The following is a 62,936-nucleotide window of genomic DNA, read 5'->3' as shown; positions in this document are numbered from 1 at the left end:
CACTGGCAGTATGACAAGTGACGTGTGTACCATGACAGCTCCATGTATGCAATCTGTAATTGAATTGTAATCCACAAATAATAATACCTCGTAATTTCTCGTAAGAAAGTGTATACTAAAACGACTGGTTAAAATTAAAACACATGGACATAGCTTGACAGTTATTGCATTCACTTAAAAATCAAAACTTATGTTCCTACTATAATACTATGTGCAGTTTGAAACGATAAATTTACCATACATTTGACTGGTTTGTTTTGTTATAGCAAGCACTCCTTTTGAGTTTCTGCTCCATTACACGTTTATATTAACCTCAATAGTACTGTCATGGGTCCCTCCTACGTACTGTTTGTATTTAAACAGTCAGTGGAACTGTCTAGACTCACGAGTGGCTAGATATGTACACTTAATAAGTCACCCAATCAAGATCGTGAAATAGATATTCCATTACTCCACTAATAGAATACAAAAAGTGGGAAATGAGAAGAGCAATTTGTTAATTGTTCATACTGACTCGATTACAGTCTGTTAATGTCAGGTTAATAGACTCTTTTGTGCAGTTGTAAACTACAGAGTTCATTACACGAACACTGTGTAAGATGAACAAACCACGGTACGTTTCAACATCAGTCACTGACAGATTTATGTCTGGGTTTCAGATTAATTTACGTTGATGGATTCTGACCAACTGGAAGCTATTGTATCCGCTGTTGTACAGTCATCTATTGCCAGTTAAAATTGGCACGATTTACTCAATATTGTGACTCCAAGTTAGTACAGCACCGCAGTTCAATTCGAAAAGTCGAAATAGTTTAGCGGAGTAATTGAAAATACAATGTATTTGCAATTAAATGGCAATTATTGTAACTTACAGTGGTCAATTAACGATCATATCCAACCCCAGGGTCTTACCGAGACATTCAACATAGTTTAATAGGCAAAATATAAAAACACTGTGTGTTTCCGATAACTCGACCGATCCTAGTTTAAGCCTCCGACCCTAAACATTTTAACATTTAAAACAAACAGATAAGAAATTCTTTGTCTTCTTGGCCTTCATGCACGTCTGTTTTCTTTCGTCACTCATGTCTGTACCATTCTCGCAAACCAGAGCTGTTATTCTTTCCGCGACACTGCGAAAGAACGGTGTTGTAAAAGAGGCTATGGTTTACAACGATGTGTCTGTATATATTTCATCAAAGTATCACAAAAGGGGTATTCTGACCGACATTTCGTTCTTTTTTTTGGTCGAAGCACAATATCTTTCAAAAGTAAAAACATTAAAAGATAAAATAAACTAAAATAAAATCCCGACCGACCTACCTACCCTATTTTCTGAGGCCATGCAATATCGGACACACACAATTATTTCAAGTTTTTTGCCTATATATAATGCACACACGATTGTGATGGGAAAAGGCCAACTTTGACCAACTCAAATTAATTAGGCGTATGCCCCCCGATCCCTAACAACCTATATGTGACATTGCTGTATTGAACTGAGTCGATGTGAGGTCGCATTGATATGATAGCCTATACAATGTATGTGATCATCTGGGATAGGAGGTAACAGCGGCACTGACGTTACAGTGATCCAGGTAGCTAGTAGGAATTCACCACTCAAGTAGGACAATACCTGCAATGTAAGACTGCTTAGTTTCAAGATATTCCAACACAAAAACACGTGTAATAGCATTATATACATGTACCATGTATTAGATGTCGACTTTTTAGAGAAGTATTATCTTTATAAGATGACTTGACCGTGTATATTATATTACAAAAGCCACACTAGAAGTCGTTAGGGAATTCCCCCACTGTATTAAATTCCAGTATATGGTATGTATCACACACATATTTATTTGACTGTCTCACTAAAAGGGTGAATATTGCGTTACTGTCACTAAATACAGACTTATTATTTTCCACTCTACCGTGCACAACGAATCGCAAAAGAAATTATTGATGCAGACATTGATTTTCACCCAATTATCAAAACTGATGATTATCATATCAAGCGTTAATAAAGAAAATATGGGGAAGCAATAATTGTGATGATATAGTTAACTAATGACCGGTAAAAGATGTGAATAGACTGTAGAACGCATTAAATATTTCTTTCTTTCTTTCTTTTACTTATTTATTTACTTATCTATATAATTAAATTCTAATCGTGCTGTGTACAGTTCATTAGTAAAATAAATGGTACATTGATGTATTGAATGGTATAGACACTTTGTTGGGTACAAAATAATATAACTTTTAATAATATAATTTTAATACAATGAAGCTGTTATTGAATACAGTCTGCGTCCCGACGAAAACAAGAGAAAGATATCAGAAATGTAAAACGGTCACACGAACGTTGTATAAATACCCTTTGTGTAAACTAGACACGATAGCTATTCAGGCTATGTCAATCCAACACATGCCGGTTTTACTTATAGCGAACTACGTTAAGTCGCACAACTTTAATAATAATAACACGTATGCAGGTCATGCATCTATGCCGGTCATCACGTCTCAAACCATGGTAACCAGCAAAGGTCGCTATGGGATCAACCCTGTAATTATTATAAGAGCGTTGTTCGAAGTACGGAACTATTCAAACGTATGTATCCTCTTCCGCGTGGAATGTAACCACTAGGAGTTAGAACGGACAGTTGTTTTGGTCACCAAATTGTCACAAGTTTATAGCCCATCTGCATTGATGCCGAAGGTTAATACACGATCACAACAGTAGTGTGTGTGGTGGCGAATTGCTCCATGGTCAGCGACCCCGATGGAAATAACAGCAGTCAGTGTGAATGTTCATGACACGGTAAGGAAATTTAACCGCAATATCCTTCGTTCCAACTGTTTGTATCAAGCACAGAAACCCTTCACGATATGTAGCCTAGACATTTAAAAGGATCGCGTTATTGTTGTCTCCAATAGCCCACGCATATATCTCCTCAGTCTGAGATATCTCTTACAACGCCACGAGTATCAGTAGTGTATGCTAAACGATGTGCTATATATCATACTATAGGCCACTTTAGCAAGGCAGAATGGTACCAGGTAAAACTTAACAATTTGCTCAGTCTTTGCGGAGTTTTCTATGAGTACTCTTTCAATTATTCACACTGAAGTTTTTGTGTGTTTGTCAAATTTCATATCCGAAGAAAATTTACTTATAAGTTATAGTTGAAATGTCTTTATACATGTTGCCATTGTTGGACTAAGTTTTGATTATTCGCTACCGTGAAGGGTGTAAATAAAAATCTATTCAGAAAAGTTAGACATTGAAAAACTGACTTCATTACTAGTAAGCGGAGAGTTAGCCATCGTCTGTGGGACATTGAAATATTGTCAACACTCTGATCAACTCGAAAGGATTGGGGGAGAATTGATTGTATCATTGATTCGCGTATAGTCATTTGAATGACATTGTAGCTAGCTGTACTTGAAATATGATGATGGTCGAAATAGTGATGTACCTAGTCGTATACGAGTTTGGTTGACACAAACAGCAGACGTGTATTGGAATCGTTATAGAAGCGGTGAACCAGTGAGAAGTCACTAACCCTCAATACTTTCAATCGAGTTCAAGGCGTGACACCTTCAATAGTATAGAATCCCTATGGATTAGTACTCTGTGTCCCGGCATCTGTGCACGTGGGTAGTTTCATGTACATTTTATAGGCTATGCATGAAGTGGTATATAATTACATGTATATATGTGGTTTAGGTACACATAAGCATATGCGTATGTATGTATGTATGTATGTATGTATGTATGTATGTATGTATGTATGTATGTATGTATGTATGTATGTATGTATGTATGTATGTATGTATGTATGGTTGTATGTATGTATGTATGTATGTATGTATGTATGTATGTATGTATGGTTGTATGTATGTATGTATGTATGTATGTATGTATGTATGTATGTATGTATGTATGTATGGTTGTATGTATGTATGTATGTATGTATGTATGTATGTATGTATGTATGTATGTATGTATGTATGGTTGTATGGTTGTATGTATGGTTGTATGTATGTATGTATGTATGTATGTATGTATGTATGTATGTATGTATGTATGTATGTATGTATGTATGTATGTATGTATGGTTGTATGTATGTATGTATGTATGTATGTATGTATGTATGTATGTATGTATGTATGGTTGTATGTATGTATGTATGTATGTATGTATGTATGTATGTATGTATGTATGTATGTATGGTTGTATGGTTGTATGTATGGTTGTATGTATGTATGTATGTATGTATGTATGTATGTATGTATGTATGTATGTATGTATGTATGTATGTATGTATGGTTTGTGGAAATGTGGTGCAATTGGGGGAATACTATGCAGGTAATTACAAGTCGCATAATGCTAGTTGTCTGAGAGTTTAGACTCAGTAATTAGCAGTATGTTAGCTGTCTTGTTACCGCAATTGTCAACGAGTACCGCATCCATTTAATAACTGTCTGACCTTAGTTGACCTCATTGAATCAATGCCCTGAGAATAGCCGATCGAGTCACACAAAAACAAGTGACTGTCGACACCAAATTCCAGCCACATACATCAGACAAACAACACGTTTACATGGCTTTTAAGAGGATTTGCATATCAATAATAGTTGGTTTGGGATTATTGACGGAGTGGCTTTATAGTGAATTTGATGATTGAAAAAAATCATTACCCCTTTCAGTCAGTCAGAAAACCTGTCATGTCCCGGCTTTCACAGCATGCATTGATAAAGACTGAACACACCACGGCACAAAATAAAATCATTAACATAACTACGGTTACGGTGCCACCAGACTAGAAATGAATTTAAAGCATGTTTTACCTTCAGGATCTGATCAGTAAAACGAATCAAATGCACTCATTAAGTTTAGCAGTTGGATATGGAAAGCCATAGTTGGATATATAGTACTTATAGTAATTCAATTAGTATTTCTTGTGTGTCTGTGTGAATGCATATATTCTAAGGTTTTCCGTATTTTCTTTTATTATTAAAGAAGATGTTTGTTTCAACTACATTAGTGTATTTTATCTATCTTATAACCCTATAAATAATGTCTTACGGTCATTGGCTTATCTTTAATACGTGTATATTTATGACATTGGTCGGTTGATCTCGTCAACGGAAGGGCCTGGAGAAACTATCAAACGGGACGCATCGCCTGATTTTACTATTATACTGGTATTTCCTTTGTGATAATTGAATACAATCCTAGCTGGTACATTCATTTGCCCAAGCTTTGCTTCTGTTTAATTTGCATTCTTGTAATTTCTGGAAAATCTCTTAGTGAGACGTTGAATTACAATCAAATGTCATGTTACCCGCTCGTCAAACCGCTCCAATTCCGTGCACACACAATCGAATATTTCAATAACTACATTGAACCGTACCGATGACTCAACAACGGGTAAATGCCACCAGGGGAAATGCTCCAAGGACAGGAAGGAAGGATGGTCAGCATGTTTCAAACATGTTAAGATATACTTAAAATAAAACTGGTAATGTCTTGTTCAGATACTCCATCATGATGATGATAACTGATTATTGACCAATCACAAAATGTACTCTGATTTATCTCATCCCAAATTTACACAGTCTGTATACTAAAACATAGAAGATAAAGAAGTTTGTTTCATATTCGATTTCATTTGATATTTCACTTAAAATACACTTAGTTGATAAAGAAGTTTGATTCATATTTGACATAAAATACACTTACTATAGTCAGTTTCTTTTAATCGAAGTCAGTCCAAGGGCTTTGGTATGTACACAGATTGAACACATCTGAATTAAACACAGCGTGTGGTGTATTTGCAATGGACTTCGAGACTCTGTAATTGTGTAAACGACCAAAAAACATCATTGGGGCAGTCATTTTTAACTGACTGTAAGGGCCGGTGTTTCGGAGTTATTAAAACATGGGTTTTCTCAAACTGACCCCCTGCAGCTCCGATGACCAAAGCCAAAGTGACCCCCCCCCCCAAAGGAAAGACCACATTTTCCAAACTGATACCCCGCAGTATTTTTATATCACTTTCTATGTAAACTGTACAGGGTGTTACTCTAATGCTGTATTACTAAATGCCATTTGGATGTTATGAAATATTGTTATCAAACAGTATAGATAACTTCTATTTATTTAGAATCTATGAAACACGTATATTATTCCTCAGGGTACCTCAGTACACAACGTTACATGCAGTCAATACGACTCTATCAAAATTGGTCTTTACAATTTTACAAAGTATATTTACATTTTATCGTTAGTTACAAAATAGTTATTTGAGAGAAAAGAAATGAATATGTAGATCTCTCGAGGTAAGATGTAAAACCTATCACTGTGGTGTTTTTATTTAGACTTGTTCATTGATCTGTATAATGGAAACACAGCCACGTGACCCTTTATGTGCCCTATTAGTTAATGCTAATATTGAATCAATTTTCGGTAACGTTCCATTTTAGGGCGATATGAAGACCGCACAAAAATGGCTGGTTTTGTTTTCAAGTTGTTGTGCCACACTCTTCCTTTGGTCGTTGCAGAACAAATCGGGTAATGTATGATGTCTGTCTGTCTGTCTGTCTGTCTGTCTGTCTGTCTGTCTGTCTGTCTGTCTGTCTGTCTGTCTGTCTGTCTGTCCACCATTTTGTATCTATCTATCTATCTATCTATCTATCTATCTATCTATCTATCTATCTATCTATCTATCTATCTATCTATCTATCTATCTATCTATCTATCTATCTATCTATCTATCTATCTATCTATCTATCTATCTATCTATCTATCTATCTATCTATCTATCCATCTATCCATCCATCCATCCATCCATCCATCCATCCATCCATCCATTTATGAGGATTGTTTGAAAAACTGTTCCAGTCTCTATTTGGAAAGAATCGTTTACAGAGTTTTTCATTTCTCAGTGCTCACAGAAATTGACAAATATGAATCATTTCGCATGCGAGTCGACAGTATTGTGTAGAAAAATAATGCTTTTTTGAATATGTTTTTCCAATAGTAACAACTAGCGAGGACGGAAGGCCATCCCATACACAAGAGATATCACCTACCACTGAAATCCACGACACAGTAGAAGAGGTACGTAAAGTCAGTAATTGTACACGTAACGATTTGAGATGACGTCACGGTATCTGTACAGTATACATAGGAATTAGTACGTACGTAACTGTACACGTAACGATTTGAGATGACGTCAAGATATCTGTACAATATACATAGGAAGTAGTACGTAAAGTCAGTAACTGTAAACGATGACGTCACGGTATCTGTACAGTATACATGGGACATAGAACAAAAACGTCAGATTTGAAGATAAGGCAATTCTCTATCTAAGTAATTTACCAGAAATTGACCAAGAAGTAAGAAAGTACTTTTTATCTTGATACAGTCTGAGGGAGGGTAGTTTTTAATGCAACAGACCATACTTGATTTCCCCCCCCCCCCGCCTACATTATCAAACTTTATATGGTGCATGGACTTTGTTATCATCAATGTATGTAGCAAATTATATTGATTTGAAGCGTGCCCTTAAGATATAGCCTAATTGCTGAAAATCATTAATTATGCAAATAACTCATTAAACCTAAGTGTTGAATCATTGAACTTTATGAGACACGTGTACATCAACCACCATTGTTGTATGATGAATGTATAAACCACATCATATTGAATTTGAACTATACATTTTAAAGATATAACCTAATTACTTAAAATAATTAATTATGCAAATTACTCATTAAAACTAAAAGCTACATGAACAATCTTTTTAGAAGCTATGCGTTGTGTTATAGTTGATGTATGTTGCTAATTATAATGAAATTGAAGCCTAGTTACTGAAAATCATTAATTATACAAATGAGTCATTAAAACTACTAGTTATATTATTGAACTTTATATGACACATTCATTTTTTTATCATCAATGTATGTACCAAATTATATTGAATATGAAGTGTGCAGTCTAATTACCGAAAAACATTAATTATGCAAATGCTCATTAACATATATGGGATGTTTACGAAAACCCAATCCGTTCTAACCATTACCCTAAAGTATATGTGCACCAAATTTCGTCCATCCGTTTTTGAGAAAACGATAACACAGACAGACAAACAGACAGATACACTGACATCCCATCCCTAAAATATAACCTTCCCTTACGGAAGGGAAAAATGAGCGCCAATACATACATCTTATCGGTTCATCTTTACAGTAACACTAGAATAGCTTAGGAGAGGGATCAACGCTATCTGTTGTGACCTTTCCCGAATTTTTCTAAAAATTGGCCCTCCTGGATTTGCTTGCTCTAAAACATGACCTATGATCAAATATTAAAAATATTAAAATAGTAAAATAGTAAAATGTTAAAATATTAAAAATATTAAAAAGCAACATTTGTTAAAATGCTGTTAGATTGTTAGAAATGGAAAATGGACCCAAGTCTGAGACTCCATGGCAAGGAATCTAATCTATCACTGCCGATAATTTTAAAAGCATTGGTTGTTTCCCATTGATACATCCACAGTGAAGTTGTGTGAAGGTATTGCATTAATTAATGTATGTGCTTGGATCTAATTAGCTGAGCTGAAGACCAGACACCCAAAGACTAGACAGGTGTTCTATCGACATCTCCTGGACCTAGGTCAACATTCCCTCTCCACGACATTATCCACAGTCTTACCACACTGTTCCCCCTTCTCTCCTGTGAGACTCACACGTACGTCTCCCCGCAAAACGACTACCAGTTGATTCATTGTTTTATTATCAGCAGCGATTCCATTGATGTGTTCTGATATTATGGAAAACAAACGGTGACTTTAGTTGGATGTGGCAGTGGTGGCAATGGTGGCTGCTACAATCATAAAATAATTCAAAGTTTGATAATGACATAAGTCATTAGTAAAACATGACCCGCCCATGATTTCATTTTCTAAAATATGACCCTCCCCCACTTGTAATTATTGGAGGCTCCCTTACAAACGCCCCCCCCCGTCCTTGTGATGTATACTGTTCTTGTGCTATTCATATCAAATATAAGAAAAGTTGTGAAATTAGTCTCTTGGGTGTTCTTTCAATTCAAAATTTCTCGAAATTATTGAAACAATGCAACCATGAAAACAAATAAGAAAGTGACATTGAACTGAGGGCCTTGGTTGATATTAACTTTTCGAAAGGGGATGTATTCGAAAATAATCAAACTGTAATCACTCTTACACATCAAAACTCTTCGTAATATAACATACACACTGAAAGAATGGATATGAATCGCCGTACAGAGGACAGTAGTTTACAACAATGAGCTGTGCGATGACGTCATTAACTTTGACCAGGTTCAAAATTCCTGCAGGTATTCTTGATTAGGCTTTAAAAAAAATGTGTGGTTCCGATTACATTCAATTTTAGTAGGTAGGTTTTTTATTTAATTTTTTTAAAATTTTTTTCCATATGTGAGTGTCTACTTCAAGTACATATGTTTTGCTGTTGTTTTCTATATAGTCTCTGTGTTATTGGTTTCTTCTCATCTGATGTACAACCATTACAGATTGGAAGAACAGTTTTATATTGTCTTTTTCAGTTGATGTCAGTTTCTGCATCCACTATTTCTTTCGAGACTTCACACAATTTGCGCGATTTTCTTATTTTTTTCTCGAATATGTAAAAAAAATAAAGTTTAGGGTCGGCGTGAAAAACTAGGTGGGGTCGGCCGGGTAACCGGAAGCAAACAACTTTTTTTATTTGGCCTTATGTCAAGCATCGTGTACTTTAGTCATTTTGTTTGTTTTCAGTTACTTTTCAATTTCTTGTGTATGTCACTTTCTCTTTCTGTCATTGTCTCGTTAATGTCATCTGTTTTTTTTAAAATAGTCTCGTTAATTGGATTTTGTTTGTATTTCATTCCATAGGAAAGGTATCTCGAAGAGGAACAAAGGAAAAGACGGTCCCTTATATATAAGCAATGTGAAAAATACCAAGTACAAGCCACACTGGACAGAATATCAAGTAGAACTTTAGACCATTTACTGGTGGACGATACGCACAAACTTATCTATTGTTATGTCCCAAAAGTAGCGTGTACAAATTGGAAGAAAATTTTAGTCTTTCTGAATGATAAAGATCATAAATACGCACACGTAGAAGATGTCTTGCCTTTTGATGCCCATCATTATGCGAACATGCGCAAACTAAGCGACTACTCGTACCACGAAATGAAGAAACGTCTAAAAAGTTATGTTAAATTCATATTTGTCCGTGATCCAATGGAGAGATTGGTATCAGCTTATTTAAACAAATTCACCAAGCCATATAACAGCAGTGTGGAATTCCAAAAACTCTACGGCAGCCAAATTATCAGCCGTTTCCGAAAAAATCCAACGGACGAGGCACTTCGAAATGGTGGTGATGTCACTTTCAAAGAGTTTGTACAGTATGTTGTGGACCATCAAACTCTCCGAAGTGGTCCTAATTCACAAAACGAACATTGGAGACAATATTACCATCTCTGTCATCCTTGTGTAATCAGTTATGACTTCATTGGGCATTATGAGACTCTTATGGAAGACGCTCTACATCTTCTGAAGATGGCCAAATTAGACAACCTCGTCACTTTTCCTGCTCCTCTACCGGATCAAGGACAGACAAAGCTATTCATGCCTGACTATTACAAACAACTTTCAAAATACGACGTGGCCGCATTTTGGCGCTTATTTGCTGTTGATTACTTGATGTTTGGTTATCCCAGTCCAAACACCTACCACGAACAGACACAGCAAAACGACTAACATGGTGGCCTTGGGACGATGTATAGAAATATTGACACAACTCTTTGAGAGATGGTTTTCTGTTTTACTTCTTCGGTTGGATGGATTGGTGTCAATTAGGGCACACCCGTCAACATTTGACACGAAATAAGAATGAAGAACGGCGACAGTTTAATTTAGCACAGTTGTGGTGAAATAATGACATTCTTGATTGCCAGGGAAATTTAATTGTGACACTCCGTTCGGGCGTTCTAGTGTTGTTACACAGGGGTCTAAAAATTCAATGCATCCACCGGGCTTCATGAGCAATACAATGACTATTTTTAAACATTTCTCTTCAGTTAGAGTGTTTGCATTGTTGTAATTTCATTAAATGTATCAAAAGACACATGCAACATTGTCATTTTTGAACATCGGGGATACTAGCCGGGTAGGTGAGGCTAATTATTTTTCGAGGGTTATGTGAGAGAAATAGTAGGACCTCATCAAATATTGCGATTTTATGCAAAAAAGTTTTGGCAATCGATATCTATCTGAATGAAAATCATATATAAAACAAGCAATAAACATTTCCCATTATATTAAAACATCAAAGTGGCAGGTATATAGAAACAATTGCAGCCCTGACTGAAAGATCAGTCGTTGTGGGCGCTCTTCACATCTCTTGCCACAATGCGCCTCTCAGCTCCCTCTCTTTAGAATCGTGGAGATAGGGATTTAGCACCAGCAGTGCAGTACTACACCTACCAAACCAATGGATGAGTGTGCCTTCCCCGCGTGTGTGTCCTACGAAAAAAGTCAATTATGGTATCTCATCGTCACTGATGAATAGAAATTGTGAGATGTACACACACACATTTTAAAATAAATGTGCATATTTAATAAAAGTCAGACTAGAACTAGATATCAATCGGCAAGTAATCTGGAAAGTGAGATGCTGAACCTCAGAACGTTGTGCTTTAGGAGTTATCCCATTCACAGTTTGCGTTCGAGCCCAGCTGCTTGGAAAGGGGCCAATGAATTTCTTTAACTATCTATGATTACTACTTATATTTGTTGTTATACCATGCATAGCGCATAAGCCAAAAATATAGAATATATACTCTGGTCGTTCGACGCATGTTTACGTCACTGGTTCTGCTGTATTCGAAATATGAGCCAAAACGTTCAAGATTGCCATTATTTCACCCGATTTTCTTTGATATTACTGGCGGTGGTGTAATTATGTTATTCTCCAATATCTTTCTTCATTCAGCCAGAAAATACTCGTGACGTAAGGGTTGTCACTACGAGTCGCTAGACGAGTAGTGACAAATGCTCCTTAAGTCACTCTTATTTTTCTTGGCTGAACGAAGAAAAATATTGGGGAATAATATCTAATTATCAACTAGAAGTTGTCACGCTACCTTAAAAGTAAAGTTTCCGTTTGGATACTGAACATTTGTGTGTGTGTTTATTTTCAATTATTCTTTTGTCAGTTTTAATGTTGATAATTCTTCTATAGAATTATCGCAATAGGGAATGAATGCAATATGTTACATGGAAATCTTGCATTCTAAGGATATTGCCTAATTACCGAAAATGATTATTTATGCAAATTACACACCACTGTTATCCACTATTATGCAAATTATAGATTCATGACATCACAATTAAAAACTACACAAAAAACTATATCAAACACGTGCATTTTGTTATTATGTTTGATGAATGAGGTATCAAAATATATGAAATTTGAAGATGAAGTATTACTGTCAAAAACTATAACAAGTATGTGCCTTTTGTTGCCATCAATGAATACACCACTTCCGATACACATTGATTGCCGAAATTCGTTAATTTATGTAAATGAATCATTAAAAGGTATTGTACGTTATTTCGGTTGATATATGTACCAAATTATATGATTTGCATTCTTGAAATATAGTTCAATTACCAATTTATGCAAATTACTCTATGCCAACAGGCTTTATAGGATATATGTGCTTTGTTATGGTTGATGCATGTGACAAAATTATATGGAATATGCAGGGTGCATTCTTAAGATATAGCTTAATTACTGAAATGAAACATTACAACTAACATTTAATTGTGCAAATGACTCATTTTTAAAACTAACAGTTACACCAATAAGCTTTATTGGTACACGTAAGACCTGGTATCATAAATGTATGCACCAAATTATAATGAGTTGTGATAGCTTGCACTCTCCGGATATATATAGGAATAACGTACATTTGTACATAAAATGAGTCCACGCCTGACGATCCTTCTGGTGAAACGGCCCGTAGCGTAAATAAGTTATCGAGGAGCCAAATAAGTTGTTGGGCCGAATCAAATAAGTTGTACATAATAATGGCCCTAATACTCCGCCATAGTAAATCCATAATGTAATATCATACTCGTCTTCTTTCATTTTTTATGTATGATATGCTCTCCAAGGTGTTTGAGCACTCTACTTGGCGAAAGAAGAATGAAACTCTATGTATAGGAATAACGTATGTAGGAGTAAAAATAGATGTTTTGGCACCTTACGGGATACTGAAGAAGACTATTACTATTTATTTTGGGATTGTAAGTTTGTTAAAATTCAATTAGGGATTGTGTTGGTTTAATCATGCATATTCAATTACCTGTGGACATGTTGTACACTTTGAGATACTAGCAACGTAACAATAACTTTTTTCTCAATCTCATTTTCCTTATAGGGCGTCACTTTATTTGTAGTTTACTCACGTTTGATGTGATGCTCTCTTCAGTATCTGTTTTATTCTCCTCCGTTTTTGTTCTGCTTTCTCTTGTGTGTTCCTTATCCTTATTGTTATGAAATAAAAATAGTCTTCGTAGAAGACACACCCTCTACCCCTAAATACTTTATTACTGTGTGACATGGATGCGTAGAAGACACACCCTCTATTCCTAATATACTTTATTGCAGTGTAACATGGATAACATTGATTGTATTTTCCTAATTTTGACATAAATTAATGTCAAAGTAAACTATCAAGAAACTACAGAAGAAAGGTCATTCTGAAAATATAGGGACAAATACTAGTCTTGTCGAGTAAATTGCCTGTATCTTTTTGTTCTTGAGCTTATGTATAAATATGGTGAATTTTCACATCAAATATGGCCACCGTTCAATACAATGTTATATAAGCAGTAACATGATTATTGTGTGGATGTCCCTAATTATCTGTATCACCTATCGACAAGGTTTGAAAAAAAAATCTTTGACACTTATACGCCAGCGCTACAATAAGCACATTATGCAAGAAATACCTTGATTGTTTGTAACTGGCCATGATGGTCAAGGTCAAGGAAAAAATTCAAAGTCTTGAAAACGTTTGCCCAGGGCCTGTAAACATAGGAGTAGACAGTGTACTTGAATGGAGTCCATCTACTACAATTTTTGATTTATAAACTTTAATAGAAGAAAATATGAATTGGTCACGAAATTATACCCTTTTTATGGCAAGCTTGACAACTAAAGTGATGCATGTTTCTAAGGTGAACATATTCGTACATTATCTGCATCCCTTCCATATACATGTATCTCCATACTCTTCTTTCACAGTGATTCTACCATCTCTTGTAGGGTCTATGATTCTACAGAGAGGGAGAGACCAATAGGCGTAAGAAGATGAATTTACTGCGACTGTATGTACATTGCTTACTTCCATCAGTTGTCAAGTCTTTTTTAAAGAGACAAAAGTAAATGTAATTTAATCTGCAATCAGTGATCTAGCAAGTCATCAAAATGTTTACAACACCCGATTATTGCATGTAGATTTCAGTGAACACGGTTCTTATTTCCTCACGTTTGTCGTTTTTCAATTCTTCTAACTTACAAAGCGTAATATATTGTTTTCTACTACGATAGATTGTATGCCACAGAGTGACATAACTATTGCAAATTATATTTGTGTTCATGCTCTCGATCGAGTGGCAATCGAGATCCAACCAGGAACTTTCCTAATCTATCAATCTGGTGAATCTTTCACCTAAATCCTTGTTCTATTACAATGAGTATGGCTACTACACGACTTGGGACATTCATTTCAACTCTGTGCTAGGGTGAACAATGGAGAGAGTTGGAAAAGTACAACTTGACTTGTATCATGTATGAACATTAGAGCATATAACAACGCCAACTTAGCTTTTACTGCAGACATCAGAAAATAACAATTATAATTCTGAAATGTAAAATATCTAATGTGTATGCATTGTTATGCGTGCCAAAACATGGAGGGCGGATAACATCCTGAATGGACTTACTGAACCATACCAGGGCTGTAATTAGACTGTAAAATATATCGCCCAGGCTGTCCTTATCGTCCCTCCCCTGGCCTTGTGGCAAGAGATGTAAAGAGCGCCCACAACGGCTGATCTTTCAGTCAAGGCTGCAATTGTTTCATTATATGCCACTTTAATATTTCTATGATGGGAATAGTCTCGGTTACCCAGCCTCCCGTCGCTGGGGACTCTGCCTACGAGACCATCCCAAACTGAGACTATGGTGGGAAAGGTTTATTTTGTGTAATTGTGCTGATTTTCATTGAGATAGATTGGCAAAACTCTTTTTGCATAAAATCGAAATATTTGACGGGGTCCTGCTTTTCCTCTCATATTAGACCTCGAAAAATATGACCTTCACCTGCCAGGCAAGTATCCCGGATGTTCTTATATGCAAATAATGGCTACGACATCTTTTGAGACATTTAATGAAATAACAACAACGCAAACACTATATCTGTATTATTTTTGGAAGAAAAAAGTTCAAAAATAGTCTTTGTATTGGTCATGAAGCCCAGTGCATGTATCAATTTGACGAATTTTTAGACCCCTGTGTAATGAGTCACATTTAATTTTCGCCGTTCTTCGTTATTATTTTGTGTCAAATGTTGACGGGTGTACCCTAATTGTCACAATCAATCCAACCGAAGAAGTAAAACAGAAACCATCTCTCAAAGAGTTGTGTTCAATATTTCTATACATCGTCCCACGGGCCCTATGTTAACCGTCTTGCTGTGTCTGTTCGTGGTAGGTTTTTGGACTGGGATAACCAAACAAAAAGTAATCAACAGCAAATATGCGCCAAAATGCGGCCACGTCGTATTTTGAAAGTTGTTTGTAATAGTCAGGCATGAATAGCTTTGTCTGTCCTTGGTTCGGTAGAGGAGCAGGAAAAGTGACGAGGTTGTCTAATTTGGCCATCTTCAGAAGATGTAGAGCGTCTTCCATAAGAGTCTCATAATGCCCAATAACGTCATAACTGATTACACAAGGATGACAGAGGTGGTAATATTGTCTCCAATGTTCGTTTTGTGCATTAGGGCCATCTCGGAGTGTTTCAGAGTCCGCAACATACTGTACAAACTCTTTGAAAGTGACATCATCCCCATTTCGCAGTGCCTCGTCCGTTGGATTTTTTCGGAAACGACTGATAATTTGGCTGCCATAGAGTTTTTGGAATTCTCCACTGCCGTTATATTGCTTGGTGAATTTGTTTAAATAAGCTGATACCAATCTCTCCATTGGATCACGGACAAAGATGAATTTAACATAACTTTTTAAACGTTTCTTCATTTCGTGGTACGAGTAGTCGCTTAGTTTGCGCGTGTTCGCATAATGATGGGTATCGAAAGGCAAGACATCTTCTACGTGTGCGTATTTAAGATCTTTATCATTCAGAAAGACTAAAATTTTCTTCCAATTTGTACACGCCACTTTTGGGACGTAACAATAGATAAGTTTGTGCGTATCATCCACCAGTAAATGGTCTAAATTTGTACTTGATATTCTGTCCAGTGTGGCTTGTACCTGGTATTGTTCACATAGCTTATGTATAAGGGACCGTCGTTTCCTTTGTTCATCTTCGATATACCTTTCCTATGGAATGAAATAAAAACATCTGTTTAGATATTTCAATGAAAAACATTTCTTAACACCGCCTCTCAATGGCATATAGTTGTTAGAGCTCACGGTTGCTAGTCAGGAGTTCTTGGGTTCGAATCCCACCAGAGACAGGGAATTTTTCTGTAGTAAAGATCCCACCATTTTGATTGGTTTTGAATGCATTTGTTGTTTCCCGCTATTACCACGACAGTGAGATTGTGTTGTATTAAATGAATGTTTGGATCTAATTGGCTGAGCTGAAGGCCAGAACTCCTAAAGACTAGATGATCACACCTCAGGCTAAGGTCATTATCTCTACTCCACCACATTATTCCCAATATCTCGCCATGCTGGCCCTTTTACTATTGTGAGACCCGCTCCTCTCCTCACACCACAACTAACAGTTAATTCACTACATTTCACTGATATGCTATATTGCTTTGCAGTGGTGGAATGTGGTAGCAATATGATTTGGAACCGGTGGCAGCGGTGGGATCATGCCAACATCACAAACTAATGCAAAGTGTGTTTTTCACGGTTGCAGTTTCAATTAATTTTGTGAGAAATGCTGTGCTTTTAAATTGAGACGATGACGGTGAAGTAAAAAATACCCAAGAGACACATTTCATAACTTTTCTAAGATTTGGTATGAATATCACAAGAACAGTATACATCACAAGGACACAAACACGTTTTTAAGGGATTTTCCAATAATTACAAGTGGGGGAGGGCCGAGGTCATTGGGGTGGATGTTACAAATTGGTTCTTGGCGGAGGCTCACATTTTAGAAAAGGAAATAATGGCCGGCGAGTCATGTTTTACTTTGACTTCTGTCATTATCAATCTTTGCATGAATTATCGTATGATTGTAGCATCTACCATTGCCACCACTGCCACACCCAACCAAAGTCACCGTTTTTCCATAATATCAGAACATATCACTGGAATCACAGCTGGCAACCAATTGTTAGCGATGGTGTGAGGAGAGGAGTGGGTCTTAGAGGAGAGAAGGGGTAACCGTGTGGTAAGATATTGGGGATAATGTCCTGGAGCGGGGATGTTGTTGACCTCGGTCCAGGAAATGTCGATAGAACACCTGTGTAGTCTTTAGGTGTCTGACCTTCAGTGCTGCTAATTAGATCAAGGTAAAAAAAACCTGTACAGATATGTCTATGTCATCTCAAATCATTACGTGTACAGTTACTGACTTTACGTACCATTTCCTATGTATACTGTACAGATATCTTGACGTCATCTCAAATCGTTACGTGTAGTTACTGACTTTACGTACTACTTCCTATGTATACTGTATAGATACGGTGACGTCATCTCAAATAGTTACGTGTACAGTTACTGACTTTACGTACTACTTCCTATGTATACTGTACAGATATCTTGACGTCATCTCAAATCGTTACGTGTACATGTACAGTTACTGACTTTACGTACTACTTCCTATGTGTACTGTACAGATACCGTGACGTCATCTCAAATCGTTACGTGTACAGTTACTGACTTTACGAACTACTTCCTATGTATACTGTACAGATACCGTGACGTCATCTCAAATCGTTACGTGTACAGTTACTGACTTTACGTACTACTTCCTATGTATACTGTACAGATACGGTGACGTCATCTCAAATCGTTACGTGTAGTTACTGACTTTACGTACTACTTCCTATGTATACTGTACAGATACGTCATCTCAAATCGTTACGTGTACAGTTACTGACTTTACATGCTACTTCATATATATACTGTACAGATATCTTGACGTCATCATCTCAAATCGTTACGTGCACAGTTACTGACTTTACGTACCTCTGCTAATGTGTCGTGGATGGTAGCTGATATCTCTTCTATACGGGATGACTTTCCATCCTCGTTAGTTGTTACTATTGAAAAAACATATTCAAAAGGCATTATTTTCCTACACAATACTGTCGACTCCCATACGAAATGATTCATTTTTTGTCAAGTTCTGTGAGTACTGAGAAATAAAAAACTCGGTAAACGAATCTTTCCACATAATGTTTGGATCGAAGCATGGCTGAGCAATTAAAAACTGATGTGTAACTTAGTAAACTAGCTGATAACAGCTAAATGTAAACTTTGGGAATAAATTACACTCAACATTTGTTATATCATCTTTATGGAACATAAAAATATTCAAAAAGATATGTACATAATATCAGACCATGTCAGTAAAATCGCTGATGACAACTATGTAGTGAATTAATCGTCAGTTGTGATGTGAGGAGAGAAGTGGGTCTCACATGAGTTAGGCTTAGATGGGAACAGGCTGGTAAGATATTAAGGATAATGTTGTAGAGATATATGTGGACATCGGTCACGACAGTGTCGGGAGAGTGCCCAACTAGTGCTGGAGAATTGACGTTCGGGCTTTCAGCTCATCAGCCAATGAAATCCAAACACAGGTATTGACTAATACAGTGCTTTCACACAAATTCACTGGTGGTAGTAGTTGGGAAATAAACAATAGCAATAATAATAACAACAATAATAATACCACCAGCTCATAGGACAAAAGTTACAAATGTACGAGTCTAATAAAGCTGCAACAGCAGACACACAACAATGGCAAGAAAAAAAGAAGGAAACATTATCATTTAAAGTACAAATTTAAAAGCAATCTATAAGCAATCTATAAGTTGAATTGAGTCCTTTAAACCATTGATTCTGGGACTAGTATCCTTCTCCATGTTTGACAGCATTTAAACCACGTTTTTGTAATAGGGGGAGGGGGTCATGTTTTTAGAAAAAGTTATTGGGGGATGGTCACTTTTAGCCCGATGGAATCGGGGGAAGGTCATGTTTTACACAACAACCCGTGCCTGATTAGATTACCCCGGACCAAAGGCTCCCTTATACTAGATAAATGAATTCGTATGTCGCCATATACTTACTGTGACTTATTGACAAGTCTGGTTGTCTGATCAATTCCCAGTATAACATTAAATTCAATCCCACAATCAGTAGTATTAAGAGGATGAGTTTGAATTTCCACATAATACGATTCCCAGTAGTAGTCTTCATTTTTTATCATTCGTCTTTTTACCGAATTCGTTATCAACTGAAAGGGAAATTGGTATATTATTGATTTTAATTCATTCTCCACTACTCCCAGTTTTAGAAAGTAAGCAGAGAATGATATTGGTGACGTCATTTGTGAATTTTGAATGTTTTATTTTATCAGCTGACTAATTCTAAAAGAAGAAGAATGATGTTTTTTTGGGAGTAAGTCACGTGATTACCTGACATGTTCATCGCCAACTACACTAGAAGTATTAACAATTAGTCAAGATTTGAAGTTCATGTACAAATCATGACGTGGAAAGGGTTTGGTATTTAACTACACAATAGTGCACTTTAACTGTGTTGGTGTAATCCTCAAGTTATGTCGATTTTGAAATGTCAGAAGGTATCCACCGGAAGGTGGCTATGATGTTTCACATTCAAAGAAATGAGTCCGACACCATGAAATGAAGAAAAGTATAAATAAGGTATATTACGAATTACACACTAAAGAAATCAATCGTTAACTCTTGCATGCAGTTTCTAGTAATTTATTATGTCCATAATACCGATTGCTAATTCATAACCGTTCGTATCTGATTTGATTGATGACTGAATGGGAAATAATCAATACATAAATGTAAACTGATCTCAGGTCGAGTGTGAGGGCGCCCTAACTATATCATATCGATTTTCATTCGTAAACGGAATTGATAAAGATTTGAGTAAAACATATATTTGTATTCATGTCAGTCTCATGAAGTTATTATTTGATCTGAAATTTTGTTACTCTAAAAGGTATGGTTAAACAGTTTGAGCAAACATTAACAAATCGTTTGGAAATGTTGTATATAGTTTTTTTTGCAATTGTACAGTTGCAAACACAGGTTTGGGATATTATATGTTGTTTCACGCCGATTTTGTTCAAGTCGAAAACATTCTTGCAAGTCAGGGCACATATAGTGCTGAAGCAGCGAAATATAAAGTTTCAGACGGTGCAGTACAGAGACCTGTAGTTTGCTACATTGGTCGGAAACGTAGTAAGGTTGTTTTCCTTTTAAAACAATACAAACTTAAATGAATACTAGTATCTATATTCTTGCGTATATACTCATTAAGGGAACAAGCAGATTTTACGGCAGGGCGCCTGAGAAAAAATGGGACGTTTTTAAACATCAAAAACAACTTTCTGATCTAATTAGGAATATTGATTTTTTTTGTCAAATTGGTCTAAAAATGGGTTCTGGCATTGGCCGCATACCCCTACCATATATCCCTAAGATTTATTCATGTTATTATCAAAATTAACTATCCAACAAACATCAGACTGCCTTGTCTGGTTGGTAAAGAATTGGTATAATTGCAAAGTTATTGGTCTCTGTCTGAAAATAGTTCAAAGTAACGTCTCATGTTGCTGCACTGATCACGAGTGCAATTTTGAGAAACCTAAGAACACAAACTTTGCAATAAATAAATACTCAAACATATACAATGAAATACCGTAACGATATAATTGTGAAGGTAAAGAAAGGACTGATTGACCTGAAAACAGGGCAAAGTAAAGCCATAAGTTACCATGCAGGACACGAGTACAATATTACGTGAAACTTGAACATGAATATATATATACACACAATGAAAACCTGAAACAAAACGTCGCCTGTTCCGACAAAAAACTCATTAACATTGTAATATTTAATCATCTGGCGTGACAAACATCTTTACTAATATTGTTAGACTTTGCGTGTAGTTTTGATGCATTTACAGATAAGACAAATGACCCAATAACAACAATTTACAAGGAGGTGAACATCAAACTGTCTTTACTTATCTGCACATTCATTCATTCATTCATTCATTCATTCATGCATTCATTCATTCATTCATTCATTCATTCATTCATTCATGCATTCATTCATTCATTCATTGGGTTCGATTAGTAAACTCTACACTTGTTTATTACATCTGTAATAACCGGTATTTCTATAAAACTACCATTATCGTGCAGTATGATTTAATTGATGGCATCATATACAGCCGTCGGTAAATTGTCATGAAGTCTATAATAGTCGCACTTCAATAAAGTTTTAAGTCGAATTAAAATTCGATGAGTAAGTCGCAAAGGGAAAGCAATTTCAAGTCTGAGTCAAACTCAAAAGCAATTTCAAGTCTGAGTCAAACTTCATCGAGTACAATGTGAACTGAACGTTCGACTTCATGATGATGAATTTGTCGCATTTTAAATGTCTACTATGATAGTATCACCAGAGACAAGTATCTGTTCATTTTCTCTCGTCAAATTCATGAAATCGTTCACAGTCGACTGTCCCTCCCTGTATTACAGAACAAAATTTAACTCCATCAGCGCCAATCAATAAGTCGACAGTACAGTTAGGTCCTGGAGTATTCCTACCAAGGAATACATAATTATTGTGAAGGTAAACCTTTGGCGCGTTTTGGCGCGAGAAGATTTACAACTGTTACATCAAAGAGATATTTTGTCTAGCCAGGCAATAAACTGTGGATAATATGTTATATATATGAAATGTATAGGAATTGAAATAATTGTGACTGCGTGACGACACAAAACCCGGAAGACACTGTCCTGTGAATCGATCACAAAACTATGAAAGGACATCGTCACATGAGTAACTTGAAACTGACCAAATCCGATGACATAATTTATTATACGCGATGAAATAATTTTTCGCTGAAATGAATATTTCTACTGACAGTACCACAGACCCCGTTGCGCTTGACACTAATTTATCGAACACTTCAAATGCTTGCGACAATGCGAATTTATCGAACATTCTCGGCGAACGAACAGAGCATACACCTGTTGCCCAGGGAACCAAATCATCTAACATTAGACTTTATTATCAAAATGTCCGTAGTATCGGTAATAAACTTCACGACTTTAATATGTATTTCAGCCTGTGACTATGAAGTAATTTCCCTTTTGGGGTAAACTTACTTTAGATAACACGGCTTGTAGCCCAACCAATATATATTTAGTCACACCAATTTGCACATTAATTACCACACACAAATGTCACACCTTAGAGCAAATACCTACTTGTTTATCCTTTGCTGTCCAAGCTGCGAGTGCCGGTATTTGCATTTGTCGATCTGGATGGCGTTGTTCTGAAGAAGAGGGCGCCATCCGCCACCTGGCTGACATCTGCATCATACTGTTGCAGGCTGAATGGTAGTTGACAAATACCACATTCTCCCCAATCCTGATGAAGAAGGCACAATGGGGGGGGGGGGGGGCTATTCCTCTGACACATCTTATTACCTAGGCCTAGTCCATCCCCTAAATTTAACTATATATATATTTTTTACTATCTAGAACTGTATGGTTTGGTATTATTTGTAGACATAACCTCAAAATATTTTATTAACTATGTTCAACTTAAAAAATAAACTGACAGGACCCATTTTGTCAGTCCAGGGTGCTGGAAACCTCGATTTCCCCTCTGGTGGAATACAGAGGCTCGCTTGCTCGCTGCCATTGCCATAAGCCCAACTTTCCCCACTGGTGGAATAGAGGGGCTACCTTCGCTCTACCTTGGTGTTCCTCACCGTGAGTTCTAGCACTTGTGCAAGTGTGAGCCCACGCAGTCGGCTACCAAGGCGGCCACATCTCCAATACAAATAGGAGTGTTTAGCCTTGGATTACCCAGTACAGGGAGGTATGGCGAATTAGTCTCTATGAGGAGGCCATTCCCTGGCACCACCATGAGGGCCAACTTCTGAAGGGGAGAATCTGCTTACCATGGCTGTGTAACCAAAGTAGCAGTGAGGGAACACCTCAGTCCACTGTCCCACCAATGCTGGTGAGCCCAGGAAACAGCGGATGTGTATGGGTTTGTCCAAGTCACTGTGGATCTTGACTAATTGTAGGGCCCTCTGGCTTGGTCCTTTCACACATACATCCCCACTTGCTCCAAGGAGGTGTAGAACTAAGGGTTTTCCTGGTGTGCACAATTGCAATGCCTGGCATAGGATGACATCCTGATCCTTCCATTTTGTTTTAGCTACAGACCAGTCTAGCCCAACCTCCCCTAAAGCTGCCACATGGGGTGATTGACCAGTTCCTTGAGTCGATGGAATGACTGGGGTGTCATCCTGCCTGCATGCTTAGGATGCTACCTTCCAATGGTTGTTGGCGGAAGGAAGAGTTGGGTATGAACCAGGGTCACAGTAAACCTCGACACCACCCAATACCTCTACCTTATGTTTTAGCTCAGGTATTGAGGATGCCAAGATTACCTCATCAGAGCTAGAGGGGCGACGCTGACCAGTCCGCCAGGCTGACAGAATACGATCAAAATGAAAATGTGAATCAGACACTCTCAGTCGTGCAGGTGGCAACGAACCCCTCAAACTTTGTCTGGTCATACCTACACCCTGTGAAGGGGGAGCTGGTATAAATTGCTCCACCACATTCGACTGTGCACTCCACTCTCCCTCTACTGGAGGTGTATACCGCACAGATCATGGTTGGGCCCCTCACTGTGACATTACAGAAGGTGGAACAGCCATTCTCACCAGTTGACCAATTGAAACAGACTCACCAAACGTGGTTGCAAATGCTGTCCTTTGCTCATCAGTAAGAAACAACTAGAGTGCCAATATTACCCTACAATGAACCAACACTGCAGGGGAGTTTGGTGGGCTAAGTGGGAACCTTTGCAGAATTGGAGCCCATCCAAATTCCAGCAGCCGGAATATCAAGGTGTAATGTAATAACTTTGGTCTGCATAGCTCCCGGGACAACCAGAACTGCAAGATTGCCATCAATTCCATTTTTCCATATAACCCCACCGTCTAGCTAAAAATGGTATCTATTTATCCAATAATATTTCCTTGAAGGGGAAGCCAAAAAGATGTCCTTACCATTGTGGTAAGTCTTGTAAATTTGGGTCTTTCCCCTGGGCCTCCTCAATATCAACATCCTGATACCCCAGAAATGATATACCAGTGTTTTCCCCTATTCCTGGTGACTACACAAAGTCGGAGGCATGGTTCAGATATTTTCATTATGCCAATATCAGGTATAACATATCATTGGGTTTTGAGGTGTTCCCAGGGTTCTAATTAACTTTCAGTTCAGGCTCCCATGGCCAGAGTGGATGATGGTTATGGACACCCTTACCTACCTGAGAAGTGACAGAATCTTGTATAGGCCTTGCCAACTCATACTTAGGTTCATTAAGATCTTCTTCCAAGGGGACGCTGCTGCAAGAGGGATCACATCATCTACTTCTTCCTGGAATTAATACCAATTATGGTGAGCTATAGTGCAGTACAGGCATCCACCACAAGGAAGATTATCTGGTTTCACTTGAAATGAAAATTCTGGACAAGGGTCGTCATGGTACATGCGGGAGAGAGCATCAGCATTGACATGCTTTCTACCCGGGCAATGTTGAACAGTTAAGAGATACTTGACTCAATTCTTCCAGCCATCTGGCTATTTGGCCATGTGGCTCCTTGAAGCGCAGTAACCATGTTAAACTATTAGTGTCTGTTCTCACGGGAAGTAGTTGACAAACAAGTATGGTTTAAATTGCCAAGTAAACCTGATCACTGCAAGTAGTTCTTTCCTAGTAGTGCAGTAACGCCTCTGTTCAGCGGTCAAGGGAAAGCTGCCATATGAAACTTTCCATCCCAACCTGAATAAGTTCTGCACCTATGGCAAAATCTGAAGCATCATTGTCCAGAATAAATGGATCATGACGGTTGGCGAGAGTTATTATGGGGGCCGAAGATAGTGCCAATTTGATTTGTTCAAAAGCATCATTATGCTCCTAGCCCCAACTGAGTGGTTTCTCGCCTGTCAAACAATACAATGGAATGGCCATTTTGGCTAAATCTTTAATGAAGACATGATGATAGTTGGCAAAGCCTAAGAATCTTTGGATTCCCCTAATGTTCTTTGAAATGGGCCAGTCCTTGACAATTGTTTATCGATTCTTGCTGTAGTTCGACTCTACCATCCTTCATGCATGCATGCATGCATGCGTGCATGCGTGCGTGCGTGCGTGCGTGTGTGCGCGCGCGCTCTGTGGGTACTTTTGATTCACTTTTCTTCTGTGTCCCATTATCGATTTGAATGTAGAAAAATGTACGGGCCATGGACAAGACTAGTTCCACTGAACTTTTTCTATGATCCACATCAGATAACAATTGTCTATTTTTTGTGTATTCATTTTGTATATTTGTATAATATGTTTCTTTGAAAGTCTAGCTTATTTTTGTTATCTGGTGAAATAAATTTCATTCATTCATTCATTCATTCATTCATTCATTCATTCATTCATTCATTCATTCATTCACTATGCGTCCTAGAAAGACAACTTGTCTCGGAAACAATTCACACTTGCGGGACTTCAGTTTTAATTGAAACTCTCGCAGTCTTTCAAATACCATCCTGAGATTACACAGATGATTTTCAAAGCAAGTGCCCAACACTAGTATGTCATCAAGAAATGCCAACGCGATGTCCTATTCTAACCCTCCTAGCACTAAGTTCATGACCCTTGAGAAAGTGGATGAGGCATTACAGAGTCCAAATGGCATATGAGTAAATTCATATAAACCGTACTTGGTAGTAAATGGAGTTTTCTTACAATCGGCTGCATTGATTTTAACCTGCCAGTATGCCGAGTTTGCATCTAATTTTGTATACCAAGAGTGAACTCGACAATGCATCTAAGCACTCATCATCAAGTGGGAGGGGGAATACTTCTTTCATGGTGTTTTGATTTAAAGGCCTATAGTCAATGCACCGTCGAATGCTTCCATCTCTCTTCCTTACAAGAACAGGTGTGGAAGCCCAATCAGATGTCGATGGATGGATAACCTTAGCATCTAACATTTCTAAGTATGTTTTTAAGTTGTTAAAGTGATGAAATGTTTTCATCGTCGGGTGCATAAAACCATGGCAAAGATCTTCGGTCTTCGATCTTCGTTTTGTACACTACCATAACAAGACTATGCCAGTCAGCACCACCCTGTACTCCAGTGTCAGGTGAAATTGAATAATCTGACATATGAAACGAAGATAAAGTATTTGCTGGGGTAAATGGTACATTAGCACTAGTATGTACATGTAATGTAGAGGGGATTATGTTCCATAATCAGATTAAAATACTACTTAAAATAATATATTTGGCGTAAAAATACACTCACTCCGGCGACACGAAGCAATGGAAATGAAGTAAGGTAAGTTTAAGTGACTCCGCCTGTTAATGTAACTCGTCAAACTTCGATAGACTTCAATAGGATGTTGCCAACTGGTAAACGTCCTATAAAAATGAAGTATTAAATACGAGGTACCAGATATACAAGTTATAAACGGGTACTTACCGTGAATACCTCAGATCTAGAACTTGTAACAACAATGTCCTTAATACTGAGGTTAAAGTATACCAAAGCAATTGACAAGTTTCCGAACGACCCTACCCTAGTCAGACGAAAGCAAAAAAAAAAACAAGAGTAAAGCTAGGTTGACTACTCTAATATGTAACAACCTGGAAAATTTAGTTGAAGAACAAATTAAAAGAAGGAGTTCAAGCAAACTATGCAACGAATTGCCAAAGATGGCAAGATGCTAATGAAATGTGCAAAATAAATTTGCAGTATCAATGCACTCGTTTCAAAGACAAAAACTGTGCAGAATTTGGAAAGTAATCGAAACACTAATAATATAGAAACGAAAACTTTCTAGACGGTTAGTGTACTCTTTTAAATAAATTGTAACTTAACTAAAACTGAAAGGAGGATCGTTGAAATCTATGACAGGCAAAACTATCACGCATAAATAAACTAAACTAATACAAGTGTAATTGGTTTCGACAAATGAAACTGTCGGAAATATCAGACTACAGTTTAATTAATGCGAAAACAGAACTCGTCGCGGGAAATTCAAATATGTCGGCGAACGCTCTTCGTCAACACAGAACATTATACGAAGGAAGTATCGAAACAAGTCGGCACTGACGTTGCGCCGAAGCAATTTTGCAATCCGACACACACGTCGCCTTTTTTGTGACCGACACAGTTGTACTGTACTGTCAAACCGGCGAAACAATTATCACACAACAATAAAAGATTTCCAACGCTAGTTCAAAAAGTCGCAGTGCCAGTGAAGTAATTTCCCTTTTTGGGTAAACTTACTTTAGATAACACGGCTTGTAGCCCAACCAATATATATTTAGTCGCTCCAATTTGCACACTAATTACCACACACAAATGTCACAAATATCACAATATTAATGCTCGCAGCGCCAGTGAAGTAATTTCCCTTTTGGGGTAAACATATGTTAGATACATGTAACACGGCTTGTAGCCAAACCACACCAATTTGCACACTAATTACCACACACAAGTGCAAATGTCACAATATGCTCGCAGCGCCTGTGAAGTAATTTCCCTTTTGGGGTAAACTTACTTTAGATAACACGGCTTGTAGCCCAACCAATATATATTTAGTCACACTAATTTGCACACTAATTACCACACACAAAAGTCACACCTTAGAGCAATTACCTACTTAATACTCTGTTGTCCAATCTCCGAATTTGTCGATCTGGATGGCGTTGTTCTGAAGTAGAGGGCGCCATCCGCCACCTGGCTGACATCTGCATCATACTGGTGCCGGCTGAATGGTTGACAAATACTACAACTATACTTGGGACATTATTTCACTCACTGAAACTTGGTTAAACTCAACAATTTCTGATACTGAAATATTGGATAGTCACTACAGAGTCTACCGAAGAGACAGGGAAACCACAACTAGTAATAAATGTCGTGGTGGCAGTTTTAATTTAGTAGCCATGAAAGATGACATAGTCGCTACAAGAAGACCTGACCTTGAAACTGATATGGATATCATTTGGGTTCAGATTAAATTGAAACGTCACAGTCTCTTTCTTGCGACTGTATACCTCCCATTTGATACCAAAGAATGTACAATGAATGACTTTGACATGTCGTTAGATCGTGTCCATTCAACTGCTAAACGTTCTTGTCTGTGGTGACCTTAATTTACCGGATATCTACTGGAATATAAATAATGATGGATTTATTTGCTGAACCGTCACAGTGGAGCTCAAACAAATCTGTTCGTTTTTTTCGAGATTCTCTCTGAACAGAACTTATTGCAATTTAATAACCCCTGCAATTCCAAAGTACTTGATCTAATTTGTTGCAACGGTTTCAGCCTTGCCGTTTGTCTTACTGAACCAGTTGTTAACTCTGATTACTCAGCTTTGGAATGCAACATCTCCAATTCTTTTGATAAATGTGTGGCACGACTTGACAGATTTGTACATAATTTTAAAAGAGGCTGACTTAAATTTGAACATTGGAATACACAATTACGTTAGTTACCGTACCATGGGATGGTATGCTTGGTCCCCTAAATGTGGACGATAGTGTCGAGACATTCTACGATCTCTTATTCGGAGCTATCAATGACAGTATACATAAGGTAAAAGTCAGGAATAGAAGATATCCTGTTTGGTACACCCGTGATATGATCATAATTTACTGAAACAGAAAGATGCACGGCTCAAGTTCCGTAAAACAAGTCAACAGGTGGATTTTATGACCACTTCTCTCGCCTCGATGCAAAAGGCGGTCTTCAGTGATTACATCATCGATATTCAGAGAACTCCATCAGTAATAATATAAAACATTTCTGGTCATTTGTCAACAATAAACGTAGCAACAAAAGTTTTCCATCACACGTCGCCTATAATGAACAGATAGCTGAATCTACCCAGGACATAGCTAATGCTTTCAATGATTTCTTGCAAACAACATTTCCTAATCGTGTTATTAGTAAATATACAAAATGTAAGTCGTTTGTTGACTTTTCACTGGATAACATCTTTGTAACATCAACACAAGTTGAGGAAATTTTGTTAGGAACTGATCCTCACAAGGCTTGATAGCTTGATGGAATATCTGGTGTAATACTTTACAAATGTGCATCTCAGTTACATGTATGTAAACCGTTGACAATCCTTTTTTAACAAATCTTAAAATTCTGAAGTTTTTTCCATTACTTTTCAAAAAGCCCCATGTTGTTCCTGCATTTAAGTCAGGTCTGCGATATGATGTCACCAATTATCGTCCTATTTCCTTACTGCCGTTAGTCAGCAAAGTTTTTGAAAAGGTCGTATTCCAATCAGTATATGCGCTTGTTGAGAGTTCCATTAGTTCTTGCCAAAATGGATTTCTCAAGGGTCGATCAACTACCATGAATCTTGTGGAATACACTGACTTTATAAGTAGTGAACTTGATAGAGGCAAACAAGTAGATTATTGGAAAGCATTTGATTCTATTAACCATCTGCTTCTCATACACAAGTTGGAATCCTATGGTATTAGTGGATGCCGTCTCGAATGGTTTCGTTCTTATTTAAATACTTGACAACAGCGTGTTGACTGCTGTCATTGAAGGTACCTCATCTAATGCGAAATGTTAATAAAGTGAAAATATAACATTCCGCCGATGTGCTAGGGTGATCAATGGAGAGGGTTTCGAAAAGTTTCCATGTTTTGTTTACAACTTGACTTGTATCACATAACATTAGAGCTTATAATAACGCCACCTTAGCTTTTCTTTTAACAAATTTTAATTCGCTGCAGACAGAAAATGACAATAATAACTCTGAAATGTAAAATATATAATGTGTATGCATTTTTATGCGTGCCAAGGACAAAACATGGAGGGCGGATAACATCCTCAGTTATTAAAAACACATACACAATTCGAAAGGTACGTTGATAAACTTAACGTCATTTTAATGCAGAGATATAAAGTGAACGATTTTGCTCCATGATCGTGATCTAATAACTTAAAGGACCATACCAGGGCTGTATTTAGCCTGTAAAATATATCACCCTGGGTGTCTTCGTCACCCCCTTGCCTTGCGGCAAGAGATGTGAAGAGCGCCAACAACGGCTGATCTTTCAGACAAGGCTGCAATTGTTTCGTTATATGCCATTTTAATTTTTCTATGATGGGAAAGGTTTATTGTTTTGTGTAATTATGATTTTCATGGAGACAGATTGCCAAAACATGTTTGCATAAAATCGTGAGGTCCTACTTTTCCTCTCATATTATCCACGAAAAATATGACCTTCACCTGCCCCGCAAGTATCCCGGATGTTCTTATATGCAGAAACGACACTATAACTATATTATTTTTGAAAGAAAAAGGTTTAAAAATAGTCTTTGTATTGCTCATGAAGCCCAGTGAATGTATGAATGTGTTGAATTATTAGACCCCTGTGTAACAACATTAGAACGCCCAAACAATTTTTCGAGTGTCATAATTACATTTCGACGTTCTTCTCTCTTATTTTGTGTCAAATGTTGACGGGTGTACCCCAATTGACACCAATCCATCCAATCGAAGAAGGAAAACAGAAAACATCTCTCAAAGAGTTGTGTTCAATATTTCTATACATCGTCCCACGGGCCCTATGTTAACCGTCTTGCTGTGTCTGTTCGTGGTAGGTGTTTGGACTGGGATAACCAAACATCAAGTGATCAACAGCAAATAAGCGCCAAAATGCGGCCACGTCGTGTTTTGAAAGTTGTTTGTAATAGTCAGGCATGAATAGCTCTGTCTGTCCTTGGTTCGGTCGAGGAGCAGGAAAAGTGACGAGGTTGTCTAATTTGGCCATCTTCAGAAGATGTAGAGCGTCTTCCATAAGCGTCTCATAATGCCCAATAAAGTCATAACTGATTACACAAGGATGACAGAGGTGGTAATATTGTCTCCAATGTTCGTTTTGTGCATTAGGACCACCTCGGAGAGTTTGATGGTCCACAACATACTGTACAAACTCTTTGAACGTGACATCATCCCCATTTCGAAGTGCCTCGTCTGTTGGATTTTTTCGGAAACGACTGATAATTTGGCTGCCATATAGTTTTTGGAATTCCACACTGCTATTATATGGCTTGGTGAATTTGTTTAAATAAGCTGATACCAATCTCTCCATTGGTTCACGGACAAAGATGAATTTAACATAACTTTCTAAACGTTTCTTCCTTTCATGGTACGAGTAGTCGCTTAGTTTGCGCATGTTAGGATAATGATGGGCATCAAAGGGCAAGACATCTTCTACGTGTGCGTATTTATGATCTTTATCATTCAGAAAGACTAAGATCTTCTTCCAAGTTGTACACGCTACTTTTGGGACATAACAATAGATAAGTTTGTGCGTATCATCCACCAGTAAATGGTCTAAATTTGTACTTGATATTCTGTCCAGTGTAGCTTGTACTTGGTATTTTTCACATTGATTATATATAAGGGACCGTCTATTCCTTTGTTCCTCTTCGATATACCTTTCCTATGGAATGAAATGAAAACAAACATTAACGAGAGAATGATAGAAAGAGAAAATGACATACAGAAGAAATTGAAAAAATAACTGAAAACAAAACAAAATAACAAAGTCCAAGACTAAAATACACAATTCTTGACATAATAGCGAATACCTGTCGGAATTCTGAACCTTGTTAAAGTTAATGACGTCACCATACAGAACATTGTCGTAAACTACGTCTTTACGGCGATTCATACCAATTCTTTCAGTGTGTATGTTATATTACGAAGAGTATCGGTGTGTAAGAGTGGTTACAGTTTGGTGTGGAGGGTGTGGGAGGGGGTGTTCCCTCAAAAAGCCAGAGACATAGAGAGACAGACAGAGTGAGACAGACACGGAGAGAGAGAGAGAGAGAGAGAGAGAGAGAGAGAGAGAGAGAGAGAGAGAGAGAGAGAGAGATGAGATTCTCTAAACTATACTAACTTAGCACTTTCTAACTTATTGGTTAAAGTACTTGCTAATAGATAGCGAATTGCCTTATCTCCAAATCTGACGTTTTTGTTCGACTTCCTATGTATACTGTACAGATACCCTGACGTCATTTCAAATCGTTACGTGTGCAGTTACTGACTTTATGTGCTACTTCCTATGTATATTGTACAGATACCGTGACGTCATCTCAAATCTTTACGTGTACAGTTACTGACTTTACGTACTACTTCCTATGTATATTGTACAAATATCTTGACGTCATCTCAAATCATTGCGTGTACACTTACTGACGTTACGTACTACTTCCTATGTATATTGTACAGATATCTTGACGTCATCTCAAATCGTTACGTGTACAGTTACTGACTTTACGTACCTCTGCTAATGTGTTGTGGGTGGTAGCTGATATATCTTGTGTATGAGATGGCTTTCCGTCCTCGCTAGTTGTTACTATCGAAAACATAATTCAAAAAGGGTTATTTTTCTACACAATACTGTCGACTCGCATGGTGGAGGGTCTATGCTTGCATGCGAAATGATTCATTTTTTGTCAACTTCTGTGAGCACTGAGAATTGAAAAACTCGGTAAACGGATCTTTCCACATATATAGACTGGAACTGTTTTTTTTCAAACAACCCTCATAAATACATAGGTGGATGGATGGATGGGTAGGTGGACAGTAAAATCGCTGATGGCAACCATGTAGTGAATAGTGAATTAATTGTCAGTTGTGATGTGAGTGGGTCTCACATGAGTTAGGCTTAGATGGGAACAGGTGGGTAAGATATTAGGGATAATAATGTGGAGATGTGGACATCGGTCACGACAGTGTCGAGAGAGTGCCCATCTAGTGCTGGAGAATTAACGTTCTGGCTTTCAGCTCATCAGCCAATGAGATCCAAACACAGGTATTGACTAATACAGTGCTTTCACACAAATTCACTGGTGGTAGTAGTAGGGAAATAATAACAATAGCAATAATAAATAACAACAATAATAATAACACCAGCTCATAGGACAAAAGTTACAAATGTAAGAGTCTAAAAAAACTGCAACAGAAGACACACCAAAATGGCAATAAAAAAAGAAGAAACATTATCATTACAGTACAAATTTACAGTACAGCATTTAAACCACGTTTTTGTAATAGGGGGAGGGGGTCATGTTTTTAGAGAAAATCATTGAGGGATGGTCACTTTTAGCCCGACGGAATTGGGGGAAGGTCATGTTTTACACAACAGCCCGTGCCTGATTTTTCCCCGACCCAAAGGCTCCCTTATACTAGATAAAAGAATTCGTATGTCGCCATACTTACTGTGACTTATTGACAAGTCTGGTTGGCCAACCCATTCCAAGTATAAAATTAAATTCAATCCCACAAGCAGTAATATTAAGAGGATGAGTTTGAATTTCCACGTAATAGGATTCCCAGCAGTAGTCTTCATTTTATCATTCGTCTTCTTACCGAATTCGTTATCAACTGAAAGGGAAATTGGTATATTATTGATTTTAATTCATTCTCCACTACTCCCAGTTTTAGAAAGTAAGCAGAGAATGATATTGGTGACGTCATTTGTGAATTTTGAATGTTTTATTTTATAAGCTGACTAATTCTAAAAGAAGAAGAATGGTGTGTTTCGGTAGTAAGTCACGTGATTACCTGACATGTTTATCGTCAACTACACTTATTCTAGAAGTATTAGCAATCAGTCAAGATTTGAAGTTCATACAAATCATGACGTGGAAAGGGTTTGGTATTTAACTACACAATAGTGTACTTTAACTGTGTTGGTGTAATCCTTCAGCTTTGAACAACGCAAACCACCTTGTCATTCATGGACTGCTATCATTAATGTTTTTAAACTTGTTTTCCTTTTTCAATTTATGTCGATTTTGAAATGTCAGAAGGTATACACCGGAAGGTGGTTATGATGTGAAGAGACTCACAATTTTATGCTGGTACATGTAAGGTGACAGTCTGAAATAAAAGTACGGGCAGTTTATTGTACAACTGTCAGACAAGTTTAAACAAACTAAATAGAATAATATTGATTGCAGAAATAAAACATGGCGAGTTATGAATCACATTCAGAGAAATGAGTCCCACACCATGAAATGAAGAAAAGTTTAAATAAGGTATATTACGAATTACACAGTAAAGAAATCAACCTTTAACTCTTGCATGCAGTTTCTAGTAATTTATGTCCATAATTCCGATTGCTAATTCATAACCGTTCGTATCTGACTTGCTTCGTCATCTGATGATATTTTCAAAGAAACCAATCAACAGCTGGCATAGGTGTTTCTGTCATTCCACTTGCAAACGAGTCACGTATGGCATTTATTTGAGAAGCGTACTTGAAACTAGAAAGGTCAATAATGGTGAGATAAGACCAGTGACAGATGAAAAAAAAACACGGTACCATTTGAACTAATAATACGTCACTCCAGTAAAGTACAAATATTACGTATTGCGCCCCTTGTTGTAATTTTCTATAGCCACATTTTTCGTATTTTCTTTGCTGCAGACCCAGTGAAGTACATATTGCGACTGAGAAACTGTCTCGTCTTTCTCTAGACATCCGTATACATTGAACTCATATGCAACTGGTTCATTTTCGGGATACAGGTTTCTAACTGTTCTATTAGGGAGTATTTGGTACTAGATTGTTGTCGTATGTATTTACTGCCAGTAGATATTTGACAGTCGACTGTCTTGCATGTATACCAAGCTGTTGAAATGTAGGCTAGGAAGAAGTTTCACTTTTCTATACATACATGTACACTCATAGGTTTGAGGCAGTTTCACTATTTTTACATAGTACATTGTATTACAGAGAAAACCGTGGAAATAGTTTAAAACTTTAGCCTTGGTCAATATATAATCTTGTTGTAGTAGTAGTAGTGCGTGAAGGTAGTAGTGTGATTCTGATAGTTGAACGTTTTAAAGGATTTGGGGTCCCCACTGATGACACAAAGTTATAAATCACTTCTTGTGTAAGATTAATCCCCGTTCATTACTTACAAATGTAATAGTTACCACAGTGTCGTGTAGGTTATATTTATTGATCTAATAATCTAAGCGTTTTCGTTTAAAGTTACACGTGACTGGAAACAAATTACGTTCAAAAAGTTGACCTTAAACTTCTATAACTTTATCATTTAAGATCATCTTCACACACTCTTATTGAATTGTCATGAATTTGTAATTACCGTGTTTGGGTTCGAAAACACTCGCTTGGTTGCCGAGAGGTAGACTACCACCAATAGCCTTTTAACACGGGTTTGGATTCTCCTCCATATCATATCTTTAAGATCAGCACTTGTAGTGGAATGATAAACAGCATGCGAGACGATATTGTGTGGTATGAACTGGAACATAGACCTTATTTATCTAGGCCCTGAAACCTCACGGCTTCACCACAAGGGCAGAGTCAGAAGTCGACTGACTTAAATTTTACAAATCACTAATACAGGAAAACTTGGAATGTCTAGTGTCTAAACATGACTATATGTAAATTACGTGATGCGTCCGTGAATTTGAAACAAAAGGACGCCTTGAGGACAACTGTTTTCCAGCCAAGCTATCTTTTAAAATACTAAACAATGTAGAGTCATGACATTTTTCCATCTTGTCTAAAATGTGATGCCCTCATCACTAAAGTCTCTTATTCTCATGAAAAATGATAGCAATACCTATTGAAACGAGATGGCGTAACTTTATAAAAGCACGTCTAAATTATTGTCTTGACGCCGCGCCAATGTCAGCTATTGCAATAATAAGATTCTCTCCAACTGGGTGTTTGGCGACATGTTTAAACAGCATCATGTCTGAACCCAAACACGGTAATTACAAATTCATGACAGAATACTGGCATGTGTTTCTTTTCTGAAAGATATCACATTACTGTCGTTTTCAGGGTTGTGATATTTAATATTCAGCTTACCTTAAGCTATTGTCAGGAATTCGAAAGTAAGTCTGTTGTTACAATGCGTAGTAATATTACAGCGAGGAATACAAATCAAACTGCTCACGCCTGTACCGGAATAAAATTGTGTAGTGCTGTTTCAGTTTTTTCACACTCATACTGACATAATATGTCAATAAAATAAGGAGAGATAAACAGAGAATTCTTGATTGATGACTGAATGGGAAATAACCAATATATCTAAAAGTAAACTGATCTCAGGTCTAGTGTGAGGGCGCCCTAACTATATCATATCATTTTCATTCGTAAACGGAATTGATAAAGGTTTGAGTTAAACATATATTTGTATTCATGTCAGTCTCATGAAGTTATTATTTGATCTGAAATTTTGTTACGCTAAAAGGTATGGTTAAGCAGTTTGAGCTAACATTAACAAGCCGTTTGGATATGTTGTATATAGTTGTTTTTGCAATTGTTCAGTTGCAAACGCAGGCTTGGGATATTATATGTTGTTTCACGCCGATTTTGTTCAAGTCGAAAACATTCTTAAAAGTCAGGGCACATATAGTGCTGAAGCAACGAAATATAAAGTCTCAGACGGTGCAGTACAGAGACCTGTAGTTTGCTACATTGGTCGAAAACGCAGTAAGGTTGTTTTCTTTTTAAAACAATACAAACTTAAATGAATATCAGTCTATATCAAGTTCTTGCGTATATATTCATTAAGGGAACGAACAGATTTTACGGCAGGGCGCCTGAGAAAAAATAGGACGTTTTTAGATTTGGCTGTTGTTCTAATATAACTTTCTGATATAATATTTGGAATATCTATTTTTTGTCAAATGGGTCTAAGAATGGATTCTGGCATTGGCCGCATACCCCTACCAGAGCTGGCCACTGGTATCCCTAAGATATATTCAGTGTTATTATCAACATTAACTATCCAACAAACATCAGACTCCCTTGTCTGGTTGGTAAACATTGAGTCAGATACGAATTGGTAATGTTGCAAAGTTATTGGTCGCTGTCTGAAAATAGTTCAAAGTAAAGTCTCATGTTGCTGTGCTGATCACGAATGCAATTTTGAGAAACCTATGAACACAAACTTTGCAATAAATAAATACTCAAACATATACAACGAAATACGATATAATTATTAAAGGTAAATAAAGAACTGACTGACCTGAAAACAGGGCAAAGTAAAGCCATAAGTTACCATGCAGGACACGAGTACAATATTACGTGAAACTTTAAATGACATGCTTGAGCTTTAAATATGAAGTCACGTGATACATTATGTAGAAAGAAAGGAAGTTGCTGGATGTCGTGTTGCCAATAGTTAACAAGGTGAACACATGTGACACATGAAATATAATATATATATGTAAATATATATATATATATATATATATATATATATATATATATATATATATATATATTCATACATACACTAACACAACGAACGTAAACCTGAAACATAACGTCGTCTGTTCCGACAAAAAACTCATTAACATTGTTACATTTAATCATCTGGCGTGACAAACATCTTTACCAATATTGTTACACTTTGCGTGTAGTTTTGATGCATTTACAGCTAAGACAAATGACCCAATAAACAACAATTTTACACGTCCCAGTCTCAAGCTCTTCCCCCTACCTCTTACTGTCAGGATGCTATCAAACTTAATATTTCAAATATATTTTTTCTTTTACATGTTGGTGCTGTCTTGTAAAGCTTGGAATTTATTGTCTGAAAGGGCCTGAATAGTCTCAAAATTGACTTTTCAGAGTAAAAAACCTCCAGGGTTTCTAGGGGGAGACCCCCTAAGACCCCCTAAGAGATATACATATTTCCTGCTCATGTTTTCCAATATCTCTCACTGTCAAGATGATATTAATCTCCTTTTGGAATATATTTACCCTGTGTAGTCAATAATTACAATTATGATAGTGCTAACCCAGGATCTTATAAAGTAGATGCAAGACAGTCAAGCAGTCCACACTGAGCCATGATACAAAAATACCTGTCATGTGAATATTATATATATGGGGGGGGGGGGGGGGGTCATCATGTTTTAGAATTAAGTGATAGGGGGGCCGGGGTCAGCCTGTTTTTGATTTTACAGATAGGGGGGGGGGGTCAGTGACTTTTTGTCGGCCCAATTTAAGAATCCACCGCGCCCCCCCCCCCCAGGCTGAAGAAACTGACCGGTCCCTTATATTGGAAGAAAAAAGTTAAAAAAAAAAGTTTTTGTATTGCTCATCCCACTAGAGAGAATTCTCTATAGTGGTCTGACTGCTCATGCAGCCCTGTGGATGTATCAATGTGTCGAATTACATGTACGTATTGGACGCCTGTGTACACTAGAACATCCCCAACGGTTTTTCGAGTGTCAATGTCATAATTAAATTTCCCTAATTAAAATAAGAATGCCATTATTTCACCACAGCTGTGCTTATTAAACAGTCGCCCTTCTTCGTTTTTATTTTGTGTTAAATGTTGACGGTTGTACCCTAATTGACACCAATAAACCGAAGAAGTAAAACAGAAAACATCTCTCAAAGAGTTGTGTTCAATATTTCTATGCATTGCGTCTCAAGGCCGCGCGTACTGAATATTTAAACGAACGCATCGTACAACTCGTAACGTTGGGGGCGTAGTGCTGCGCAGAAATGCATAAGCGGAAGTGACCTTTGCGCAGAGGTGTGTTACAACGTATAAGTGATATGAAAAATCAATGACACGTTTGGTGATGAGATATGGTGAGTATGTGGTCAACATTTAAGTGTTTGTAATGTGTGTTAGGCTCCGATATAGTGTATAGATTATAGATTCATAGAAAGCGGTAATACAGATTTTAGCCATGTATATTTGATCGTCCATGTCCTAACTTATAATTAATGTCACTTCAACTGGAACAGTGGAATGAATACTACCAACTCGTCGCCGCCCACATCAAATCAAGTTTTATTGTCGCTTCTTTCCCTGTGTGGGCAGCGAAGTAGCGGCCACATAATATAAGTGTTCAGAATATTATATTCTTTTTAATTGTACTGCTTGTCTCTCATGATATTTGATTGTCAAGGCACAAGTTCACACATTACTTCTAGTACTCGTAGTTCTAATCGCTATAGGCTAGCACTACAGTCAAAAGATACAGGAGATCTCTCTAGAGTACTATTGCATGAATCATAATAACAAATAGTCCATGTAATGCTTGGTGTCGTATAGGATACAGTAGGTTACTTCCGGGCATAAAAAGGGAGACCGTTGGCCTGATACGACCTTGCAAACAACTAAAACAAAGATAATAGTGTTGTCTCAGGTCCTGAGCTAGTGATGTGAGAATACCTAATACAGCTAGTGATATGAGAACACATAGTGACATGAGAATACAGCTAGTGATATGAAAATACAGCTAGTGGTAATAAGAATACAGCTAATGATATAAGAATACAGCTACATGACATGTAGTGATATGAGAATACAGCTAGTGATATGAGAAGACAGCTAATGATATAAGAATACAGCTAGTGATATGAGAATACAGCTAGCGATAATAAGAATACAGCTAGTGATATGAAAATACTGCTAGTGGTAATAAGAATACAGCTAATGATATAAGAATACAGCTACATGACATGTAGTGATATGAGAATACAGCTAGTGATATGAGAATACAGCTAGTGATATAAGAATACAGCTAGCGATAATAAGAATACAGCTAGTGGTAATAAGAATACAGCTAGTGGTAATAAGAATACAGCTAGTGATATGAGAATACAGCCAGTGATGAGAATAGTGATACGAGAATACAGCTAATGATATGAGAGTACAGTTAGTGATATGAGAATACAGCTACTAGTGATATGAGAATACAGCTAGTGATATGAGAATACAGCTAGTGATATGAGAATACAGCTAGTGATATAAGAATACAGCTAGTGATAAACATGAATGTATTGAATGTTTTTCAGTGTGACAGTTTCATTAACAAATGTAGCTGTAAGTATAACTATAAAAAATATTCATTTCATGGTATCAGCTTTTGAACTTCTATCCATTATGTGAGCTACATGTACACACCAAATACAATTGTACCCCTCTAACAGGTCCTCTGCAGACCCTGTAACATTTCCCGTACATGTAAGTCTATATCAGCAAAGATGGCACAGGGTTGTAACAGAGCTGTAGCCACAAGCCTGTCACTTTTCTAGCGACTTTTGTCATGATGCCGAAACGCCATTCATGGCAATACAATGAATGAAGAGGTGAAATCGGGTAATAACCTCATATTATTCATGACATTCGTTAAATGACAGAACAATTGACCACAAACAGGAAGGTTTCAGATAATTCTTCCATCTCATACTTTCTATATCATTCAGGATACATTTCAAGATGCCAATGGTGATGTTGTTTCAGAGAAACCATTTCAGCCCTGGTATAGTGTACAAGTCATAGGAGCCACTAAAGATGGTGATGTTATCAAATATGATGTCAAAACGACAAAGGTAGGCTATACATGTGTTCTCAAACTGACTGTCTGTGAACACTTAATTTCTGGTTAAAACAGTCAACTGTTTTTGAACATTGAAAAAGAAACTTCTGTGACATTTACTGTTTGTGTTTGGCTATGTTTTTGATAGATATCGCTCATTTTGTTTGATCTGTGACAGTCAGAACAAACATTTCCAAAAAAATGTAATATACGTAAAAGTTATGCACCTGTGAAACCAGATGACAATGCTTTCATATTTCTTAAAACTGTGAAGTGTTGTCCTAGATGTAAGTTAAATCTCAGAGTCTAACTTAATGTCAATACTTACACATTGAAAAGTCATGACTCCCAAGTGCCTATTCCCCTCATTGTAAAACATCTCTCGTCAATATTCACTGTCCAACAATGAATAAAAGTAAGGTGCACAAAACAACATAAATAATTGGACATTGGAATGATAACAAAACCACAAGGCATTTCCAATATTTATATACGAAATCGTGATGTGAGATAGAGAGCGCATAAAAAAAAAATTCAAAGTGAAATTCTTGTGACTGTGGTGGAATCCTTTTGTTATAAAAGTGCCACTCTCCTCCCAGTATAAGAACAGTTTAGTGTTGAAGACAATAGTTGAAGACGTTATGTAAAGCAAAATTTGAGAGCTTGGTATGTTAAGTGAGTAACTGAATACATTCTTATGAACTTATTAGCACTACTAGACTCTCAACAGTCTTGGGAACGTCACTAGCAGAAAGGGCTGCTTTGTATGTACTGATATCTACCGCATCGTAATACGTACTTGAATATCCTTGTATTGTGCGCCCTCATTGACTACACAGAGCTAACCATTCGCTGACGTGTTACTGCTATGTTCTGTGTCATTGTGACCCCCTTCTGATGTGGAGCATCGCAGTAATACATGTACGTCAATAAATGGTTAGCCCTATGTAGAAGATGAGTACAAGGATATTCAAGTACAATTATGCAATAGATATCTGTACATACAAAAAAGCCCTTCTGCCAACGACACTCCCTAGACTGTAAAGGGTCTACTAGCCCTACTTGTTTTTGATTTCAGAATTTTATTTATAAAGCTTGCTAGCCTTAAGAAAGGGTTGTCAAAAATGTATGTTAGTATAATAATTCTGTTCAAGCTAAAGTCAGCCAAAATATTGAGAAAGTAACCTTAGGTAGCACTTTCAGTTTACATCTGGTTTTTTGTACAATTTACATGTCCACAAGTGTGTGAGTTGTGACTGAGTTGATAGGATTGTTTGATTAAAGCATGTCTGACCTTGTTAGGGGAAGCCTGACACTAGATAATAAATAGAACCCCAGTCTAATCAACTCTTCCCATTTCCTTTATTAGTAAGCTTGAAGGCCAGGGTTTCAAATCCCAGGCTCTCATGTAGGTGTTATCTTATCAGTAGAGACATATGGATTATAAAGCATTATTTGTTATGAACAACCTTTCTATATAACTCCACCTGACAACTGTTTTTCATTTTAATCCTAATCTAAACTGGGCCTCTAAACCGATACCGACCAAATCTGATCAATCCTTCCCCTTTCCATACTAAGTTGTACTTTGATGGAACACTAAACTCTAATAAACTTTTCCTGTTTCCTTATAGTTAGATGAAAGTAACCAGGAAGTGACAGTCGTAAGGCAGTATGAAGATTTCCAGTGGTTGGAACATTGTCTAATAACACAACATGATGTCATAGGAATTATTGTAAGTACATCTTTAACCACATTTATTTTGATGAGGAATGCAATATTTTAATTCCCCCCATTTTCAGTAATATCTCTTTTCTTTTCAATTAAATCTTCAGGAAATTATTTCACCAAAACTTTCTGTTTTTCTCCTCTCAAATCAGTGAAAATAATAAGATGCAATCACACCAGATAGCTACGTGTAACTAAGTTTTTCATCGACAGCTCACACCTTTGAAACTACAGAAATGTTGTACTTGATTTTGTAATTCTTAGGCAGTAAGCCAATACAACCCAGAACACCAAAGTAAATCATTTTCTGTATGTATCACAGTCATTTATAGCATCCATATCAAGTGTAAAAGTGTACTGTTTCATTTGCTAATTGACCACATTAGAAAGGCCACATGCTAGGCTTATAATGAAACCAATTGCAACGGTATACTTTTACACTTGATATGAATGCTATAAACAAGTATAGCACATAGAGAAAGTGCTTTACTTCAGTGTTACTTGTTGTAGTACTTTATGTTTTGCAAGTAGGTAATGGCAATATAATGCACTACATGAGTGATTTCAAATGATATAATTATAAACAAAAACTAGTTTGCTTACACTGGAAGCAGTGATATTCAACAGAGAATTTTCTAATGTAACAAGTAGAATGTTTGCTATGACAAATGGGATATTACTGTTAAGCTATACTTTCCCTTATCCATAACAACATATTGTGAATTACTACTTATAGTTACTGAATTGATTGATAGTTACTAACTTTGCCGTTATCCTGTCTATCATAATTACAGCTTCCCCCACTGCCAATGAAACCAGGTGTTTCAGCCTCAGGAGCAGAAGCCAAATCTAAGAAACAGCTAGGCAGCAGTAGTAAAACACTCATAGGGGATGAATTTCACAAAGACTGTCGTAGTCTAGAAAAATATTTGCAGTTGGTTTTAAGACATGAGTTACTAGGAAAAAATGAAACACTAGGCAAATTTCTTACAGAAACAGAGGTAAGTGACACATGTATTTGACCTTTGATCTTTGACCTCAGCTGTACATGCAAAAGGGATGAAGTCAACTTACAAAACATAGATAAAACATTTCCAAATTACTCAATTACAGTGATAAAGAATGGAGAATACAAAGTCATTCAAAAACAGAGATGAAGTAGACGTACCAACCAGTACTTGATCTAATACATCTACTAGAATTAAATTGTAATGTTTGTTAAATCTGTCCTTGTTGTAGGCACCAACAAGAGCCAAAATTAAGAAGAATCTTCTAAGTAATCTTTCCAAAGCAATGGATGAAGCACGGAAAGGAGGCCATCGGGATGTTGATGACACTTTTCAGAAAGAGAGAGACAATTGTAATGATAAACTTGCAGCTCTGAAAGAAGCAAGTGAACATTTTAATAAAATGGTTTTCATTCAATTAAGTGAGTAACATCTTTTTAGTAAAGGTATTGGTATATTGTTTTGAGTGAAGGCATAGGTAGATTGTTTTGAGTGAAGGCATTGGTATATTGTTTTGAGTGAAGGCATTGGTATATTGTTTTGAGTGAAGGCATTGGTATATTGTTTTGAGTGAAGGCATTGGTATATTGTTTTGAGTGAAGGCATTGGTATATTGTTTTGAGTGAAGGCATTGGTATATTGTTTTGAGTGAAGGCATAGGTAGATTGTTTTAAGTGAAGGCATTCATTGTACATTGTTTTGAGTAAAGGCATTGGTATATTGTTTTAAGTGAAGGCATTCATTGTACATTGTTTTGAGTAAAGGCATAGGTAGATTGTTTTAAGTGAAGGCATTCATTGTACATTGTTTTGAGTAAAGGCATTGGTATATTGTTTTAAGTGAAGGCATTCATTGTACATTGTTTTGAGTAAAGGCATTGGTATATTGTTTTGAGTGAAGGCATTCATTGTACATTGTTTTGAGTAAAGGCATTGGTATATTGTTTTGAGTGAAGGCATAGGTAGATTGTTTTAAGTGAAGGCATTCATTGTACATTGTTTTGAGTAAAGGCATTGGTATATTGTTTTAAGTGAAGGCATTCATTGTACATTGTTTTGAGTAAAGGCATTGGTATATTGTTTTGAGTGAAGGCATTCATTGTACATTGTTTTGAGTAAAGGCATTGGTATATTGTTTTAAGTGAAGGCATTCATTGTACATTATTTTGAGTAAAGGCATTGGTATATTGTTTTGAGTGAAGGCATTCATTGTACATTGTTTTGAGTAAAGGCATTGGTATATTGTTTTAAGTGAAGGCATTCATTGTACATTGTTTTGAGTAAAGGCATTGGTATATTGTTGTGAGTGAAGGCATAGGTAGATTGTTTTGAGTAAAGGCATTGGTATATTGTTTTGAGTGAAGGCATAGGTATATTGTTTTGAGTGAAGGCATACATTGTATATTGTTTTGAGTGAAGGCATTGGTATATTGTTTTCAATGAAATCATTGGTATATTGTTTTGAGTGAAGGCATTGGTATATTGTTTTGAGTGAAGGCATTGGTATATTGTTTTGAGTGAAGGCATTGGTGTATTGTTTTGAGTGAAGGCATTGGTGTATTGTTTTGAGTGAAGGCATTGGTATATTGTTTTGAGTGAAGGCATTGGTGTATTGTTTTGAGTGAAGGCATTGGTGTATTGTTTTGAGTGAAGGCATTGGTGTATTGTTTTGAGTGAAGGCATTGGTATATTGTTTTGAGTGAAGGCATTGGTATATTGTTTTGAGTGAAGGCATTGGTATATTGTTTTGAGTGAAGGCATTGGTATATTGTTTTGAGTGAAGGCATTGGTATATTGTTTTGAGTGAAGACATTGGTATATTGTTTTAAGTGAAGGCATTCATTGTACATTGTTTTGAGTAAAGGCATTGGTATATTGTTTTGAGTGAAGGCATTCATTGTACATTGTTTTGAGTAAAGGCATTGGTATATTGTTTTAAGTGAAGGCATTCATTGTACATTGTTTTGAGTAAAGGCATTGGTATATTGTTTTGAGTGAAGGCATAGGTATATTGTTTTGAGTGAAGGCATTGGTATATTGTTTTGAGTGAAGGCATAGGTATATTGTTTTGAGTGAAGGCATAGGTATATTGTTTTGAGTGAAGGCATAGGTATATTGTTTTGAGTGAAGGCATAGGTATATTGTTTTGAGTGAAGGCATTGGTATATTGATTTGAGTGAAGGCATTTGTATATTGTTTTGAGTGAAGGCATAGGTATATTGTTTTGAGTGAAGGCATTTGTATATTGTTTTGAGTGGAGGCATAGGTATATTGTTTTGAGTGAAGGCATTGGTATATTGTTTTGAGTGAAGGCATTTGTATATTGTTTTGAGTGAAGGCATAGGTATATTGTTTTGAGTGAAGGCATTGGTATATTGTTTTGAGTGAAGGCATTGGTATATTGTTTTGAGTGAAGGCATTTGTATATTGTTTTGAGTGAAGGCATAGGTATATTGTTTTGAGTGAAGGCATAGGTATATTGTTTTGAGTGAAGGCATTTGTATATTGTTTTGAGTGAAGGCATTTGTATATTGTTTTGAGTGAAGGCATTGGTATATTGTTTTGAGTGAAGGCATTGGTGTATTGATTTCAGAGAGGGCATACATGTACTATAGTTAGTCTGAAAACCACTTGCTACTGATGTCAAGTTGGAGCATGGTACATATACAGGTTCAGGCAAAGGTTTATCATTTTCAGTGAAGGCATTGCTTCTTGTCAGGCACAACCTTGAGGAGTAGGATGCCAAGGTTGTAAAAGTATTACTTTAAAAAAAGTATTTACTAGGTTGATAAGCTATGGCATGATATTTGGTCATTGATAATTACTTAGACATAGTGTGGTGACCATCATAATTGTATCTTTCCTTTCTATATTCTTGTAGGATTAGTGGGAGGCTATTCTCATTTATCAACTACTTTAAATCTCGGTGGAGGTATTCTTGAAGGTGACAGTGAAACTGCAAACAAGTAAGAAAATGTCATATTTCTAAAGTAAAAATATTCAACTGCACTCTGACACAGTCAGAGGGTTTCATGGTTGAGGCATTATGAATAGTATGTTTTTCTCTGATTCTGAAAGTCTATGCTTAAATTGTAACACATTGTCGATACAATTTCTTTAACGTCAACATATAAGGAATGCTATTAAATTATGGTGGGTTTGAAAATCATCATTTGATTCCAAATTGTAAAGCTATTAAAATCAAGCATTGCACCTTAATGACTAATCAACTCACAATGAAAGTTTTTTATTGACAAATATACCAGTCCCTCTAATACAGGAACTGTGGTCTCTGTAAACTGGGGTTGATCTCCAACTTGAGACTTTTTGTCTGAGTGATGCACAAAAATTTAGCTAAGCAAGTGCACCACATATAGAAACAAATCTTAGCTCTCTGTAAATATATGTTTTGTTTTGTACTACATGCATGTAGCATATTATTGTATAACGCCATTATTGTTACATGAGGGAATCTGAGTAGATTTGTATATATGGCCTGGTCAACGATGGTAAATTGCTACACATTCATGTATTCAAAGTAAGAATAATCAGATTTAGAGCTGTATGATCCGAGTGCAACATCTGGTCGTTTTCTAGATGGCAATATAGTGTATTATAGACAATTTCTTATCCATAGAGTACATCTGTAAAGTGAATATCCCAGTGAATGTGAAATAATTAGCCTTCGACCTAACACAAACATTTCTATTCTCTTCTGCAGTGTATTAATTAAATGTGCCCATGTTCTAGATGATGATTGCTTTCCAAGCTAATACCAACTTCTTTTCATTTCTGCAGTATGCTAGTCAAATTTTCCCATGCTCTGGAGGACTATAAACAAGGTGTTGAAGTGTTTGTAGTGAATGATGAAAACACCCTTGGTTTCTCTTTAGACCTCTATGCAAGGTACCAGGAATCAGAGAAGGTACACATTTTCATGTTTATTTAGGAACTCTTTAGGCATTGATTCCAATAATAACCTCTATGCAAGGTACCAAGAATCAGAGAAGGTACACATTTTCATGTTTATTTAGGAACTCTTTAGGCATAGATTCCAATAATAACCTCTATGCAAGGTACCAGGAATCAGAGATGGTACACATTCTCATGTTTATTTAGGAACTCTCTAGGCATAGATTCCAATAATAACCTCTATGCAAGGTACCAGGAATCAGTGACGGTACACATTCTCATGTTTATTTAGGAACTCTCTAGGCATAGATTCCAATTATAACCTCTATGCAAGGTACCAGGAATCAGAGAAGGTACACATTCTCATGTTTATTTAGGAACTCTCTAGGCATAGATTCCAATAATAACCTCTATGTATTAAAGGTACCAGGAATCAGAGAAGGTACACATCTTTGAACTCTTTAGGCACTGATTCCAATAATCAAAGGATAACTTGACTGAATTGATCTTAGTGGAAAAGTTCAGGCAAACTTATTTCTGCCTGTAGTACATTTGTGTTTATTAATACTTCTATCAGCTTATAGGAAAAGTCTAGTTATACGTATTTCTGCCTTTAGTACACTTGAAAAGTCCAGTCAGAATTATTTCAGCCTTTAGTGCACTTTTGTACTGATTACAGCCATCAATTTAAATGTGAATTTTGGGTGACAAAATTGTTTTTTGGTGTGGACCCAAAAATTAATTAATTGGATATACACGTATTGTTCCACACTATATGTATTTTTACACAAATATGTTTACCCACAGGAGATTCAATACATCTCATCATGAACAATACTACGAGTATAAAGTCATTTTATCTAACAAACCAGTTTCAACTTTGTAGTTGCAGCTAGTGCAACTTTAAAAGCTTTCTCATTTTTAGAACTCCTAACACCATGTATAACAAATTTGCCTCGTTTTTAGGAAATGCTGTTTAGAAGAACTTGTAAAATGATAGATTTGGAAAATGCAACAAAGACATTAGAGAAAGCAAAACCACAGAAGAGAGATGCTGTAAGTACAAACAATAGTTGAGGTCATGTTTCATTGCAATTTATATTTAACATGATAATAATTGATGAAATGGAACAGTCTTCTCCACAGTCTTCGTCACTCTCACTCTAAGTCTTCCTTCTACTCTGCCCTTAAAACTTACCTATTTCAATCTTAACTCTCACTCACTTTCAAACTTCTCTCTACATCCTTCCATGTTTTCAAATTCTTTCTCTGTATCCTCTCATTTTGTAAGTAGTTCTGTGTCTGTGCGTGGAGGTCTTCAGAGAACAGCTGCATTATAAATTCGCTTTATTATTAATATTATGAAGAGTAGTTTTAAAGCAAATTATAAATTCCTTGAATTGAATAAGTTTGCTATTCATGGTTTTGCAAAGATGTTGCCCCCCTTGTATCCAATTAATTACTGCAGTCCAAATAAGATAGACTAAAACCCATGGCACAGAACTGTTACTTATATAAATATTTCTTACTAATAGTTTGTTGTTCACATCCACTGAAGGCCTGAATTAATTTACCACATTGTTAGATTCCTTGGTATAATGTGTTGGTCAGCCTTTAATAACCAGTCTGTCTTCAGTTGAGATGAGTTGGCTGATGCATGAGAGGTCCAGAAGGTGAAATAGCCCATTATGTGTACATGGAAGTGTGGTATGAATGCTAATGAGATATTTTCTGTCACATTCCAGGCTGAAGATGCAAAACAAGAAGCTGAAGCTGCATATGACAGGGTATCTGAAGTAGCCAAGAAAGAGGTGAGCTACATAAACAAAAGGAGTAATTGTGTTATAGTTCAACTCATGAGGGCGCTATACATCAGGCATACTTTTTTTGTGGGCTACTAGTGATTGGATTTCTTCTGCTCATTATGTGATCATATTTTGATAACTGCATTATCTATCTTTTTCAGATTGTGAAGTACCACAGAGACCGAGTCCTTGCATTCCAGAAAGCTTTGATTCTGTATGCTGAAGCCAAGATTAAAACAGCCAGAGACACCTATGCACTGCTTGCTAGGGATCTTAAAAAGTTGAAAGAAGGCAATTCACCCACATCAACTCCAGAAAATGCAATGTCAAATGTCCTTTCACCACCATCAAGGCCTTTTTAATGTAACTTTATTTCTCCTACAGACATAAACAAAAGAATACTACTATATCATTGTCTATATCTAGAGAATATAGTGCAATGTTCTATTCTCTGTACTGTCCTGAGTTTTTGTTTGTATCTCCAGTAAGATATGTTATCTCAAATCGAAAATTCAAGCTTGTTACTGAATTTGTCAATACAGGCCATAATAAACACTCCAAGATTTTATTTGTTTAGCATAGAGAAATAAATGCGATGTGATTCTGAATTGTGTTGTCACATGGTCCCTTGTGTCTCTAATTTTAGATCTTTATTCAAGCTGATCATTTTGTTGACCATGACATACGTATACATATATCATGCTAAATTTGTCATGATTTTACGAAAAAGAAAAATCATACTTTGGCAAGATTTTTGAATGTTACTGACGGATAACATTTGTTTGGATGATTCACAGACATAAATTATAAATGCCTCCCTTGATTAACACTTACGATGTTTGTAAATTCTGATATTACTGGTAACGTCTACTTTCCCCCATTTACATGAACCATGTGTACAGAGTTTCATTTGTCTGGCACCTCAGGTACTGCCATACCCTTCTATACAAGGACATTGCGAGTGAGATTTGAACATGTCAGTGCTTTTCATTCAATTTGTCATTTCTGTAAACTTTGTGGAACGTGAAAAAAATGATGTAATATTTTCCCCCAATGTCAACATTTGTAGTGTATAAGATTTCACAAAATAGCAATACTTTGATTAGTGTACACTATCACATCAAATTCAATCTAAACCTAAAACTGTTTACATGTTCCAGGGCTGTTTTGAGTCCAGGGATGGGTATTAGGGTAAGATATTGTAAGTTACTCTTTTCAGCACTGAATGTCTGTGACTGTTTTTGAGATGTATTTTACCCACTCCTCCATTACTGAATGGGCCTTTTGTCAGTTTTGTACTGATTAGTGATTGAACTGATTTAACTGCAATGCAAAATAAGTGAGTGTTTAAGTGATTCAAATGAATTATTTGTTGTCAAATTTTATTTTGTATGTTTAGGAATGTTATTCTGTGATCAGTTCTTAATGGGAGTTCTGTTCCTAACTTGGAAGAAGACAATCAGTTGAAAGCCATCAGTTTATTGTATGTACTGGGTTCAACACAGGATTAGACAAACAAAATATCTAATGGTAAAACAGAGACCTAAGTGGATTGGGCTAACGCACAGTTTAGTATTCATAGAAATCATAAAAACGAGATAACTTGTGTTACTATCAAATCACACATATATAGCAGGTGATCAAACATGCCACAGGTGATAAAAATGATCCTCATTGTGAATGGATGTTCAGTTGGTGATATTCACTCTCTGTTTGAAGAGAACCAGTGCATTGTGTTATTTTATCGTGAAGTCAGATGTGTTTTTGCTACTGTAACACAGCACTAAACTTAATACTTAATAATGATGTATTATATAAATTGTGATGCAGGTCGTGACAGTCATTTGACTAGACCATAGGGGCACTATTTTACCATGCTAGTGAGGTTTAAATTTCTTTTTGTAACACTACACTGATATACATGCACCATGGATGAATGTTATAACACTGATATACATGCACCATGGATGAATGTTATAACACTGATATACATGCACCATGGATCAAATGTTATAACACTGATATACATGCACCATGGATCAATGTTATAACACTGATATACATGCACCATGGATCAATGTTATAACACTGATATACATGCACCATGGATCAATGTTATAACACTGATATACATGCACCATGGATCAATGTTATAACACTGATATACATGCACCATGGATGAATGTTATAACACTGATATATATGCACCATGGATCAATGTTATAACACTGATATACATGCACCATGGATCAATGTTATAACACTGATATACATGCACCATGGATCAATGTTATAACACTGATATACATGCACCATGGATGAATGTTATAACACTGATATACATGCACCATGGATGAATGTTATAACACTGATATATATGCACCATGGATCAATGTTATAACACTGATATACATGCACCATGGATCAATGTTATAACACTGATATACATGCACCATGGATCAATGTTATAACACTGATATACATGCACCATGGATCAAATGTTATAACACTGATATACATGCACCATGGATCAATGTTATAACACTGATATACATGCACCATGGATCAATGTTATAACACTGATATACATGCACCATGGATCAATGTTATAACACTGATATACATGCACCATGGATCAATGTTATAACACTGATATACATGCACCATGGATCAAATGTTATAACACTGATATACATGCACCATGGATCAATGTTATAACACTGATATACATGCACCATGGATCAATGTTATAACACTGATATACATGCACCATGGATCAAATGTTATAACACTGATATACATGCACCATGGATCAATGTTATAACACTGATATACATGCACCATGGATCAATGATTAGGATTGTTCCTTTTGTACAGTTTTGGGCATTTGGTGGTCACATTCCAGATAATCACAAAGACTCCCTAGGATGATGCAAATTTAGATTCTCCTCCTGATAAATATTTACAGGCTTTTTTTTGTAGAATGTATGAAATGATTATAAGTGTTTGTCTCAGTGTCATTAAATGTTATAACTTATTTTGAGAGTTTGAATTTCAGTTTGCAAAAACATTTCAACATTTTGTCAGATTGAAATCACTATTGATGTTTTAGACAATTCAGCGAGAGTCTATGATTACAGGTTACATAGACAGTTCAGTGAGAGTCTATGAGTACAGGTTACATAGACAATTCAGTGACAGTCTATGATTACAGGTTACATAGACAATTCAGTGAGTCTATGATTACAGGTTACATAGACAATTCAGTGAGAGTCTATGAGTACAGGTTACATAGACAATTCAATGAGTGTCTATGAGTACAGGTTACATAGACAATTCAGTGAGTCTATGATTACAGGTTACATAGACAATTCAGTGAGAGTCTATGAGTACAGGTTACATAGACAATTCAGTGAGTCTATGATTACAGGTTGCATAGACAATTCAGCGAGAGTCTATGATTACAGGTTACATAGACAATTCAGTGAGTCTATGATTACAGGTTGCATAGACAATTCAGTGAGTCTATGATTACAGGTTGCATAGACAATTCAGTGAGAGTCTATGATTACAGGTTACATAGACAATTCAGTGAGTCTATGATTACAGGTTGCATAGACAATTCAGTGAGAGTCTATGATTACAGGTTACATAGACAATTCAGTGAGAGTCTATGATTACAGGTTACATAGACAATTCAGTGAGAGTCTATGAGTACAGGTTACATAGACAATTCAGTGAGAGTCTATGAGTACAGGTTACATAGACAATTCAGTGAGAGTCTATGATAACAGGTTACATAGACAATTCAGTGAGCGTCTATGAGTACAGGTTACATAGACAATTCAGTGAGAGTCTATGAGTACAGGTTACATAGACAATTCAGTGAGAGTCTATGATTACAGGTTACATAGACAATTCAGTGAGTGTCTATGAGTACAGGTTACATAGACAATTCAGTGAGAGTCTATGAGTACAGGTTACATAGACAATTCAGTGAGAGTCTATGAGTACAGGTTACATAGACAATTCAGTGAGAGTCTATGAGTACAGGTTACATAGACAATTCAGTGAGAGTCTATGATTACAGGTTACATAGACAATTCAGTGAGTCTATGATTACAGGTTACATAGACAATTCAGTGAGAGTCTATGAGTACAGGTTACATAGACAATTCAGCGAGAGTCTATGAGTACAGGTTACATAGACAATTCAATGAGAGTCTATGAGTACAGGTTACATAGACAATTCAACGAGAGTCTATGAGTACAGGTTACATAGACAATTCAACGAGAGTCTATGAGTACAGGTTACATAGACAATTCAGTGAGAGTCTATGGTTACAGGTTACATAGACAATTCAGTGAGAGTCTATGAGTACAGGTTACATAGGCAATTCAATTTATGACCAGTTTCGTTAGATACAGTTCAGTACAGGCTGCTGAATGAAGGATTTAATCCTAAGGTCTTTACATACACTACAATGATGGTATGTTATCCCCATGGAGTTGAGGAAGTATAAACTGTTGTGCTGTTATAGGCATGTGCCTGGAGTAATAATTGTGCCGTGATTTGCACACAGTGTGAAGCGCTGTATAGATGTGCATGTTATCATCAATAGATGTATGTTTTGTAACAATACTATTTTGAATTTATGCACTCTTTTATCGCATCGTATTATTATTAAAATATAGTTACGCATGTGAATCAGTGTAAAAATGATATTAGCAATTGAGGAAATTGTTATATTTGCACTCAAGACCTTTAGTGTAATGTTCTACATTATTCCAAGCCTAGCATTGACAGAAAGTTGACAAAGGCTAAATGGCACTTGCCCAGAGACTTGGGTATCTGGTTTGATTATGTATTTATACTGACAAGCTAGTATTTCAAGTCAGATAGCTATGTGTGAAATTTCACACTATACATTTCATGCTACTGAGAACAACTCTTTAATTGAAAACCTGAATACTGAGTATTGAATACAACTAGTTTTCACAAATTTACCTTAGTCAAATTCAAATTTGCCAAATTACTTTAAAAAGCAATAGTTTCTGGGATGAGATATGTAAAACCATTGTTATTTAATATGTAGGCTTTGATATTTAGCAGTTCTTAATGATAAGCAGGGGGATGGGGATGGGGGTGGGATGAGTATTGAGTTGTTAAAGCTGTGCAAGAGATCTTGAACACCTTATTTCACTAGTACATGTGTGTCTATTAGTAGTATTGTGGTTTTTACCTCGGGCAGAGTTTGTGTCTGCCCACTGTCAAATGTATTGTCACAATATCAAAGGCTACCATTCATTTATACATATGTGCCTCAGCAATAAAACTCTTAAATCTTCGCTGTTAACTATATGTATGTTGTTGAAGTAAACTCTAATCCATTGTCAGTTCAAATCAAAGAGAAAGTGTAAGATTTACTGTGCAATGTTTTTGAATAGAAAAGAAAATACGTGTATCAATGTTATGCTTCAAAATGACCACCACACACAGTGTGTTAACTCTATGGGAAGCTAATTGATGGACTATTTTCTTGAAACAAGATGATAAACGACCAAATTTCTGTCAAAATTTCAAATGGACCAGGAACAAGTTTTCATATGGCAAAGTTTGGATGATTCGAGCTACTTTGGTTTTGAAACAAATTGATCCCCACGGTACATTCAACTGATAAAATACTATAGAATAAGTAATTGTAAAATTGGGATGATGTGTCTATACCATCATAGGAATCCGTAGTATCAATTGCTGCCAAATCACACCTCTTTTTCTGCAATAGAGACTTTAATATGCGACAATCTGGCTGACTTTGTTTAACTCTACTACACCACTTTATTTTATAGAGTAGTTCTACATTGTATTGTGTTTTCCATTATTTGCCTATAGCACCAAGGCCAATTTGAATGACATGGGGGTTAATGACATGCCTCTGTATTTCATGGTCAGTATACCTTGGCTGAATAAAAAAAGGCTATCTTATACATGTGCAAACCAAAATAATCAAATTTGAGGAAAGTTTTAACATTTTATGTCGAAAAACTGATGACACTTTGTTCCATTATGATGTGCATAAAACTAGTAGAATTAATGATAGTACAATCAAATAGTACAAGTTGGCTTATTACATAAAGTATAGGATACCATTCACTGCGTACTAGTATTTCCAGAGGCAGTCACACTCCTGCACACTTACCATTGTCCAATTGATGTATTTTCTTGAAATTAAGCAATATTTACTTGTACCAAAGCTTACATCAGTATTTCTGTAATTTGTATAGTTTTGTCAAATGGTAGTATAATTCCATTCTGATTAAAAGAATGGGATTAGTTTACTGAAGGGTGTATGCTTTGTCTCAAGTGAAGTTTATGCTACTCATCCATTGCTATCCTTGTAGACACGTCTCAAGTGAACTTGACACTTGTCATCCATTGCTAAGTATGTAGCCGTGTCTCAAGTGAAGTTCACGTTATTCATGCACATTTGTGCAAGCCAGAGTACATATCTCTGCTGAAGCAATGAAATATGTATCTGGGTGGCGTGTCTTGGACAGTGTCGTAAAAGAGGCTGTGGTTTACGATGATGTTCATGTATTGCTATCCATGTAGCCATGTCTCAAGTGAAGTTCACATTATTCATGCATTACTATCCATGTCTCAAGTGAAGTTCACGCTATTCATCCATTTCTATCCATGTAGCCATATTTCAAGTGAAGTTCACACCTATTCATCCATTGCTAGCCGTGTGGTCATGCCTCAAGTCTACGCTATTTATCCACTGCTAAGTATGTAGTCAAACCAATGCTAGTTATAACTGTGGTTATATTTGGTGCAATTAGAGTACCTACAATGATCAGCTTTGTTTAATAGATAACGTATTACGTCCAAACTACTTAAAATTGTGCCTTGTAATTACAAGTATGTTAATGTTATTTTGAAAAGTTGGTATTAGAAATGAGATGCAATAAAGACAGAAATGATAACGTTATATAGGTATTCATTGTTGTGTTTTTATTGTCATTCATATGATGGACATCATTATAATATAATAGTGTTTATTGTTTGTTTATTCTTGCTGTTTATGTGGACATCATTGCTCAGTCATCCTGTTGCATGTTCACAAATCAAGAAAGACTAAATTGTCTTCTCTCACAGTTCTCTACCTGTGATTCTTTCTACACATTCATTTACATTGTACCACTCAAATCAAACACCTTGCTAGTCAGCCATTTGCTTGAGAACACAAGCACACAAACCCATTGTATTAAATCAAACTCGATATATGAAGTCAGAATTACTCAGGAATGTAACTTTGATCCTGACTGGAAATGTGCATGGTCTACAAGTCTTCCCCCACGTGAATTTTGATGTTATGCAAATATTAAAGCCAAGTTCAACATGGTGGTTTGAACATAGGTTGGAAGTGCTTATTAGCACAACTGAACTGAGGTTCAGTAGTGCTATAGGGATCGCCCGGCGTCTGCCTGTCTGTGTGTGTGTGTGTGTGTGTGTGTGTGTGTGTGTGTGTGTGTGTGTGTGTGTGTGTAAACAACTTAAAGTCAAAAACCGCTGAACCGATTGCCACGATATTTGGTGGGTCCATTACCTTGGGTGTCTAGTTGGGAAATTGTTCAAATCAAAATGATCGCATCACAGGTGTGTGATTTGGGTCAAAAAATGTGATTTTTGGTCAAAAAACTTAAACTCAGAAACTACTGGGCAGATTGGTGCGAAATTTGGTGGGAACATTCTTAAGGGGGTGTAAAGTAAGATTTGTTCATGACGGGATGATTCCATCAGTGATATGCAAATTAGGGCTAAAAATGTGTCTCTTTGGTTGAAAATCTATAATTCCAAAACCACTGAGCAGATTGGGCTGAAATTTAATGGAAATGCATTTAGGGATGTATGGACGAAGATATGTTACGCATACCATGATTCCATGAGTGATATGGAATTAAGGTGTAAAAATGTGAATTTTGGTCAAAAACTTATATCTCAAAAAGTACTAAGTGAATGAGTTTGAAACTTGGTGAGATGTTTCTAGAAGTGTTATTCTATATCATTGCTTTTCCTCAAAAATCTTCAACTCTGAAATTACCCAGTAGATTGAGCTTAACTTTGTTGAGAATGTGTAGATTTTTCCTCATTAATAGCTGACACAGTGAGAACAGTACATTGTTAATTAACTATAATGTTTACTTTACTATTTCCTCTGGTGGTAAAGCCTGTAGCATGGCCAGTTTGGTTTATGATTTGATTATGTAATATGTTGTAAGACAGCTGTTTCATCACCTACCCATATAAACTGAATGTTAGCTTGTGTTTAAAATATTACAATAAGACAACCAAGAAAGTTAAACATGTTACATTGGTATGACTTGGTTCCAAATTGATTTAAAAAAATAAAGAAGTACAAAACCTTGTAGACACATCCCTTTAAAGTTTGATTAGGATGTTGCTATACTTGTCTTGTACACTTCCAACATAGGATGGCTGGATTATGATGATGGAAATTAGGTATGAAAATTTTGTTTTGGTTACAACTTTAAATCTTCAAAAAATTATATATCTATCATTGCCCTGAACATGAAGTTGTGCGGCAACGCAATATTTGCGCTATTTTTAATATTATGCAGTGACTGTGGTGCAAAACATCATATTTGTCAACAAGTCCTTCACCCATATGTGTATCATTCTCACAAACCAAAGTATGTTGTTTCTTGGACATGCAATGAAAACTCTTCACATCTGTTTAGCATCTCTGTAAAGTGGGTAGTGGTTGACAATAATGCACATGCCACCACTGCACTTTAAACAATCGTGCAGTATAGGGATTTCATCCAAATCTGTATGATTAAAACAGGCATACACAATTCAGCTTATTTTGGTAATGGTTGCTAAATTAATGTTCTAAACCTTGCAGTTTATTAATATATTGCTTATTGTTCATGAGGTCTGGTGAGTGAATGTTGTAAATGGGAGGTCAGTTTGCATGAAAACAGTACATCATACACATTGACAATATTTCATTTACAACTGTCACTGACCAAAAACTGAGGAATAGAAACTCAATTAAAACTAGGTTTAGAACATAAAATTATCAACCATCACCAAAATAACCTAAAGTCAAACTTGTTTGTTTTCACCATATACAGTCGGTATGCTTCATAAATAATGGAAAACTGAATTTGAACAAAAATAAAACCGTTTTGTTGTATCCACAACATTTTATTGATATGTATGACATTTTAGAAGATCTAGGCCATGACCTTAGTAAGCAAAATATATGCAAAGGTTTATAATTTAAATATCTTTTTTTTTGTCTAATGCTAAATTACAGGGATTTATTTTGGGCAATGATCGACTTGATGATATAGAGAATCTCTACGGTGTACACTGAGAGATTATTTTCTTTTTAACCCACCCCCTCCCTCCCCAATATGTCAAGGCAAAAACAGAATAAATTCATCATGTTGTATTGAATCTTCACATTCCTACTCTAGTGCTAATATAGAGATTATAGAGTCTCTCTACAACATCTATGGGATTATCACATAGCTAGGGGGGTTCAAGTTGATTTATTCAACCTTGTATGAGGTCAAAGCACAATGTCAACTAAACAGTTCTTTTCTAGGCCACTAGCAGTATGGCATTGCTTTTTGTTAATATCAAGGACAAAACCACTGATGGCATACAAGATAATAATGTCTACTTATTTCTATTGTCAGTACAAACCAAAGTGATATAATACCTTACAGAATAGGGTAGAGTTGTATCCAATGTTAAAGTGGCCATATGGATAAGGTTTGGGTATTTATTCTGGGATTTTTAATTTATAAAACAACTTTATCATGGCATCCTACTTGAAAATTTAATGTGAAACAACATTGACAAAGTCTGTGTTTGTAACTCATTATATTGAAAAAAGCTAAAAATGTATTAAAAAGTTTGTTATTATACGTACAATAACAGAAGATTTCATACATTTATCAATCTTTTGTAATTTATTGAGTTACAAACAAGGACTTGGCATATTTTGTTTCATATTGATTTTTCAAGTATGAAGTCATGATAAAATTGTTTTATAAATTAAAAATCCCACATAAATACCCAAATCCTTATCACTATGGCCACTTTTAACATCATTATCACTCAACACAGTTAGCAAATTTTTCAAACACCACACATTTGTGAATCATGCATTTCAATTTGTATCACTCAGATCACTAAATGTCTTGGGTTGGTTTGACACACATAAAAAGCGTACAACACATAATACATTTTTCTAAAAAACAGCACTTTTTATTTAGTCTATCTTTGGTCTACATTGAGAGACCTACATGTACTTTACCCTTGCTCAGATGACATACTTACATGACAAGTAGTCACTGTGAAGTGTCAACACTGATATTTCATGTGACCAATTCTTAATACAAGATCTTCCTACTTTGGTCATTTTGAACTTGAACCTACACTGTGCAGGCTATGGTTTCAGTGGATACATGTAGGACTGGTGTAATGCTGCTTGCTTGGTAAAATATATAGACATAATTGTGCATCCTTGTATAATGACTTTGGACAAGAATGTACTGTAAACCTACATATTTTTGACACTAGAAAATTCTGTGATTTTATATTCTCAACTAGTCTCAAAGATTTGTTTTTCACAAATTACAAATCCTGGTACACTGTTGTGTTATGTACAAACAGACATTTTTAGTCACTACTTATATGATGTTTTGTTTCCAGCAAGAATAGGTCTTCAGCAAAAAAATCCAGGTTTACAGTATCAAATGTGAACACGATCATTGATCTGTAAATCATAATAGTATCTCCGGACAAACTAATGACCAAGTTTGCTGGCACAGAAATGATATATTAATTATAAAATCAGTATAAATTCTTTCCATTGGTTTTTCTACTGCATGTACCTAAACGTTTATTACACCAATATGTCTGAAAAGTTTTTTCAGCACTCTACACAGGATTGTGTGAACCTAGGAGTACTGCATGTTAACCACATAGTGATTTGACCAGTTCTGATTATAATACTAAATGGCTGTAACTTGTAAGAGATCTAAAAAGTAACATTTCAATTGTAACTATGCTAACTTTACATTTACTGTACTACAGTATCTACAGAAATATGTCTCAAATCACTGCAAAAATATGCAAAGAAATGAATGTAAATCTTATGAAATTATCGAAAATGGTAAAATTCCCTGAGTTTTAGAAATAATTTTGCTCCTATAATACTGTTTGAGCAATATTCTTTAGAAGCTATGGTGACATATGACATGTGTACTCTGTTCTCTGAACAATGTGTAGAGAATGTTAGTCTTATTACAAAAAGTACTGATTTTGAGCTCTGTCCCCTGTTTTAATATGTAACAAGTTATTAGACTTTAGGCTCCAAAGTTTCAATTCCAACCCCTTTATCACATAACTGTACAACTAGGTGATATCATTAGTCTCCACAGAAACTGTGATACACCAGCTTACATCACTTTACTAGTCTGTTACAGTGCACAGTCAGTAAATTCTGACTTACTGAGATAATGAGTCTAAAAATGCAACACAAACATTTCTTTCATTCAAATAAGAAGTATAAAACACTTGAATTTCTGAGAGCAAAGACAAAACTTGCTGACAATTCAGTTCATGTCAAGGGAAGGGCAGTCAATCATGGTGGGTTATTACTGTCACATGACTTACATGTGATCAGCACAAAGTAGCAAAATAAAATTTGTCCAAGACACTCGATACTAATCCAGCCATTCATGACTGGTTCTAAGTATCACATGGTTTACATGTTTTTCATTTATATATGCTGACAAACTGACATCTTGCAGAAACTGTCTTGTACAGTTCTTAGTCCAGTCTGTATCACCATCGAGTCTGTCTTTCTTACACACAAGGTAAATTCCAAGTTGAAGTGTAAGTAGCTGTGTCTTCTCACTGAACTACAAATGTAGAACTGATGGCCATATATACTGCAGTCCATGTACATACCGATACTTGTCAAAACAGATCTATCCAACTTTCCAATGTATGCTATGAACTGCTGTATTTTTCACCCATATCATCAACAAGTTCATTAATTATTTGTTCTTCAGTAACTGGTACAGTTGACCTTTTCCTTGGAATTAGTGACTCCAATCTTTGCCATCGATGTAACGGCCATATAATATGTGAAGCCTTGGCATGAATTAAACCAACAGCTACCTGAAGTCAGATGAAAAAATGGTCAAAGCACAAAAAAAACAAATAATGCTTGAGGTGCAATGCTGGAAATTAGACAAACTTACAAATATAAATCACCAACATATCAAATTAATGTGCTTAGATGCCATTTCTGGGTTTCTGTTACATACATAATATCTCTGTAGTTAACTTGACAAGTTGGTTACAAAGCACCCGTGGAATGTTACTGATCGATAGATTGATATCTCTCTGTGTTCTAAAAGTCTCACTCTAATTGTACATTATTCCTAATTTTCATCCTTGCAGCCCACTTTATCAAATCCTTACTATCAACGGTACATGAACCCTGTCAACATACAGGTACTACTTGCATATATTATCCATTGTATTTTGGTAGGGAACACTGGTATTAAACATGACTAGGGAACTGGGTTAGATTTTAATGTACCACCCTTCACAAAAACACTGGTGAAACCCTGGTAACATGACTTAGAAAACACTGGTGAAACCCTGGTAACATGACTTAGAAAATACTGGTGAAACCCCGGTAATATGACTTAGAAAACACTGGTGAAACACTGCTAACACGACTTAGAAACTCGGGTGGATTTTATCAACATACTACTTTAAACCAAAACATTGGTGGGAACCATAGTAACATGACTGGGTAACCCACAGAGATTTTAGCAATTTAAACAAAGCCACTGTATAAAATATGTGCTAGAAGTTATTTTTAGCAAAGTAATGTACTTACTGGACCAAAGAGATTACTGTCCATACTCTGACCATGGTGATCACCTTCCACCCAGCAGTGTCCCCTAGGAACTGTCACATATCTATTCTTGTAATGCAAGGTTCTACAACGAAAGACATGACATTAATAAGTTATTTCATATAAATCTTTCAAAAATTCTTTAAATTTACCAATATCATTTTTGTGATATGTAAAACAGTGATTATCATTCTAATAATGTAGATCCTTACACTGTCCCGTAATTTTATTTATGTTTATGTACCTCCAGTTCATTTAAGCCCCTAATGTCAATTCTGCATATATATTTATATACACAATATTTTGGCACTGTCATAATGAAGTCACAGTAGCAGAATGTCAATGGCAAGCCATATATACTAACTAATGTTTGAACAAAAATCCAAGATATAGATAATTAAGAACTGACTGTTGGCCTGCCTTGGAGATCCTGATATCGACAATGGTGGATAAATAAAG

The 62,936-nt window shown here is 36.2% G+C and overlaps 5 protein-coding genes across 5 annotated transcripts in view; 2 read left to right on the top strand and 3 right to left on the bottom strand.

The window, feature by feature from the left end:
• The first annotated feature begins 2,622 nt into the window (after window positions 1–2,622).
• Window positions 2,623–11,379, top strand: LOC144440829 (carbohydrate sulfotransferase 11-like). The gene is made up of 4 exons (XM_078130244.1): window positions 2,623–2,821; window positions 6,494–6,581; window positions 7,051–7,130; window positions 9,955–11,379. Exons 1-4 carry the CDS (start codon window positions 2,783–2,785, stop codon window positions 10,828–10,830), a joined length of 1,083 nt encoding a protein of 360 aa, XP_077986370.1. The 5' UTR covers window positions 2,623–2,782; the 3' UTR covers window positions 10,831–11,379.
• A 4,307-nt stretch (window positions 11,380–15,686) lies between these two features.
• Window positions 15,687–19,731, bottom strand: LOC144441995 (carbohydrate sulfotransferase 11-like). Its single transcript, XM_078131270.1, has 3 exons — window positions 19,638–19,731; window positions 18,532–18,605; window positions 15,687–16,701 (listed from the first exon to the last, which is right to left on the bottom strand). Exons 1-3 carry the CDS (start codon window positions 19,684–19,686, stop codon window positions 15,826–15,828), a joined length of 999 nt encoding a protein of 332 aa, XP_077987396.1. The 5' UTR covers window positions 19,687–19,731; the 3' UTR covers window positions 15,687–15,825.
• An 11,199-nt stretch (window positions 19,732–30,930) lies between these two features.
• LOC144433114 (carbohydrate sulfotransferase 11-like) lies at window positions 30,931–34,275 on the bottom strand. The gene is made up of 4 exons (XM_078121427.1): window positions 34,269–34,275; window positions 33,924–34,088; window positions 32,984–33,057; window positions 30,931–32,139 (listed from the first exon to the last, which is right to left on the bottom strand). Exons 1-4 carry the CDS (start codon window positions 34,273–34,275, stop codon window positions 31,264–31,266), a joined length of 1,122 nt encoding a protein of 373 aa, XP_077977553.1. The 3' UTR covers window positions 30,931–31,263.
• Window positions 34,276–39,232: 4,957 nt separating this feature from the next.
• Window positions 39,233–51,427, top strand: LOC144438900 (sorting nexin-5-like). Its single transcript, XM_078128125.1, has 10 exons — window positions 39,233–39,303; window positions 40,930–41,055; window positions 42,677–42,778; window positions 43,566–43,772; window positions 44,011–44,200; window positions 46,659–46,743; window positions 47,576–47,702; window positions 48,656–48,745; window positions 49,435–49,500; window positions 49,656–51,427. Exons 1-10 carry the CDS (start codon window positions 39,301–39,303, stop codon window positions 49,854–49,856), a joined length of 1,197 nt encoding a protein of 398 aa, XP_077984251.1. The 5' UTR covers window positions 39,233–39,300; the 3' UTR covers window positions 49,857–51,427.
• An 8,401-nt stretch (window positions 51,428–59,828) lies between these two features.
• LOC144438537 (mitochondrial inner membrane protease subunit 2-like) overlaps window positions 59,829–62,936 on the bottom strand; it is a 5,369-nt gene continuing 2,261 nt past the window's right edge. The window contains exons 4-5 of the mRNA XM_078127612.1: window positions 62,460–62,562; window positions 59,829–61,726 (exon numbers count right to left, since the gene is read on the bottom strand). Of these exons, the coding sequence (XP_077983738.1) occupies window positions 61,556–61,726; window positions 62,460–62,562 (274 nt within the window). The 3' untranslated portion in view covers window positions 59,829–61,555. The remainder of the gene's footprint in view (window positions 61,727–62,459; window positions 62,563–62,936) is intronic.

The sequence above is a fragment of the Glandiceps talaboti genome, chromosome 1, assembly GCF_964340395.1.
Source record: "Glandiceps talaboti chromosome 1, keGlaTala1.1, whole genome shotgun sequence".
Classification (NCBI taxonomy): Eukaryota; Metazoa; Hemichordata; class Enteropneusta; family Spengelidae; genus Glandiceps; species Glandiceps talaboti.
This window is presented reverse-complemented; position numbering and strand designations above follow the sequence as displayed.

Coding starts and splice junctions, on each gene's coding strand:
- LOC144440829 (XM_078130244.1), top strand. CDS start 2,783: ATGGAAATAACAGCAGTCAGTGTGAATGTTCATGACACG. Junction 2,822..6,493: donor GTGTGAATGTTCATGACACG/GTAAGGAAATTT, acceptor GTTCCATTTTAG/GGCGATATGAAGACCGCACA. Junction 7,131..9,954: donor TCCACGACACAGTAGAAGAG/GTACGTAAAGTC, acceptor TTCATTCCATAG/GAAAGGTATCTCGAAGAGGA.
- LOC144441995 (XM_078131270.1), bottom strand. CDS start 19,686: ATGTTATACTGGGAATTGATCAGACAACCAGACTTGTCAATAAGTCAC. Junction 18,606..19,637: donor AGACTTGTCAATAAGTCACA/GTAAGTATATGG, acceptor TTTTTTCAATAG/TAACAACTAACGAGGATGGA. Junction 16,702..18,531: donor TCCACGACACATTAGCAGAG/GTACGTAAAGTC, acceptor TTCATTCCATAG/GAAAGGTATATCGAAGATGA.
- LOC144433114 (XM_078121427.1), bottom strand. Junction 33,058..33,923: donor AGACTTGTCAATAAGTCACA/GTAAGTATGGCG, acceptor TGTTTTCGATAG/TAACAACTAGCGAGGACGGA. Junction 32,140..32,983: donor CCCACAACACATTAGCAGAG/GTACGTAAAGTC, acceptor TTCATTCCATAG/GAAAGGTATATCGAAGAGGA.
- LOC144438900 (XM_078128125.1), top strand. Junction 43,773..44,010: donor AATTTCTTACAGAAACAGAG/GTAAGTGACACA, acceptor TCCTTGTTGTAG/GCACCAACAAGAGCCAAAAT. Junction 44,201..46,658: donor AATGGTTTTCATTCAATTAA/GTGAGTAACATC, acceptor ATATTCTTGTAG/GATTAGTGGGAGGCTATTCT.